This window comes from Salmo salar, chromosome 09, assembly GCF_965601325.2.
Source record: "Salmo salar chromosome 09, fSalSal1, whole genome shotgun sequence".
NCBI lineage: Eukaryota > Metazoa > Chordata > Actinopteri > Salmoniformes > Salmonidae > Salmo > Salmo salar.
This window is the reverse complement of record NC_138299.1, coordinates 140813026-140864959: the sequence shown is the minus strand read 5'-3', so window position 1 is coordinate 140864959 and position 51934 is coordinate 140813026. Positions and strand designations below refer to the sequence as shown.

General features: G+C 43.8%; 1 protein-coding gene and 1 long non-coding RNA gene across 2 annotated transcripts; one reads left to right on the top strand and one right to left on the bottom strand.

The window, feature by feature from the left end:
* Window positions 1–6508: 6508 nt before the first annotated feature.
* On the bottom strand, window positions 6509–48532 carry LOC106612964 (G protein-activated inward rectifier potassium channel 4). The gene is made up of 4 exons (XM_014214694.3): window positions 48171–48532; window positions 32955–33037; window positions 27396–28269; window positions 6509–8481 (listed from the first exon to the last, which is right to left on the bottom strand). Exons 2-4 carry the CDS (start codon window positions 33015–33017, stop codon window positions 8123–8125), a joined length of 1296 nt encoding a protein of 431 aa, XP_014070169.1. The 5' UTR covers window positions 33018–33037; window positions 48171–48532; the 3' UTR covers window positions 6509–8122.
* Window positions 10727–26896, top strand: LOC145858087 (uncharacterized). Its single transcript, XR_014378908.1, has 2 exons — window positions 10727–11380; window positions 26336–26896. It is a non-coding gene; the product is annotated as an uncharacterized LOC145858087 (long non-coding RNA).
* Window positions 48533–51934: the final 3402 nt, after the last annotated feature.

Sequence of the window (51934 nt, the reverse complement as noted above, 5' to 3'; positions counted from 1 at the left end):
TAGTGGAAAAATGAGAGAAGGTGATACTCGCGACTAGCAACTAACTGGCTGGTGTGGGAGCACAGCATGAGGCCTCAATAAATTGTTTGGATGGATGGCTGTATATTTGCATCTCACAGGAGAGAACCCCAATTTAGCCGTCGAAATCTCCGGGGAAGAGACGTTCCCACAGAAGTCCTGGGGTCACTGATGCCAGGGGGAGAGGTTTAATCGACAAAATGAATGTTACTGTGTGAATGAAATTGTCATGTTTGTTTTAAGAGTTCATAAAGAGCTACAATTTGTTTTATGTTTTATTGTACTGTAAGCGCTATGGATTTATTGTTACAGGGAAACTGTGTTATTCTGTTCGTCGGACGGTGGATAGTTCAAAAGAGGTTTCGACACAAGAGTGGACTCCTATCATTTTAATTGAGTTGATTCGATTAGAATCTGAGTGTGTTGTTTCTGCCTTTTGTTTAAATTAGCAAAGTGCAAGAAATGTTAATTCTGGTTTAGTGTGAGTTTCTACCTGAATTTGGTTAAATGGGTAGTGTATTCACTCATACTTGGAGAACTTGCTTCCAAGCTCCTGTGTGTATCAGACTCACATTGTTTTTTGTTTTAGAGATTATTCTGAACTGAAAACACGTCTAACCACATCAAGTCTTATTTAGTTGATAGTCATTTACTCTGGGTATTCTGTAATGTATCATGTATTTAATGTACACTGTGATTGTTTGAGTGTTAATTCTTTCATGACTAATAAATTCCATTAGTTGAATTGAGTAAATGCATTCCTCCATGTTCAGAATAATAATTTGATTGACTATATGCTCAGAATTTAGTAAGTCTATTGGTAAATATTATTTATACTACACATAGTACAGTAGGCTTGGGTTCCACCTTGATATTCCTGGACTACTTGACTCAATAAATTAATGCTAGAACATTGGTCGCCAGGATTAGCTATTTGTATCTAGCCTCTTAATAATTGCAAACGGTGGCACGTGTTCATTCTAGTCATACTGAGAGGTGATGAGAGGCTTGCTACCTTGACTAGATCCTCCTGACACGCACAAGGCCTGTTGCATTTATTCACAAAATAATGCAGTCAGATTGATGAATGTCGTTTATTATTATATTCAATATAATTCTATAAATGTACACAAATCAAACTGGAAAGAAAGCAGCAGCTCCTGTTTTATTTACCATCGTTTTAATCCTTCGACAAAATGAGGACATGTTTAACATGTTTTGCTTCATCCTCATTTGAATGTTCCTTCACTAAAGATGTCCAAATCATTAGGGAGATGTAGTCTTTTCTCCAATAACCATCTGGTTGCCCTTTTCCTTAACTACATGTTATGAGACTGAAAAGCTCCAAGACAGAAGGTACTAGCAGACGGTCCTTTATTCTTTCCTGTCTAACAAACAAAAATTGCCGGCTGTCAGCGAAAGCATCACTCAAACTCTGCAGAAATAAACTACGTACATTATGATTCAAAATGTAACTATTTGTGTTCCAAGCAAAAAGGGACGCATTTCATCAGGGGCACAATTTTTACTGGAAACGGGGAGGACACATTCTGAAATTGCATTCCCCCCCCCCAGTTTTATCATTGGAATGTGATACGAAACAGGGCAATGGTGTGCTTCACTACTCATAAGCACCTCACATATTTTCTAGTGTAGGTAATAATGCCTAGCTACTGTACCTCCCCACCACATCAATAATGTTCCAGGCTCAAGGTTAATCTAAATAAACTCATGATCTGTCTTTCAGAGTTTGAGCTTATGCTCAGAGAAGTACTGAAAAAGCCACAGTGTCCAAGAAAGGTTTGCTGTTTATATACAATATCCTCCCTCTGCAAAAATGTATCTAATTCTCAAGTCTGAGTCAGAAAATGAAATACCACCAGCCCCAAGAAGATTTCAACCCTGCCATGAGGATTCAATCCCCACCGAAACAGATAAAGAAATCCTTCTCACATGAAAAATATCATCTCACATTGCCTTTTACTCCAGTGGCCGATATCCCTACCTGTGGGTTGACTGTAGAGCTTGTAGTTCCATATATGATCATGTTCCTGGGGATGTACGGTCATGTAGCACAGCAGGTGACCCGCGCCTCACGACAGCTCTGTATGAGATGGCTCCCACAGCTAGGAGAAGGGGGCTGTGACATCCCATCAAAGCCCATCACCCTGACACATCAAAGAGCCAGACCCAGCCTCTCTCTCGCCTCCGTGGCCCCTGGGTGAAGTCACAGGCCTGTATGATGGAGCGATAATCACATCCACCGGTGGTGCACCACAACACTTGGAAGAGAACATTGAAACCAGGGGCTCAAAGAGGGAAATCAAACACATTCACATGACATCTACACAGCCTTTACACCAGCCAGGTATGGGGGAGGTTGGATCAAACACATTCACATGACATCTACACAGCCTTTACACTAGCCAGGTCTGTAAGGGAGATTGGATCAAACACATTCACATGACATCTCTACGCAGACGACACCATTCTGTATACTTCTGGCCCCTCTTTGGACACTGTGTTAACTAACCTCCAGACGAGCTTCAATGCCATACAACTCTCCTTCCGTGGCCTCCAACTGCTCTTAAACGCAAGTAAAACTAAATGCATGCTGTTCAATCGATCACTGCCCGCACCTGCTCGCCCATCCAGCATCACTATTCTGGATGGCTCTGACTTAGAATACGTGGACAACTACAAATACCTGGGTATCTGGTTAGACTGTAAACTCTCCTTCCAGACTCACATTAAGCATCTCCAATGCAAAATTAAATCTAGAATCGGCTTCCTATATCGCAACAAAGCATCCTTCACTCATGCTGCCAAACATACCCTCGTAAAACTGACCATCCTACCGATCCCCGACTTCGGTGATGTCATCTATAAAATAGCCTCCAACACTCTACTCAACAAACTGGATGCAGTCTATCACAGTGCCATCCGTTTTGTCACCAAAGCCCCATACACTACCCACCATTGCGACCTGTACACTCTCGTTGACTGGCCCTCGCTTCATACTCGTCGCCAAACCCACTGGCTACAGGTTATCTACAAGTCTCTGCTAGGTAAAGCCCCGCCTTATCTCAGCTCACTGGTCACCATAGCAGCACCCACTCGTAGCACTCGCTCCAGCAGGTATATCTCACTGGTCACCCCCAAAGCCAATTCCTCCTTTGGTCGTCTTTCCTTCCAGTTCTCTGGAACAAACTGCAAAAATCTCTGAAGCTGGAGACTCATATCTCCCTCACTTGCTTTAAGCACCAGCTGTCAGAGCAGCTCACAGATCACTGCACCTGTACATAGCCCATCTGTAAACAGCCCATCTATCTACCTACCTCATCCCCATACTGTATTCATTTATTAATCTTGCTCCTTTGCACCCCAGTATCTCTACTTGCACATTCATCTTCTGCACATCTACCATTCCAGTGTTTAATTACTATATTGTAATTCCTTCGCCACCATGGCCTATTTATTGCCTTAACTTACCTCATTTGCACTCACTGTATTTAGACTTTTTGTTTTCTTTTGTTCTACTGTATTATTGACTGTATGTTTTGTTTATTCCATGTGTAACTCTGTGTTGTTGTATGTGTCGAATTGCTATGCTTTATCTTGGCCAGGTCGCAGTTGCAAATGAGAACTTGTTCTCAACTAGCCTACCTGGTTAAATAAAGATGAAATAAAAATAAAAAATAAAAATCTACACAGCCTTTACACCAGCCAGGTCTGGGAGGGAGGTTGGAGGAAGGGGATGATCTGATTGCTATGGGTAGACACAGTTACCTAAAGCAATCAAGCTTAGTGATGCTCTTCTTCCTGGTTATGGTCTAAATATAACAAGCCTCATTGTAGGAGGTTATGGGGATGACTGTAGATATTTAGATCAGAGAAAAATAACACAAGACAATATGTCTACCAAATGGAAATGAATACGTTGACAGGTACAGGCTATCTCTAAAAGTGGAGTGTGTGCGTGTGTTCCGTAGTGCGTGGGTGTTGTACAGTGGGGTAAGAGATAGCGTCGGCCCACTCCATTGTTTTGGAACAGATGCCAAGTGAATTCCTCCCACTTTCTTTTCCCTAAGTTACATTCTCTTGCTTAAACAGTATGTTCTGTTCTGGTTCCATGTTTGTTAATGGATGCTGCACTTATGTTCTTAATGAGCCTGTCTTGCCTCTTAGTCCAGGTATACTGTCCAAGAGTCCAAGAGACCTTTGCCTTATTTCTACAGTGAGTGTGTCCACAAGCACACACACACACACACACACACACACACACACACACACACACACACACACACTTGTACAGCTAACCTTTTGGGGACACTCAATTCAGTCCCATTCAAAATCCTATTTTCCCTTAACCCTAACTCTAACCTTAACCCAAAAACCTAACCTTAATCATAACCCTAAACCTAAACCTAGCTCCTAACCCTAAAACTAACCCTAGCTCCTAACCCTAATCCTAAACCTAATTCTAACCCTAACACTAATTCTAACCTTAACCCTAAACCTCCTAGAAATAGCATTTGACCTTGTTGGGACCAACAAAATGTCTCCAGTTGGTCAAATGTGTGTTAGTTTACTATTCTTGTGGGGACTTCAGGCCTTCCCTGTAGCTCAGTTGGTAGAGCATGGTGTTTGCAACACCAGGGTTGTGGGTTCAATTCCCACGGGGGGCCAGCACAGGAAAAAAATGAATGTATGAAATTGTATGAAATGTATGCATTCACTACTGTAAGTCGCTCTGGATAAGAGCGTCTGCTAAATGACTAAAATGTAAAATGTAATAGTTAAACACGTCCGCACACTGAATTTTCAGGACTTTTCGGGGAGTAAAAATGTATTCCCCATACAAAATCCTATTTTCCCCAACCCCAACGCTAACCATAACTCTAACCTTAACCCCAAACCCCTAAACCTAAACGTAACTTCTAACCCTAACCTTAACCCCAAACCCTAAATCTAACCCTTAAAAAAGTCCTGACTTTTCAAAAATGTTCTTGTTTTCCAACCTTGTCAAGACATTCTGGTGACTTGTCAGGACCTTTTGGTCCTGATAATGTAGGAAAAAATATTCACACACAAACACACACAGACACACGCAAATACACACACACAGTTTCATATAAACAGTAATTAGTCATTTCATGAAACCTTTGTTTTGTCATCATTTCAGGTTATTCAAAGTCATATTGGAGGCCAGCAGATATTTCAAATTCAAGGTTCTGAATGATTAAAAAGCCCAATCCATGAACAGCTTTGGCATTGAACTGTCATGCATTTCTATGGGACCCAAGATTAAACCATGCAGCCTTGTTTAAGTTCGAACACTGGAACACTGGAATATGAGATGCAATCTACACCTCGATTAGGATACTAGATATCCTCATTATTATTTTTGTGTAATTATTTCTATAAATCCTACACTTTCTTGTTCTGAACATCTAACACCAGTGGGGCGGATGTTGCTTCATGACAATGATTGCAACAGCAGCTGCTCACCGATTTGACGGCTCCAACGTGCCAAAAAAATCCTCTATGCGGGTGTTTGCTATTCCTGGTAGCTTGATCTGATTGGCCTAGCGTTTGTTTTAACCCAAGCAGAAATTTGATTAAGCAGAAATTTGATTATGTCTGTGACTTTTGGATGGGTCTGTTCACTGTTAATAGCTGTGATATCTTCATAATCGGCAGGCCGTTTCAGGGGAAAACAATCTCCCAATACACTGAAGAAGCTGACTCAGAGATGGTGTTACACTGCTGGGTGGTGAGTATAGCTATTTCTGTTACCAGGGATTCTTACTCAATCGGAAATAATTTAGAAAGGAGACAGTGAATAAGCTGGGAATAATATAGCCAGGATTTGGCTCCTTTCCATGGTACCCTATGATATTATGTTTTTGGTCAATAATGATGACAGAAGAACTGTATCACCCACATAGTTCTTGGCAGTCATACAATAAATTATGGTTCAATGCATGCTGTATTTACAATACAGACGGTACTAAATTCATACATTGCCTTGGATTTCTATTTCTTGTTTGTAATGTATCATTATTCTCTACCAGCTGCCTGTGCTAAGTAGTGTGTTTGTGCCCAGAGCTTCTGTGCAAGATGAGATTGTTCCACACCAATTACAAATGGTTGCTTAAGTCTGTTTCTCATGATTCGATGCACCTCTAATCCAGTTGTCAGGTAGCATGTGTAAAAATCACAACTATTTTACAGAGCCTTGGGTGAAATCAGGCCTTGCTCACGCAGCAGCTTGTGCTGTGTACTCTCACTTCCACTAGCTCTCTCTGTTAGGAAAATAACTCCTAACCACACATACTTACAGAGGACTAAATCAATTAACAAACTAACAAACTCACACACACGCAGACAGTTAGACACAGACACCCACATAAACGTGCACACACGAGGGCACACACACACACACACACACACACACACGGTTCTCTAACAGAAACATACTGTACTGTGCTTTTGACCATATTAGGTTTATTCCCATGAGAACACACATAAAACAGATGACATTCCACCTATGGGAGAAGTTATTTTCTCTAATAATAAAGGATCTTTATGCAAATGGCATAAATATGATGCTACAATGTCACAGTGAAATAAAATACATTGATGGGACAAGTGTTTGGAGAAATGCAAATAAATGTTATAGAAGGGGGGAGAAGGGAGATTTGTCATCTTAGCTATCATCAACATATTGGTTTACAATATCTGTAGAAATTGTTCATTGTAGTTTGCATGCCTAGAAAATACCCTGTATTATTAGTACTGTATTAAACTTGCTATGTCGAGGGGACAGTTCATTATCATGCAAGCTCTGTCATACACATCCTCAAAAGAAAACTGTAGAAAATGTGACACACGGGACAAGTGACAGAGTCATACACTCTCTCAAGCAGAGACAACAGTAGCTAGCTGAGTCCAGACCAGGACTATGGGTAGAATAAAACTGAATCTGGACATCTGCAAAATATGTTTACGCGACCAATACAATTGCATTTTATTTAGATTTGATTTAAACAGAACTAACCAAAGGTGAAATAAGACGAATAGCACAAATAGCTTGTATTATGTCACAGTGCAGGGAAGAAATACTTATGAGCGTACATATCATTATAAACCTGCTTGTATCATCAGTAGCCTATACTCAACACCATGCACTAAAGTATGCACCAGTCAGAGGCAGGAGGGGGGACAGGGATGGATGGAAGGGGGGCATATCAGGGTCACAGGACTTGTGCTTATGTATCATGAGTATCAAAATGAGGTACTGCCCGTTCCTCTGGGTCCAATACTGAGGGACTCTCTGGGTCCTGTGTTTTGCTCTAGTATATTCGTCACACGTAATGCGATTAAGCATGACAGTAGAACCGCGAGGGAGATTGGACAAAATACGAGGGTGATTGGACAAAGAGACAGAGCTTGGTCTATAGCGGCGAGCTGAACTGAGCTGAGCTCTACTTCCTGCCTACAGGAACGAAGGAGGGCTAAAGCGCGGCTGCGTACATATCGCCTTCAGTTAAGAGTTTCCATAGTGGAGTACTGTAATAACAAAGCGTGATTGGATTGAAGATAATGATCTGGTCCGCACATATTCTGTCCCTGTGTTCGGAGCAGCAGGGAGCAATGTGGGGAGATATTAGCCAAGAGATGGAATCAATACTCAGTCAAATCAGCGGAATCAACAATCTCTAAATTTAGGATATTGGATCATTTGTAAGCTGTGATATTCGTTCGTCATGGCTACCTGTTCCACTTCAGGTTACACAGTATATCACTTGAGCTATTACTACTCTAATGGAAATATGTGGTCGCCTCAAATATAAAAAGACAATATGACCAATCTGGAGTATATTATGTGTATTATGTGTTTGTATAATTGTGTGTGTGTGTTTGTTTGTGTGTATTTGTGTCTGCAAAACAAATATTACAGATTGACACTCTAGAGAATTATTGCATGGGGGGGAGGGTATCTTTTATCTCCAAGCAATGCAATGGAACAAGCTGGCCATTGACTAAATGAGGCATAGTCTTTAGTAACTTTGTCTCTGGTTTGGCTTATCTGAAGTAGTCAGTCCAGTCCGGGCTGGTCTTCCAGAGCTGCAGCCGAGCCGTTGATCTCTCCCCTCTCCCCTTCCTCCCCCTTGTCCACCTCTTTGGTGAGTGGGTTGTGGGTGGACAGGGGTTCCAGGGTGTAGGGTTTGGGGGGCTCGGGCGTCAGCGAAGAGAGCGTGGGGAGCAGCTGGCCCTCTCGTAGTGTAGCGGCTAGCTCTTTAGCGCTGCATGACGGCGTGTTGGTCTCGTAGATGTCGTGGAAGCTGTTGTAGTCCACCTCGTAGAAGCCCTTCTCCAGAGACAGGACCGGGGTGAAACGCCAGCCCCACAACACCTCTTTGTCCAGATAAGAGCTCCGGGCCTGGCAGGTCATCCCTGTTAACACACAGAGACACGATCACACGTGCACACACACAAACGCACATGCACACACAGAAATACACACACACACACAAACACAGAAAAGGAGAGCCAGATGGAGGGAGGAAGAGGAATAGTAAATTATTCACAAACAACACTCAACTCCAGAGTCAATAACGGTCTGAGGTCTCAGGATCAACAAACAGAGAGGATCAGTGAGAATAAGATATGAGGAGCATCAGGACTGTGAGGTCCAAGAAGATATATTCCACCTGGGATTCTCTGTGTGTCTATGCTAATGTCCATACCTCTGGAGAATCTGTCTCATAACCTGATAGGAATCCAAAGTGTGCTCTACAAAGCATTCTAAGTTAGATCTCACTAACCATACAGCCTGCTGTAGTGTCCAACTTAATTGATGGGGAATACAGTATCTATCCAAATTGAGTATGTAGCATATACTGCCCTACCAAGCAAAAGGGCAGTAACTGCACATTTGGTCAAAAAACATTTTTATACATTTAATACATGCTTTATCATGTGGACAAATATCCTGCCTCCATTGTGCTGTGTTATGGATAAAATGGGGGGGGGGGGGGGGGGTCATCACTTACGTCTGTTACTGCCTTTTACCTTGGTTTCACCGATCTTTGGGCTGCAGTATCTATGGTTTACCTTGGCATTATTGATTGTTCTTTGCCTATACAAGTATCAAACTATATAAAACTGACAGACATATACAAATAAATCTATGAACACAAGTTTGTGTAAAATAAATTGTAATAGAAACGTATTCCAGTGGGTGTACCAAGGTCAAAGGTCATGTCAGAGGTCAGGGTCAATATGAATAAACAAATAAGACAACAAATAACCACATATCCAACTTTAAAGCCATTTTTATCAGTTCCACTCAATTAGCTGCTCTTTTTCTTGGTAGGGCCGAACACTAGAGGGTCCTCATGGTAATTGACAGCACACAGCGTCCTTGATACACAATCAATTGATATGCGAAGCCAACTGCTTCTTTAAGGAACTGGCATAGGATAATTTTTTCTTGGTGAATCACTGAATAAACATCTCTTGGTCTGTTGGGGAAAACAAAGACCCACCTATCTGCTGTGATCTAGAGCTAAATAACAGCATCTTCAGGAGCCTGCTACACTCCTGCTGTGATTACATCAGGGCATAGTAAATCCATTACTCTGAGTGGGAAGAAGAAGACAAACACTATCTATTCTATGGGAAGAGATAGAAAGATGCGATATGGTCCTGTTGACTCAGCCTGGTCTTATAGACAAGAAGTAACATAGTAAAGGTAAATCTGGGACACTCAAATGAGTATGATATGCTACGTTTGGTATTGTTACATAAGACAGATAATTACTTAAGGCAAAACAAAGGTTGCTAACGTTAGCCACCTAGCCACCTAGCTAGAATTCGTAACATATCATACATACATTTAAGAAATTTGTACCATCAAATCAAATGTTATTTGTCACATGCGCCGAATACAACAGGAAATACTTACTTACCCTTAACCAACAATGCAGTTCAAGAAATAGAATTAATAAAATATTTACTAAATAAATTAAAGTAAAAAGTAAAACAATAAAAAAACAATAACGAGGCTACAGTTGAAGTCGGAAGTTTACATACACCCTAGCCAAATATTTTTTTTTTTTTAAATTCACAATTGCTGACATTTAATCCTAGTATAAATTCCCTGTCTTAGGTCAGTTAGGATCACCACTTTATTTTAAGAATGTGAAATGTCAGAATAATAGTAGAGAGAATGATTTATTTCAGCTTTTATTTCTTTTATCACATTCCAAGTAGGTCAGAAGTTTACATACACTCAATTAGTATTTGGTAGCATTGCCTTTAAATTGTTGACTTGGGTCAAACGTTTCGGGTAGCCTTCCACAAGCTTCCCACATTAAGTTGGGTGAATTTATGCCCATTCCTCCTGACAGAGCTGGTGTAATTAAGTCAGGTTTGTAGGCCTCCTTGCTCACACACACTTTTTCAGTTCTGCCCACACATTTCTATGGGATTGAGGTCAGAGCTTTGTGATGGCCACTCCAATACCTTGACTTTGTTGTCCTGAAGCCATTTTGCCACAACTTTGGAAGTATGTTTGGTGTCATTGTCCATTTGGAATACCCATTTGCGACCAAGCTTTAACTTCCTGACTGATGTCTTGAGATGTTGCTTCAATATATCCACATAATTTTCTTGCCTCATGATGCCATATATTTTGTGAAGTGCACCAGTCCCTCCTGCAGCAAAGCACCCCCACAACATGATGCTGCCACCCATGTGCTTAACATGGTTGGGATGGTGTTCTTCGGCTTGCAAGGCTCCCCCTTTTTCCTCCAAACATAACAATGGTCATTATGGCCAAACAGTTCTATTTTTGTTTCATCAGACAAGAGGACATTTCTCCAAAAAGTACGATCTTTGCCCCCATGTGCAGTTGCAAACTGTAGTTTGGCTTTTTTATGGCGGTTTTGGAGCAGTGGCTTCTTCCTGCCTGAGCGGCCTTTCAGGTTATGTCGATATAGGACTTGTTTTACTGTGGATATAGATACTTTTGTATCTGTTTCCTCCAGCATCTTCACAAGGTACTTTGCTGTTGTTCTGGGATTGATTTGCGCTTTTCACACCAAAGTACGTTCATCTCTAGGAGACACAACACGTCTCCTTCTTGAGCGGTATGACAGCTGCGTGGTCCCATGGTGTTTATAGTTGCGTACTATTGTTTGTAGAGATGAACGTGGTACCTTCAGGCATTTGGAAATTTCTCCCAAGAATGAACCAGACTTGTGGAGGTCTACAATTTTTTTTTCTGAGGTCTTGGCTGATTTCTTTTGCTTTTCCCATGATGTCAAGAAAAGAGGCACTGAGTTTGAAGGTAGGCCTTGAAATATATCCACAGGTACACCTCCAATTGACTCAAATGTTTTATATTTTACCTTTATTTACTAGGCAAGTCAGTTATGAACAAATTCTTATTTGCAATGACGGTCTAGGAACAGTGGGTTAACTGCCTTGTTCAGGGGCAGAACGACAGATTTTTACCTTGTCAGCTCGGGGATTTAATCTTGCAACCTTTTGGGTACTAGTCCAACGCTCTAACCACTAGGCTACCTGTCGCCTGTCGCCTGTCAATTAGCCTATCAGAAGCTTCTAAAGCCATGACATAATTTTCTGGAATTTTCCAAGCTGTTTAAAGGCACAGTCAACTTAGTGTATGTAAACTTCTGACCCACTGGAATTGTGATTCAGTGAATTATAAGTGAAATAATCTGTCTGTAAACAATTGTTGGATAAATTACTTGTGTCATGCACAAAGTAGATGTCCTAACCGACTTGCCAAAACTATAGTTTGTTAACAAGAAATGTATGGAGTGGTTGAAAAACGAGTGTTAATGACTCCAACCTAAGTGTATGTAAACTTCCGACTTCAACTGCATATACAGGGGTTACCGGTACCGAGTCAATGTGCGGGGTATAGGTTAGTTGAGGTAATTTGTACATGTAGGTAGGCGTAAAGTGACTATGCACATACTATATACTTGGTCTATACCATATTATACGTTTTGCAAAATTGTTACATATTGTACGTTTATTAAATTTGTAACATGCTGTATAATATAAATTGTAACTCGTTACATATCATATGAAATGTGTGGTGGACATCCACAAATTACCTACAGAATAATACAAAATGCTCTGAGACCTGGTTGGTTGACTCTGCAACCAGTGTTTGTTCATGTTTCAAATTAAGCAATAAACCCACTTTATAATGTACAATGGATGTTTTCCATACAATTTCAAAATCTAGGTTAACATGTGAATTATATGTGGGCTGAGTGTGCGTTATACAAATGTGTCTGGACTGCACGAGTAAACTATATGTGATTATATCATGCAAATGTTACATTGTGTTAGATAATACAACAACAATATACTATATTTAACATATTCATGAATCTGTTCGTAATTCTGTTTTAAGTTTGACGCACTCTTCTTTGAAATCACACAGAAGGAGAGATATTGGGGAAGAATGTTCAGTAAACAGACAAAACTGTATTTTATCTCTCTCCCCTCCCTCCCTTTCATATGCCTAGGACTAAGTTTCTTCTCTCTTTTAAAGCGATGCATACCCAAGGATATCTTTATATAGATTTCAACATTTACACAACAACAAAGATGTTGGATAAAGGAATAAAACAGGCATATTTGGTCTATAAATAAGGGGAAATTGTTTCATCCCCCAACTCTTCTGAGAACATTAAAAACAACAGCAGTGCATGTAGGCAACAATAAACACAACAGGAAGCTCTTTGATGACTAGGGTCTTTGGGCGTAGCAGCTCCACTAGCTACATCATTATCATCAGGGCATTCTTATTTGTGATTAAACACAAAAATACTGTATATTCCACATTTTAAAAAATGACTTTGAAGTAAACCAGTGCATGTTGTTCACCACCATTTTTCAACAGCTCTTCTCAGAGTTGGGATTGGAACAATCCATGGACTTTTATAACACTACGCCACGGGGGTCTCTACACACCCCTCCTACCCCTCCTCTCCATCCCCCTCCACAGTCACTTCTCAGGGCCATCAAGCTTGAAGAGGCATGTGTGGGAGAGAGATGTCACCTCTCTGCAGCATTCATTTAGCATCCAGCAGCAGCACAACAGAGCCCATTCACCCACATACTGGACCTGGATCCCTCTTAAGCCTGGGAGTCAATAGAACACTGGAATGGGTTTCTGGCCCCTTAAAAACACCGGCCATCACCTCAAGGCCAGGGTTCCTCTGGCTATTTTTATCTAGAGAGCTGTGTGTGTGCTGCAGTGAGTTCAGCTGACACAATGGAACGCTCGTACGCGGGCAAACGTGCACACACAGCACTGGGTAACACAGTTTCTCTGGACCAAATAATATAGTCAGTCCACCCTCAAAACACTAGCTTACTAGGGATTGTTTCATTATAAAGTGTACTTATCTATAGCTACTTTATATACCATATTTAATCAAATCAAATCAAATGTATTTGTCACATACACATACATACAGCAGGTGTTAATGCAAGTGTAGTGAAATGCTTGTGCTTCTAGTTCCGACCATGCAGTAATATCTAACAAGTAATCTACCAATTCCACAACAACTACCTTGTACACACAAGTGTAAAGGAATGAATACGAATATGTACATAAAAATATATAAATGAGTGATGGCCGAACGGCGTAGGCAAGATGTAATAGATGGTATGGAGTACAGTATATACATATGAGATGAGTATTGTAGGGTATGAAAACATATAAAGCGGCATTGTTTAAGGTGGCTAGTGATACATTACATCAGGATGGCATAGAGTACAGTATATACATATACATATGTTTAAAGTGGCTAGTGATATATCTAATACATCAAGATGGCAAGATGCAGTAGATGGTATAGCGTACAGTATATACATATGAGATTAATAATGTAGGTTATGTAAACATTGTCTAATATAAATAATATAAAGTGGCAAGTGATAAATTGATTACATCAATTTTCCCATTATTAAAGTGGCTTGAGTTGAGTCAGTATGTTGGCAGCAGCCACTCAATGTTAGTGATGGCTGTTTAACAGTCTGATGGCCTTGAGATAGATGCTGTTTTTCAGTCTCTCGGTTCCAGCTTTGATGCACCTGTACTGACCTCGCCTTCTGGATGTTAGCGGGGTGAACAGGCAGTGGCTCGGGTGGTTGCTGTCCTTGATGATCTTTTTGGCCTTCCTGTGACATCGGGTGGTGTAGGTGTCCTGGAGGGCAGGTAGTTTGCACCCGGTGATGCGTTGTGCAGACCTCACTACCCTCTGGAGAGCCTTCCGGTTATGGGTGGAGCAGCTGCCGTACCAGGCGGTGATACAGCCTGACAGGATGCTCTCGATTGTGCATCTGTAAAAGTTTGTGAGTGTTTTTGGTGACAAGCCGAATTTCTTCAGCCTCCTGAGGTTGAAGAGGCGCTGCTGCGCCTTCTTCACCACGCTGTCTGTGTGGGTGGACCATTTCAGTTTGTCCGTGATGTGTACGCTGAGGAACTTAAAACTCTCTACCCTCTCCACTACTGTCCCGTCAATGTAGATAGGAGCTGCTCCCTCTGCTGTTTCCTGAAGCCCACCATCATCTCCTTAGTTTTGTTGACATTGAGTGTGAGGTTATTTTCCTGACACCACACTCCGAGGGCCCTCACCTCCTCCCTGTAGGCCGTCTCGTCGTTGTTGGTAATCAAGCCTACCACTGTAGTGTCGTCTTCAAACTTGATGATTGAGTTGGATGCGTGCATGGCCACGCAGTCGTGGGTGAACAGGGAGTACAGGAGAGGGCTGAGAACGCACCCTTGTGGGGACCCAGTGTTGAGGATCAGCGGGGTGGAGATGTTGTTACCTACCCTCACCACCTGGGGGCGGCCCGTCAGGAAGTCCAGGACCCAGTTGCACAGGGCGGGGTCGAGACCCAGGGTTTGGAGGGTACTATGGTGTTAAATGCTGAGCTGTAATCGATGAACAGCATTCATACATAGGTATTCCTCTTGTCCAGATGGGTTAGGGCAGTGTGCAGTGTGATGGCGATTGCGTCGTCTGTGGACCTATTGGGTCAGTAAGCAAATTGGAGAGGTTCTAGGTTGTCAGGTAGGGTGGAGGTGATATGGTCCTTGACTAGTCTCTCAAAGCACTTCATGATGACGGAAGTGAGTGCTACAGGGCGGTAGTCATTTAGCTCAGTTACTTTATCTTTCTTGGGAACAGGAACAATGGTGGCCCTCTTGAAGCATGTGGGGACAACAGACTGGGATAAGGATTGATTGAATATGTCTGTAAACACACCAGCCAGCTGGTCTGCGCATGCTCTGAGGACGCGGCCGGGGATGCCGTCTGGGCCTGCAGCCTTGCGAGGGTTAACACGTTTAAATGTTTTACTCACGTTGGCTGCAGCGAAGGAGAGCCCGCAGGTTTTGGTAGCGGGCTGTGTTAGTGGCACTGTATTGTCCTCAAAGCGAGCAAAAAAGTTGTTTAGTCTGTCTGGGAGTAAGGCATCGTGATCCGCAACGGGGCTGATTTTTCTTTTGTAGTCCGTGATTGACTGTAGACCCTGCCACATACCTCTCGTGTCTGAGCCGTTGAATTGCGACTCCACTTTGTCTCTGTACTGACGCTTAGCTTGTTTGATTGCCTTGCTGAGGGAATAGCTACACTGTTTGTATTCGGTCATGTTTCCGGTCACTTGGCCCTGATTAAAAGCAGTGGCATATTTAGCTGCTATTTAGCTGCTATTTATAAACCTTTTATAAAAATTACACATCAAATAGCCTAACAATGTGGGAAAAAGTAGTCGGCTTGATGATATTTTCAACCACTATTTATCGTTGAATTTATCGGTTTTGTCTGGCTAATAGCCTACACAAACGGGCTGCAATAATCAAGGTAAATTAAATTACATTAAATTAAATCCAACTTGCTTTTTTGTGTGCAAATGTTTTCACCACCGGGCGCAAGACTTTTCTATACTGAGTATTGCCAACCCAGATAGTCTTTCCTGAGACATTATAGGCCATTGCGCTACACACAATTTAAACTTAGTGTTGAATAATGCATCCCAGGATATACCAGAGATAAGGGACTATTGATATTTGCAACCACACAATTCAAACACTGGTTCACCAGTATGAATGAAATCAAGCCCTCAAGAACTGTTGTCCGCTAAGTATGATAACCTCCTTGCATCTGCTAATTTATTGGCTGTCCCGTGTCCAGACAACCTGTCCCCAGAGCTTCCTATACAGTTAATCTCTTTCCATAACGTGTTGAGGCCAGCAAATAAAGAGAATGAGATGCTCAATTAAAGATGTTGCAAAACTGCTGTATTTGAATCACAACCAGTTTCCCTGATGGTGCTGCTGCAATCCAGCTGTTTTTACCATCCCTGTAACTTCTTCAGAGAGATTGTTTTCTAAACAAAAACTCATAAAGAACTACCTAAGAAGCATTAGGCTCTCGGTCTGAGAATGAAAAAAATCACTTTCAAGGCCTGAGGCACTTTTCCAGTCGCATTCCTGAAGCACAAGAAACAAACACTTAGCTTTCTAGTACATATGGAAATGAAAACGTTTTATGAATGACTTCTTGGAGGGATACTATCAAAATGATTTAAAAAACAAAATAATAATAGACATCGATGATAGGCTCGTGGGCCCCCCTGCCGTGCAGGGGCGTCCGGTACGACAGTGACACATGCACCCACCCACACACACACACACACACACACACACACACACACACACACACACACACACACACACACACACACACACACACACACACAGAATGACGGCTGGTAACACGATTCAGGCTGCACGGGGACACAAAACAGCCTGTTTTCTCTTGTACATTGCAATACCTGCTGATGTGTGTTTTCTGTTCAGTTTGTCAAGGAGGATTAAAAAATAAGCTTATTCGCTTAGCTAGGCTTGAGTTGTAAATGGTAGAGGGTCTCATAAGATGTTGATTTGTGATATTGTATTTGAAGCAGGTTCTAATAAACAGTGTACTGACATACTAATAATGTGCTGAGAGAATGATAATCAGAGTATCTTACAAGACCATTTGATGTATTCCCTTTATATATGTTGCTGTTGCATTGACAAAGATATGGATATAATGTTCTTTGACAAGATAAATCATCGTCTTGTTTTCTAGTTATCTGAAATGCTCAAGGTGAGAGAAATTACATTTGTCAGTGGTATAAGTGGCTGACTCAGTGTTTTTTTATCATCAGGGTGGTAGGTTGTCAGTGGTATAAGTGGCTGACTCAGTGTTTTTTTATCATCAGGGTGGCAGGTTGTCAGTGATATAAGTGGCTGACTCAGTGTTTTTTTTATCATCAGGGTGGTAGGTTGTCAGTGGTATAAGTGGCTGACTCAGTGTTTTTTTATCATCAGGGTGGTAGGTTGTCAGTGGTATAAGTGGCTGACTCAGTGTTTTTTTATCATCAGGGTGGCAGGTTGTCAGTGATATAAGTGGCTGACTCAGTGTTTTTTTATCATCAGGGTGGTAGGTTGTCAGTGGTTTAAGTGGCTGACTCAGTGTTTTTTTATCATCAGGGTGGTAGGTTGTCAGTGGTATAAGTGGCTGACTCAGTGTTTTTTTATCATCAGGGTGGTAGGTTGTCAGTGATATAAGCAAATGTCAGATTCTATTTTTGTCAATGAGATTATGTTTATGCAATCAGATGCTTGCTGCAGGGCTATACATGTCCACTGTGCAAAAATTGTACATGAAAAGTGCAGTTTACTGTACTTCAAGAGACGGCTTGGCTATAGGAATGGATCCCACGAACCATCCAGATGATTACACTATTAATCTGAAAATCATTACGATTTTGTCAACAGCACATTAACTACAGTACAAGCCTAGTAATTTAGCACTACAGCAGAGAATGTACCCCATCTAGAAGCTATCTAGCCATAATAGAGCAGAATAACAAACTCATACATTTATAATGACAAGTGTGGACATAAATTGAAAAGTTGCTGCAGCATGGGGGTTACTGTAATGGTGTCTTTGACCTTATAATACATCCACTGGTTGTTAACTCTGAGTAGCGAATCAAAAGTGAGCTATCATTACCCAGTCCAGGTACTGTGGGCTTCGATCCAACAGTAAGAGTTGTAGGCTTATGCTTTCTCTGGCTTGTAGCCGGCACCAAGATGACTGATCACTTGGGCCATTCGTCAGATGCAGTACTTTGTAATTTACACAAAGTCCACAAAATCAATGTCATTAGCAAGAGCCGACCATATTGATTTCCTCTCCTGCAGATGAACAACATTTAATGCAAAATGATTGAAGGCCACAATTCCCAGGTCAGGAGAGGTCCTTCTGTTAATTCCTGTGAGAAAAGCTTGTGATTGCTTGTGTAAGACCCCTTTAGTATCATGACATAGTGGAGGAGGGATTACTCAACGATCAGTGGACCCAGCGTGCCATGCTCCTACTGGTCAAGAGGAAAGCGATGCGATTTACTGCCTGAGTCTAGGCATCAGGCACGGTGTGAGTGTGAGGATTGACTACTGGTGGTATGGAAAGAAAAATGAAATAAATAAAAATCCTAAAAGAACTAGAGCAGAAATGTTCAGATGCATGAAAAGCCGTGCCAAATCAAATTAGAGGTTGGAGATTTCTGTATTTTAAAAATAGGGGAAGATGAAATGTAAACTGAAAATCCTCTGTCCACCGATGAAAATATTCCTAATTATGCTACTATGTATTTCTTGTAGTCACTGCATTTACACTGTATTTACAAGATGGGGAGAGATACATTGCATTCAGAAAGTATTCAGACCCCTTGACTTTTTCCACATGTTGCTACGTTACAGCATTATCCTAAATTTGATTAAATCTATACACAATACCCAATACTGTTTTTTAGACATTTTTGCAAATGTATAAAAAAAAAAAAAAACGGAAAATCACATTTACATAAGTATTCAGACCCTTTACTCAGTACTTTGTTGAAGCACCTTTGGCAACGATTACAGCCTCGAGTCTTCTTGGATATGATGCTACAAGCTTGGCACACCTGTATTTGGGGAGTTTCTCCCTTTTGCTCTCTGCAAATCCTCTCAAGCTCTGTCAGGTTGGATACACAGCTATTTTCAGGTCTCTCTAGAGATGTTTGATCGGATTTTTGATCAGGTTCAAGTCCGGGCTCTAGCTGGGCCACTCAAGGACATTCATAGACTTGTCCCGAAGCCACTCCTGCGTTGTCTTGGCTGTGTGCTTAATATCATTGTCCTGTTGGAAGGTGAATCTTCATCCCAGTCTGAGGTACTGAGCACTCTGGAGCAGGTTTTCATCAAGGATTTCTCTGTACTTTGTTGCCATCTCCACTGAAGGACTCTAGAGCTCTGTCAGAGTTACCATCAGGTTCTTATTCACCTCCCTGACCAAGGCCCTTGTCCCCCATTTGCTCAGTTTGGCCGTGCGGCCAGCTCTAGGAAGAGTCTTGGTGGTTCCAAACTTCTTCCAATTAAGAATGATGGAGGCCACTGTGTTCTTGGGGACCTTTCAATGCTGCAAAATAGTTTTTTTACCCATCCCCAGATCTGTGCCTCGACACAATCCTGTCTGGGAGCTCTACGGACAATTCCTTCGACCTCATGACTTGGTTTTTGCTCTAACATGCACTGTCAACTGCTGGACATTATATACACAGGTGTATGCCTTTCCAAATCATGTCCAATCAATTGAATTTACCACAGGTGGACTCCAAATAAGTTGTAGAAACAACTCAAAGGTTCTCATTGCAAACATGATGCACATGAGCTCAATTTCGAGTCTCATAGCAAAGGGTCTGAATACTTAAGTAAATAAGGTTTTCACTTTGTCATTATGGGCTATTGTGTGTAGATTGCTGAGATTTAAAAAAAAACAATTTTAGAGTAAGGCTGTAACGTAACAAAATCTTGAAAAAGTCAAAGGGTCTGAGTACTTTCCAAAGGCCCTGTATGTCTGTTATAAAAAGATGTTCTGCGTTTTTGACAAAGATCAACTGTACTAGTTGTTCACGCTCTGGTCTTGCCCATCTTGATTACTGTCCGGTAATATGATCAGGTGCAACAAAGAAAGACCTTCCAAAGCTGCAGCTGGCTCAAAACAGAGCAGCACACCTTGTCCTTAATTGCACACACAAAACGAACAACAACATGCATGATATTCTTTCCTGGTTGAGGAGAGGTTGACCACTTTTCTTTTTGAGAAATATTTGTATGTTAAAAATGCCTACTCACTTTTAAAATCTATTTGCATACATTTTAATAATTTAGCAGACACTTTTATCCAGAACAGCTTACAGGAGCAATTAGGGTTAAAATCAGGATAAGGTAAGACCCAGATGCAGACCGTGTCGAAGTAACAATATTTATTACAGCAACAGAGCTAATGTACCGGACGGCAGGCAGGCTCAGGGTCAGGTTAGGCAGAGGTTGGAAATCCAGATAGGGGTAAAGGTACAGGACGGCAGTCTGGCTCAGGGTCAGGGGCAGGCAGAGTGGTCAGGCAGGGGGGTTCAGGGTCAGGACAGGCAAGGGTCAAAAACCAGGAGGGTGAGAAAAAGAGAGGCTGGGAAAAACAGGAGCTGACAGGACAAACGTTGGTAAGCTTGTCAAACAAGACGAACTGGCAACAGACAAATAGAGAACACAGGTATAAGTACACAGGGGATAATGGGGAAGATGGGTGACACCTGGAGGGGGGTGGAGACAAGCACAAAGACAAGTGAAACAGATCAGGGCGTGACAGTACCCCCCGCTCTGGGGTGCCACCTGGTGTCCTACCTGGGCGCATACCTGGTTGACCGGGGTGCCGGCGGTGGAAGTCGGCGATGAGGGCTGGGTCCAGGATGTCTCTAGCGGGGACCCAGCACCTTTCCTCCGGGCCATAACCCTCCCAGTCAACCAGGTACTGGAAACCTCTGCCCCGTGGTTGAACACTCAGGAGGCATGTCACCGTGTATGCCGGGTGGCCATTGATGACACAGGGAGGAGGGGTAGGCCTAGAAATGGAAGACAAAGGGCCATGAGACATGGCCTTAATACAGGACACATGAAAGGTGGGGTGTATACCAAGGGTACGGGGCAATCGAAGACGAACAGCCGAGGGGCTAATGATCTTGGAGATGGGGAAAGGGCCGATGAACCAGGGGGACAGTTTGCAAGACTCCACCCGGAGGGGCAGATCCTGGGTGGAGAGCCATACCTTCTGCCTGAGATGATACCGGGGAGCCGGGGTCCGATGGCGATCCGCTTGTCGTCGATACCTGGAGGTGTTCTTGAGGAGGGCCGACCGCACTTTCCTCCAGGTACAACAACAGTGGTGGACAAACATCTGGGCAGAAAGTATTCCAAACTCTTCTTGCTCAGGGAAGAGCGGGGACTGATACCCTAGGGTACACTCGAAGGGAGATAGGCCCTGGGCAGAGCAGGGAAGAGTGTTGCAGGCTTATTCAACTCACACAAGCTGCTGGCTCCATGTTGTGGGGTTTGCAGAGACCAGTTCCGCTGGTGACAGCCCAGCTCTGCCTAGTGGCATAGGCTCAGGAAGCGGTGACTCGGCTGTCTTCAGCAGCCCTCGGGGCAGGACAGGAAACCTTTGGTCCTCTCGGCAATGAGACCGTCGGGAGCTTCCGGGTTGACTCGGAGGCAAGGTTGGTTCCCTGGGCATGCGAGCGAAATTGAATTTCCTCTCCCTCTGTCGTTCCCGTAGTCGCCCATTGATTCGGATGGTCAAAGCAATGAGGGAATCGAGATCCATAGGTAACTCCCAAGCAGCAAACTCGTACATGACCTCCTCCAAAACAAAGTGTGGAAATCCACCGCAAAGTAAGCCACACTGCAGGAGGCCTGCCGAAGCTGGATTAGCCTCCGTGCAGCTTCTCTCCCGGAGAACGGGGAGTGAAAAACCTTCTTCACCTCTGTCAAGAATTCCTCCAGACTAACACATATGGCCAGCTGCTGTTCCCATACAGCAGTAGCCCAGGTGAGAGCCATCCCGGATATCAGCGTGATGAGATGGATCTCTCCAAGATAGCCTGAGGGGAAGGAGGAGAGCTGAAGCTCGAAAAGGAGGGCACACTGAGCAAGAAACGGCTGACAGGTGCCCGACTCTCCATTGAAGCATTCCGGGGGGGGGGGTAAATGGGGCTCCCGAGAAGGTGGAGTGGCCGATGAGATGGTGCTGGGTTACTGAGGGGCTGTGGGGTTACCAATGCCCAGTCATGGCATTCAGTCAACGTTTGGACCCCCTCCATAAGGCCACGAAGCAGTTCCTCGTGCCTCCCGATGGTGGCTCCTTGGGAGGAGATGGCGTCGTGCAGCTGGCCCGGGTCTGCTGGGTCAGTCATGGCCAGTTCGTACTATCAGGATAAGGTAAGACCCAGATGCAGACCGTGTCGAAGTAACAGTGTTTATTACAGCAACAGAGGCAAGGTACCGGATGGCAGGCAGGGTCAGGTCAGGCAGAGGTCGGAAATCCAGATAGGGGCAAAGGTACAGGACAGCAGGCTGGCTCAGGGTCAGGGGCAGGCAGAGTGGTCAGGCGGGCGGGTTCAGGGTCAGGACAGGCAAGGGTCAATAACCAGGAGGGTGAGAAAAAGAAAGGCTGGGAGCAACAGGACAAACGCTGGTAAGCTTGACAAACAAGACGAACTGGCAACAGACAAATAGAGAACACAGGGCGACAACTGGAGGGGGGTGGAGACAAGCACAAAGACAGGTGAAACAGATCAGGGCGTGATAGTTAATAGTCTTGCTCAAGGGCACATCGACACATTTTCCACCTAGTCGGCTCAGGGATTCGAACCAATGATTTTCAGTTACTGGCCCAAACTTCTTAACCATTAGGCTACCTGCATACACTTCAAACAGACATGCCACAATGGGTTTCTTCACGGTACCCAAACCAAAACCAGATTTAATGAGTTGCTCAGTTATTTATAGAGCCATGCCATCATGAAATGCTCTGCCGCAAGAGGTTACTCAGGCAAAAGGCAAGTTAATCTTTACATTTTTTTTAAAGACATCTTGTAGCACAGCTCCCATCCACTTTCTACTGTATATAAGAATATTAATATGCACACTACCGTTCAAAAGTTTGGGGTCACTTAGAAATGCCCTTGTTTTTGAAAGAAAAGCACATTTTTTGTCCATTAAAATAACATAAAATTTATCAGAAATACAGTGTTGACATTGTTAATGTTGTAAATGACTATTGTAGCAGGAAACGGCAGATTTTTTATGGAATATTTACACAGGTGTACAGAGACCCACTTTCAGCAGCCATCACTCCTGTGTTCCAATGGAACGTTGTGTTAACTAATCAAAGTTTACCATTTTAAAAGGCTAATTGATCATTAGAAAACCGTTTTGCAGTTATGTTAGCACAGCTGAAAATTGTTGTTTTGATTAAAGATGCAATAAAACTGTCCTTCTTTAGACTAGTTGAATATCTGGAGTGTCAGCATTTGTGGGTTCAATTACAGGCTCAAAATGGCTAGAAACAAAGCACTTTCTTCTGAACCTCGTCAGTCTATTCTTGTTCTGAGAAATGAAGGCTATTCCATGCGAGAAATTGCCAAGAAACTGAAGATCTCGTACAACGCTGTGTACTACTCCCTTAACAGAACAGCGCACGCACATCTGGCTCTAACCAGAATAGAAAGATGATTGGGAGACCCCAGTGCACAACTGAGCAAGAGGAAAAGTACATTAGTGTCTAGTTTGAGAAACAGACACCTCACAAGTCCTCAACTGGCAGCTTCATTAAATAGTACCCGCAAAACACCAGTCTCAGAGTTCCTCTGTATTCTTTTGCCCATCTTAATCTTTTCTTTTTATTGTCCAGTCTGAGATATGGCTTTTTCTTTGCAACTGTGCCTAAAAGGCCAGCATCCCGGAGTCACCTATTCACTGTTGAAGAAACTAGCCTCTAATGTACTTGTCCTCTTGTGGTTACAGGTGGTTACCTAGGTTACAGATATTGTCTCACAGCTAAAACTTTGCCTTCTTCAAACACAATTTTCTCGTTGTCTGCTTGTTTTTGTCAATTACAAAACTATATTTAAGAAAAGTACATGTCTAAATATTACTTTCAACATTGCCTGCTCCCGAGAGTTCTCTCTACTTAGAAAAACACGATATTGTAGAGCTTCCCTCATGTCCCTTTTCATTAAGGTGCTAGCAGCCACATGAGTGAGTGCTAGCTAGCTAGCTACCGACCGGAACATTAAGCTAGCCAAGATCAACAACACAAGCAAACAGACTATACAACTACACCTTCTCTCCATTAAATCGAGTTAATGAGGAAATCGACGCCTTTGCAGCCTGAATGGAGAATGTTTTATATACAAACCAGTCCATGGGATACGAATGTATAGCAGGCTGCATTCATTTCCTTTGGACGGTAAGATGAAACGACACAATATCACCATCTGCAGGACTTTGGGCTCAGCCTTCATCAAGTAGTACAAAAATATAATTGTATCATTGTAGCCCTGACGAAGGCCATACTGCCGAAACATGTCAGAGTTTTTTAATATTTGTTCAAATCAAATCATAGTTTATTTGTCACGTGCGCCGAATACAACAGGTGTAGACTTTACAGTGAAATGCGTACTTACAAGCCCTAACCAACAGTGCAATTTTTAAGTAAAAAAATAGGTATTTGGTAAACAACAGATAAGTAAAGAAATTTAAAAAAAGTTAAATGATGGTGAAAATAACAGTAGCGAGGCTATACACAGGTGGTACACAGAGTCAATGTGCGGGGGCACCGATTAGTTGGACTAATTAAGGTAATATGTACATGTAGGTATAGTTAAAATGACTATGCAGAGATGATAAACAGAGAGTAGCAGCAACGTAAAAGAGGGTTGCTGGCGGGTGGTGGGACACATTGCAAATAGTCCTGGTAGCCAATGTGCGGGGAAACCGGTTAGTCGGGCTAATTGAGGTAATATGTACATGAATGTATAGTTAAAGTGACTATGCATAGATGATAAACAGAGAGTAGCAGCAACGCAAAATAGGGGTGGTGGGGGGACACATTGCAAATAGTACCTGTTCAGGAGTCTTATTCCATTGTACATGCCATGCAAATAAAGGCATTGTAATTACATGAAGAGTGCCTTGTTTCTTCTTTCTTTTTAAAAACATTAACATTCACGAAGAACAAGAAAAAATATGACCCTACTGAATAAAGTAAGCAAGTGACCTGTATAATGCATCGTATTTAGATTAGTGCATTATAACCTGTCCTGGAACAAAGGCCAGTATACGATGTGTAAGGCTTGCACGTACAGTGTTTACCTGAGTGAAATAATACACCCCAGGAACATATTAAGACAAGCAAATAAGGAAACCAGGGCTCGACAAGTGTCTACATTCCCTGTGCTACTGTGATAAGCAGATTTCCTCAATCAATATTCCATAGAAGGATTTCCAAGGCTATCAGGAAGCTAGCTGGGGGATCTCGTGAATGCAATTAATTAAAAAGTCCCTGGGACGCAACTTCGGCATCTGCCCCTCATTAGGCATAGGACAGGTCTTTTACAGCTTGAATTTAAATGTTGCGAGAGAAAAAAGTGAAATCTTCTTATCCTTATACATCTGTATAAAAAGGTGGTTTTGTGTTTTTGGTAACTTTCCAGAGAAGAGAAGGCGTTGATAATGCTTTGGCCAGGCCAGTACTGTCTGAAACCCCCCTGGAGCGATTGCTTTCATCATTGCACCGCCTCTCCCCAAATACAGACCGCCTCTCCCCAAACACAGACCAGCATGGGCAGCTAATGTTCTTTCCATTTTGGAACAAACATCTCAAAGAGGCCTCTCTGATGCACCAACATAGGGGAGATGTGGGCCTACGTATGGACGTGGAAACATATGCATAACTGTAACAACCTTCCTAATAAAGACCCTACCCATTGTTATTTTTTTGTTTGGTAATTTGTCTTTGTGGAAAATTACAAGGATGGTCATGGCAACAAGATATAACCTATTGTCATGGATCCCTCCGGAAATGTCATTACGCACACCTGGTCCCTATTCCCATTTGATTGTATAAGTGTGCCCTTTGTTCACCATTGTCCTGTCGATTATTGTTCCAATGTCCGTTGGTCGTGTGAGTACCTGTGCTGTGTTGTTTTGGCTTTCGTGCCGTGTGTATTGTGCAGATGATTACGGGTCTCGTCCCATGTGATAATCATTGTGCGATTGTGTATTTATTCGAGGTACTCCTCGCTCTTTTGTTTGCCTCAGGACTACCTGGTATGATGACTCCTTGCTGTCCCCAGTCCACCTGGCCGTGCTGCTGCTCCAGTTTCAACTGTTCTGCCTGCGGCTATGGAACCCTGACCTGTTCACCGGACGTGCTTGTTGCACCCTCGACAACTACTATGATTATTATTATTTGACCATGCTGGTCATTTATGAACATTTTAACATTTTAACATTTTGACCATGTTCTGTTATAATATCCACCCTGCACAGCCAGAAGAGGACTGGCCACCCCTCATAGCCTGGTTCCTCTCTAGGTTTCTTCCTAGGTTTTTGGCCTTTCTAGGGAGTTTTTCCTAGGGAGTTTTTCCTAGCCACCGTGCTTCTTTCACATGCTTTGCTTGCTGTTTGGGGTTTTAGGCTGGGTTTCTGTACAGCACTTTGAGAATATCAGCTGATGTACGAAGGGCTATATAAAAATAAATTTGATTTGATTTGATTTGGGTCTCAACCCTGCATTTTGTATAGTGTTTGTTTGGTCTTTGTCCCCGTGCCTGTACATGGCACGCTGTAATTTGGGTAAATAAAAACCCCTATTACGCATTCCTGCGCCTCTCTGCCGACCCCTTATACCAACGTGACACCTTTGCTCTCAAAAAGTGTTGTTTCTATTTTTTTTATGGTCTTATGAAACTTATAACAGCTATATTTACCTGAGTTGGTAAATATATTTATTATATGCAGATCCGTACCACATGATGCCTCTAGAAATTGTGTTTGTATGGATGTGAAATTGTCTGGTTTGTTGAATGAAAGATATTACATTATCAATGAATATGAAGAACCTCAATGGATTAACTGAACAGACAAGAGTTGAAATGGAATTGACCAAGGTCCTATCCAGAATAACCCCTAGATAGCCCCTACTCCCTACGCACTTGTGTAGGTGTAAAAAGATTGGACAATTCCACCAAGCCTATCAGAAGACAAGGTGGAGCTACTACCATATTGCTTATGCTTATCTAATTATTTCAGGTCTACATGAAGGGTCTATGGGCTAGGGGTCCTGCTGACCTATTAGCCTTGTTTCAAGAGGACGTACCTGTAGCTTCAACCATGCCTTCCAGGATGACCACGATCTCAAACTCCTCCTTGTCCATTTGGGCCTGGGACAGCTCCCAAAAGGGGCTCTTCTCGTTGATCTCGTGGGAGATTATGAGTGGGGACACCAGGAAGAGCCGGTCGTCTCCCGTGTCGAAACCGATGTTGATGTCCGTCTGGTTGAGAGGGATGAACTCCCCCTCCTTGGTCTGCTGTGAGCGGATCAGCTTGGCCCGGATGGAGGCCTCCACGATGTGGGAGTTGCGCAGGTCCCCGACTCTGAACATCAGACACAGCTTGTTGTCCCGCACAGAGATCACCGCCTTGTGGGAGAACATGAGCGTCTCGGCACGGTTCTTTGGCTGAGAGATCTTCACGAACATGCAGCCCACCATCATGGCGTTGACGATGGAGCCCAGGATGGCCTGGATCAGCAGCAGGATGATGCCCTCAGGGCACTTCTCTGTGATGACGCGGTAGCCGTAGCCGATGGTGGTCTCCGTCTCGATGGAGAAGAGGAAGGCAGAGACGAAGCTGTTGAGGTTCTCTACGCAGGGGGTCCAGCCCTCCTCGTCGCTGTGCCACAGATCCCCTCGGATCAGGGCGATGATGTACCACAGCAGGCCGAAGAACAGCCAGTTGACCACATAGACCAAAGTGAAGATGAAGAGGCTGAAGCGCCAGCGAAGGTCCACCAGGGTGGTAAACAGGTCGCTAAGGTAACGGTAGGTTTCCTGCACATTGCCGTGGTGAACGTTGCATTTGCCGTCCTTCTGGACGTAGCGTTGTCGGGGCTTCTTGATGGAGTCGGCGATGAGGTGCGTGCGCTCAGTGGAGATCTGGGCCTCCCGCATGTGTTTGGGAAGCTTTTTCACCTGGAGAGATAGAGAGGAATAGAGACAGTTCTGCTGAGACCTTGGTCACATTATCATTGTCTTCAGAAGTTCATGTGTGTAGCCAGGAGTGACCTATTCAGGAAACACTCCGTGCTCTTGTTACAGTCTATTGCTACAGGCCATTGTTTTCCTGGTCAGGTCAAAAGGTCAACAAAAACGTACGCCTCTATTCATGTGCAATGTTCTCATATTACCCTTGTTGCTACAATGTGTGACATTTCCTCATATTACCCTTTTTGCTAAAATGTGTGAAATGTCCTCATATTACCCTTGCTGCTACAATGTGTGCATTACAGTGCTGTCACACTGTCATGTAATATGAGACAATACACATTCTCGACCTTTTAAGTAATTACTTTGCTTTCATCCTCAACCACCTTTAACTGCCATCCTCGTTGACCATAAATAAACTGTAAATCAATGCTACAGATACAGTTGAAGTCGGAAGTTTACATACACCTTAGCCAAATACATTAAAACTCAGTTTTTCACAATTTCTGACATTTAATCCTAGTAAAAAATTCCCTGTTTTAGGTTAGTTAGGATCACCACTTTATTTTAAGAATGTGAAATGTCGCAATAATAGTAGAGAGAATGATTTATTTCAGCTTTTATTTCTTTCATCACATTCCCAGTGGGTCAAAAGTTTACATACACTCAATTAGTATTTGGTAGTATTGCCTTTAAATTGTTTAACTTGGGCAAACTTTTCAGGTAGCCTTCCACAAGCTTCCCACAATACGTTGGGTGAATTTTGGCCCATTCCTCCTGACAGAGCTGGTGTAACTGAGTCAGGTTTGTAGGCCTCCTTGCTCGCACACAATGTTTTATTCGGCCCACAAATTTTCTATAGGATTGTGGTCAGGGCTTTGTAAGGGCCACTCCAATACCTTGACTTTGTTGTCCTTAAGCCATTTTGCCACAACTTTGGAAGTATGCTTGGGGTCATTGTCTATTTGGAAGACCCATTTTACAACCAAGCTTTAACTTACTGACTGATGTCTTGAGATGTTGCTTCAATATATCCACATAATTTTCCTCCCTCCTGATGCCATCTATTTTGTGAAGTGCACCAGTCCCTCCTGCAGCAAAGCACCCCCACAACATGATGCTGCCACCCCCGTCCTTCACGATTGAGATGGTGTTCTTTGGCTTGCAAGCCTCCCCCTTTTTCCTCCAAACATAACAATGGTCATTATGGCCAAACAGTTCTATTTTTGTATCATCAGACCAGAGGACATTTCTCCAAAAAGTACGATCTTTGTCCCCATGTGCAGTTGCAAACCATAGTCTGGCTTTTTTATGGCGGTTTTGGAGCAGTGGCTTCTTCCTGCCTGAGCGGCCTTTCAGGTTATATCGACATAGGATTTTACTGTGGATATAGATACTTTTGTACCTGTTTCCTCCAGCATCTTCACAAGGTCCTTTGCTGTTGTTCTGGGATTGATTTGAACTTTTCACACCAAAGTACGTTCATCTCTAGGAGACAGAACGCGTCTCCTTCCTGAGCGGTATGACGGCTGCGTGGTCCCATGGTGTTTATACTTGCGTACTATTGTTTGTACAGGTGAACGTGGTACCTTCAGGCATTTGGAAATTGCTCCCAAGAATGAACCAGACTTGTGGAGGTCTACAATTTTTTTCTGAGGTCTTGGCTGATTTTATTTTGATTTTACCATGATGTCAAGTAAAGAGGCACAGAGTTTGAAGGTAGGCCTTGAAATACATCCACAGGTACAACTCCAATTGACTCAAATGATGTCAATTAGCTTATCAGAAGCTTCTAAAGCCATGACATCATTTTCTGGAATTTTCCAAGCTGTTTAAAGGCACAGTCAACTTGGTGTATGTTATCTTCTGACCCACTGGAATTGTGATACAGTGAAATAATCTGTCTGTAAACAATAAAAAATAATGACTTGTGTCATGCACAAAGTAGATGTCCTAACTTGCCAAAACGATAGTTTCTTAACAATAAATTTGTGGAGTAATTGAAAAACATGTTTTAATGACTCCAACCTAAGTGTATTTAAACAACTGTATCTCTGCTACAACAGTGGTGGGCGAGGACTGCATGCGATGCTCTGGTTAAATGAAATGAAGGGCCCTGATTCTGTAGCTGCACTACTCCCATAATATTGTGTGAGAGAGTGTCTCTCCAAGCACATGGTGCGCCATGAATGTGGGAGGAAGAAGAAAGGGAAAAAAGGGAAAAAAGGGAGATAGCGAACATAAGGGTACAGGTCCTTCCTTCCTCACTGCTGGCCCAGCTCCAGCCAGGCGATCTGGCTCCACAGCTGTGCCTCCCCTGTCCCTAGTGCTGTACCTCACCCCCTATGGGACACTGGCAGGTCTGGATTGGAACATAGGAATACCCCACTGTCCCATCCCTCTCAGCTCCTACTCTATCCCCCAGCACACACAGGCCAAGGGTACATTGGCACTCTGTATCCTGATTGTTGGAGACGACGAGCTTAGTTGTTAATTGAAATGTGGTGTTGCCGTAGTGGTGTTGCCCCTCCTGTGCCCTCTGAAAATCAGGGTGTTAATCAGACACCTGTGATCACTGCTCACCCTCTCCCCAGAGTGGCGTGACATCCGAAACTGCCACACTACTCTTTTTTTTTTTACAGCCTGTATTGAGTATTTTTCAGCTCCAGCTCCAAAACTGAAATAATGGCTCCCGATTGAAGGAATTCAAATTAAAGACACAACCTTCTAAATACATGCTTTAGTCCTGCAAATGATTTAAATAAAGATCTGAATACTCTAGGCAGGTTTCCTTTTTGACCCAGGTTTATTCGACAAAAGCAATGCTCAAAATATATCTTTGCAACGTGTAATGGAAACAGTAGATATTGGGGAAATTTTGTACAAAAAATTATAAATTAATTTATCCATTCAACGGGTGGATTTTTCTTTTGTCAAAGTTTATTTATCGAGACAAATTATGATGGAAACAGTGTTTAAAAAAATAATAATTATGATTGAAGAATACGCAGGGCACGTGATATCAACACATGACTATGAAGCTCCACTCCACATTTAATTCTAAATGCCTACTGCCTGCTAAATCTTTTTCAGCTATAAAAATAATGTTTGTTTGCAGGATCCTTGTCCTGACTTTCAAGAATGGCGGATTTGCTTCAACTTGCTTTCTGATTTGCTGGACGCAAGTTTCCCCATCCAATTATGTCAGATCTACAGGAGTGTAAGTTTCACCATGGCATGGACTGTGACAATACATTGACACGAAAATTATTACAATATGGCAAATATTTGTAAATTCTTGCATTCTATCCATGCAGGCTTTTGCCGCCTACCTGAGACATGAAACAGATAGGTGGGAGGGCATACAGCCTGTCACCAATTTATTCATCCGCAATTTGCCTAAATGGATAATGTAAACACATCAACCACTTCATTTGTATTCAACACAGTTGTTTTTTTCTTAGGTGTGACATCATTTCGGCCAGCTGTTTTTATCGACATAAGATAGCAGGCAATTGTTGAATCTGTTTTCTATGAAAATTTTCTAAATGTCGACAAAAAAAATCACTGGGCAAGTTAATGGAAGCATAGCTACTGTTTGAAATTCTAGCTAGGGTCTCTTCATTGTAGTTCTCTGTACACACACATTAGGAGAGTATTCCATGTATCAGATGTTGCTTTATTTATGTACATATTGATCTTTCTCTAGATTATACGGTAATGAGAGGTTTGACAGTGATGTGAAAGACAACACCCATTGACAATTACAGCAATTAGTCACTCAATGACATTGGGATCTTTGACCTGTGTTTTGGAGAACGCATGGGTCACTTCAATATGTATTTCCTTGGGAGAAGGTAGCTTTTAGACCCCTTCCTACAACAAGATCAGTTTGTTTCCTCAAGGCCTTTAATTGTACAGATGTGGGATCTTAATTTGAAACAGTTTGCTACAGCAGGAAAATAATCCTGCAGCAACAGGAAATGTGAATTATTATGTGGATTAGAATGGACATTTTTAAACCTTCAACACACTACAGGTTTTAAATGTCCTGCATTGCAAGTTCTCCTGACAATGGACCTTTTTGTTTCTATGTGAGAGTGTTGAAGAAATTCCTAATTGAGTGATTGATGAAGCCATCACAGACAGTGCTACAGTAGTTCAGCGAGCCCACTTTTGGCCATCCCAGAGTCAATGATGTCCGCAGTGCTGACACTCCATAAACAAATTCATTAGCAATTGCTGTGTGCTAGTGTTTTTCCACAATTGGTTTGCCTCACCACACTCGGTTAGGAAGAATAAATTCAATCGTCTCTGGAATGAAGACAAATAACCTGGACTATTTCACCATCCATTATCAGGACGTGTGAGTCGTTTTCTCACAATCCTCTCCATGGTAGTGGGCTGAACCATCCATCCATCCTCTTCTGCAGAGACAGACAGGCACACACACATGATCACCCTTCTTATAGGAAACTCATGATCCACAATGGTTCCCTCTCGTCCCCTTATATTTTTCCCTTACACCAGACACTTCCATCTTTCACCACCCCCTCTTTCTTTCCCTCTTCCTTACTCTGCCCCCTCTCTCTCTCTCTACCTCCCAGCAGTGTTACACAGGACAATTGGGGGAGGGAGAGGACTGTATGTGCGTATGGAAAACATGTTCTTACCGCTGTGGGTGTGACTCCTATCTCCATGTCGTGGTCCATGTGGACTTGAGAATCTCCTGCCATCCTCAGGTGGAGCTCAACACCTGTGGGGAGAGAGGGAGGTGGAGGTTCAACAAACTGTGAATCTCCACTATAGTCAGCATTTTCACTTTCATTAATGTTCAGAATTATGCATCAATCAACTCTCAACAATGGATGATTTTTCACAAAACATCCCATTAGATCACTCAGGAAAATTCTGCGTAGTCAATACTACATTGATTGATAACCCCTCAATAAATAGGTTTCTACACATATCATGTCAATCATGTCAATCACTTTAATGAAATCAATACTACTATGCCAGTCATCTGTTTGAATAGGAGCCACTACTAACAGCGAGCCTGAATCTTAACAATGCATGCTCAGGTCTCCATTTTCATGTTAAATCTAGGCTAAAACACTATGTTCCAACAACCATACTAGCATGCCAATAAGAATGCATAGCCAGTACATTAATTCATTCATTACTCCATGCTACAGTAGGTGGTATGTGAGGACAGTGAAGTCAGTAGTGAGGAATTAGAACAGAGCCTCAGTTCATCATAATGAGACAGACCTTTCTCACCAACACAGAATGCTAATGTGTGGATTATCTCTGAACTCACATGGGAAATGGGACTCTGTTCAAAATGTGCATCACTCTGTTAGCTAATTTGTAATCTCTGAATGAAGCAGTCTCAGCTGTCTGTAGCTACCGTGTTCAACCTTTGTTATCCCCCCGAGGAGGAGTGGAGGAGAACACATCAGTGCCAGTACGCTGCCTGGGCTGAACACCAACCCAACTGTTAAAAGCCCTGATGCTGCATGGACACGCTGACCATTACTTGAATCACAACGATCACCAGCCTGGACCTTTCACATTCTGTCCACAGCACATTTTAAAGTCTTCATTTCTTTGTTTAAACTTCCCATGTGACTACAATAATAGCTCTTTGGCTTTTTAAAATAAAGTAACACTATGAAAGGTGATTTGATGTAGTTTCGAAGACTTCTTTCGAACACTAAATGTGGTTTCTTTGTTGCTATTTTAGGTATGTTGGTGTAATACAGTGATCTAGTGACAGACTGCAGTATCTGTGATCTGATTTTAAAGTGCTGGAAATTTTATTTTTAAACATCAATTACAATGACTCAAACTGACAGAGGGAAAAAAAGAAAAAATTATATTTTGGCAATAGGATGAAATAACACATACAGGAAGTCAGCACTACAGATATGAGAGGCGGAGAGGGCACATCGATAGGGACTAATTTTAGCAGCAATTTCATAACAACACCTTTTCAGTTATATAAAAGCATAATAACTGATAGGGTCACTGGTGTATGAAAATAAACCAATAGAGTGACAGAGAGTATGAACTGTGTGTTCCATAATCACTAATCAGAAGAGGTGTGGACTCGAGTCGCATGACTTGGACTCAAGTCTGTCTCGAGTCATATATTCGATGACTTGAGAATCGATTTGATAGAAGAAAAAAATACTTGAGATTTGACATGGACTTGGAGCCTCAAGACTCGGGACCCGACTTTGACTTGAGACTGTGGACTTGAAATTATCTGGCCACGTTTTGTCACTCATTTTGTGGCACAGAGTCTCCATGGATTACTCTCCACACAGTCAGAGACCGTAGCCGCAGCATGCAGTTGCAAAAAAAAAAAACCTGCAACAGATTGGCTAGTGAAATGCATGCTCGGCCCTCTGATTGGACCAGAAAACTATCAATCAACACAGGTCGGGTGAGCTAGCGCAATGGTTTTCAAAGTGGGGAGAAGGTTTTGGGGGGCTGCGAGTGTGAAACTGAATGGGAAAATACATATTTTAATAGGTTACACATAGCCTACCATTTGTATTTATATACACTACATGACCAGAAGTATGTGGACACCTGCTCCTTGAACATCTCATTCCAAAATCATGATCATTAATATGTAGTTGGTCCCCCCTTTGCTGCTATAAAAGCCTCCACTCTTCTGGGAAGGCTTTCCACTAGATGTTGGAACATTGCTGCGGTGACTTGCTTTCATTCAGCCACAAGAGCATTACTGAGGTCGGGCACTGATGTTGGGCGATTAGGCCTGGTTCGCAGTCGGCGTTCCAATTCCTCCCAAAGGTGTTCGGTGGAGTTCAGGTCAGGGATCTGTGCAGGACAGTCAAGTTCTTCCACACTGATCTCGACAAACCATTTCTGTATGAACCTTGCTTTGTGCACGGGGGCATTGTCATGCTGAAACAGGAAAGGGCCTTCCCCAAACTATTGGTAAAAGGTTGGAAGCACAGAATCGTCTAGAATGTCATTGTATGCTGTAGAGTTAAGATTTCCCTTCGCTAGAACTAAGGGGCCTAGCCCAAACCATGCAAAACAGCCCCAGACCATTATTCCTCCTCCACCAAACTTTACAGTTGGCACTATGCATTGAGGCAGGTAGTGTTCTCCTAGCATCCGCTAAACCCAGATTCGTCCGTCGGACTGCCAGATGGTGAAGCGTGATGCATCATTCCAGAGAACGCGTTTCCACTGCTCTAGAGTCCAATGGTGGAGAGAATTACACCACTCCAGCTGACACTTGGCATTGTGCATGGTGATCTTGAGCTTGTGTGCGGCTACTCGACCATGAAACCCATTTCATATATATATACAAAGGTATGTAGACCCTTTTTTGCCATTTTAGCATTGACATGAAATCAGTCAAAACACCCCAAAACAAGAGATGGCATCAAGAACAAGCTGAAACTAGCTGAAACGAGTCACTTACGATTCCCCACATGGCAGTTTCTTGTCATTGTTGGTAGTTATCTGCCAATCCCAGAATCAAAACTCACGGACTTCTGCCCCATTGAAGTGTGCACATTGTTTTCGTGACATTGTCAGCTAATCCATCTGTAAAATATAATTTAGAAATCTTCTACTGAATCATCTATGCCGGAACAATAGGCTACCTGGAGATTTGATTGATCATTTTCATATTTCAGATAGGCCTAGTTTGGGTGGCTACTTGTCTAAGGATAGCTGTAACATATCACTGCCTTCAATATTATGGAATGAATATTGAACATATTCTGTTGAATGAAATACAGTATTTGTGAGGAAGAAAAGGGCTACCTAATTGGCAACGAGTATTCTGGAGACGGGCAGACCTTGAAAGTGATAGTGTTTGGTGTAGACAGACCATGCTTTCCATCCGATCCTGCACCCTCCACTGCATACAGGTAGGTAGGCCGTATGATTCTGCTTGCTCTGGCCTCCAGAGAAGTAACATGATATGCCTTCTTGATATTGGCTGCTAACATGAATGACTTTCAGCTCAAAATGCAGGGGTAAAACATAGTTTATTTCTGTGTCTTACATTTTGAAAATGCAGTGCCGTTTATGGATGTAGTGGCAGGCTACGTTTGCGCAGCTATTGTGCGTGCATGTACGTGCGTGCACGGGGGGGTCACAAGCTTTTAACCACTGCTTTTTGGGGGTCAAGGGTCAAAAATGTTGAGAGCCATTGAGCTAGCGAACAGATTGCTGATTTGCTATACAGCTATAGGATCGTGTGCAGCGCAAACATCACATTGTATGGAGAGGATTGCCATAAATAAATATGCAGCTCCAAAAATTGCTTGGTGATATTCACTGTTTACTTTGCAAGCTCACCAGCAATGGGGCATCAAGCAACAAATACTAGCATAGGCCTACTGGTCTTTTGCTGTGTCAAACATTTCTTGAAATTGATAATTTATTTATGAAGCTTGCATTTGGAATTTGTTGTTAAAATGAATTTTTACATAATCAAAATATGTTTTAGACAAAATAATGAAAAGAGCTATCTGGTAGTCTCAATAAATAGACAAAGATGTGTAGTTGAACAAGTCATTGCATGTATAGCTTTTTTTTTACTTAACAAAACGATTTGCTCTTAGAATGTATGACTTGGACTTGACTCGAGACTCAACCCATTATTATTTTATTTTACCAGGCAAGTCAGTTAAGAACAAATTCTTATTTTCAATGACGGCCGAGGAACAGTGGGTTAACTGCTTTGTTCAGCGGCAGAACGATAGATTTTTACCAGCTCGGGGATCTTGCAACCTTTTTTGATATTGCTACCTTTCGGTTACAACGCTCTAACCACTAGGCTACCTGCCGCCCCATTCTAGTTGGGACTCAACTTGAGACTCGGACCTTGTGACTTGAGACTTGCTTGTGACTAAAATAATAGTGACTTGATCCCACCTCTGCCAATCAGAGAACAATCACCAGATTGCTTCTACAACACCATCTGACTTGTCTCTGTCATCCTGCTCTGACATTGCTCTGTTTTGATCAGTGAGATGGAAGGCAAGGCATCATGGAGAGAAATTGCAAAGCAGGGTGGAGGAAGGAGGGCTCACGTCACACAGGAGATCCACGCAGGAATACAATGTTGACATTGACGGGTTTAAAGCAAAGGGCAGAGCGACGTGACAGGCATCTGAGATGTAGAAAGACAGACAGACAGAGGAATACAAGACACACAAAGCCCCAGAAGAACCCTGGGTGAATGCATTATAGTGTCACCAGGTCCTGCTTTCCAAGTCAGTTTAGGCTTTCATGCATTAAACATCTCCCCAGTGACTGGTGAACCCAGGACCTGTGTGCATACTCTGCCTGCGTTTGATTGCTGCTTTGCTCTCGCTGCAGATTCACCAGCGGTTGTGCGAACACAGATTCCAGCTCAGTGTTTTATCTTTAAGAGGGTAACAAGCATTTATCTTGTTACTTGAAGAGCGACAGGATGCTTTGGGTAAATTGTGTTTAGGCTCTGATAGCGTGAGCGCTCATCTGTCGTGTTTAGAGGCAGGGTGACAGTGGCAGAGAAGTAAACCTGCTTTCCCCCTCTCTCTCTCTCTCTCTCTCTCTCTCTCTCTCTCTATCTCTCTCTATCTTTCTCTGTCTCTCACTACAGCAGCTGTGTCAGGCTTCTGTAGTGTTTCCACCTGTATACTTTCACATTATGTTTTTTGAGGACAGTCCAAGTCTTTGTTTGAGTTACACAAGCAGCTATTGTAAGGTTTAATTATCTTAATTAAAGGCACTTCTAAAATGTAGTCGATGTCAGCCCTCAGTGCAGTTTGGAAAGGTGAGGGCTAGCCGTGAGGAGCCAGGTGGCCAGGCCAGGATGGGGCTTGTATCAATACTAATTACTGCTCCAATAACACGGCCGTCGCCCAGCAGAGTTAAACCGGCCTCTGGAGGACCGTAGTACAGAGGCCTTAGATTACCCCCTAATCATTACTCTGCCTGAGAAGACAAAGACCTTCATCAACAACATAACTGGCTTTGGATCTTTATTTTCTTGATTAGCTTACATTTTCTCATCATTTGAAGGTAGTCAAAGCTCTAAAAGAGCAAGTTTAGGGAGTCTGTGAGCCAAACACATTTTCTGCCTAAAAATATCTGAGAGATGTGCATGTTTTGCAAATTGTTTCAAGATAGATCTGTGAACAAGCTACAGTATACCACAGTACTGTCCATTCCTCAGAGAATGATGAGAGCAGTGAGAAACTGCTAATTCCGCAGTAAACCTTTGGTTTACAATACAAATTCTGCTATTAGGGGGCAATCATCTATATATTCCGAGGTCATACAGAATCTTTCCGTTTTCCACTGAAAGGCAATTCTGAGGAGTCATCAAAACAGAGCACAGATCTGGCAGAGGAGAGAGGGAGAGCTGAGTCTTAAACAGTATCTGCACTGGGAGGATCTGCACAATCAGTGCAAAAGATAGATATCTCCTCTAGTGGAATAATTTGCTCCAATGCCTCTTTCATCTCTGTAGCCCAGCATTGGGAGCGTACCGGAACTTTCTCTCAGCAGCGTCATGGTTACCAGGTTCTCATGCGTGCGTTCGTCTCAGGCTAAGACAAGTGGCCCACAATGCAGCGCTTCGTCCCTATCTCTATGACACTTTGAGGTCGGTCAGGGCAAATGACTAAAAACGTCTCCAAAGCCTGCGGATGCCAGCCAGCTTGGCTCCAGGCCCAGACTGCTTTTTCCCCTCCCCATGGCTGATAGCCGGCCTTGAGCGTATACAGTACATCTCTCACGGATCACCTTCTCCAGAGCAATAGACACTGCCTCAGCTAGACGTCCTGCCCACACTGGAGACTATTAGTCTAATGAAATGACAAAAGACAAATAAAACACCACACAGCCTCAGCCAGGAATAGCTGTCGCAAGTTCAGTCTCTGCTGCTTGCTCCAATCTCGTCCTCTCGCGCCCCTGCACCAAGGGTACGTGTATTTATAAAAGTGATGCCCCAGACTCCCCAACACTGTTGAGTGATGCTGGACGGACTGAGCACCAGGCCAAGCCAAAAACACCCACTCTACTGGACCAGAGCAGTCCTACAGGAATGAATGTGGCGGGGATGGGGGTTAAAGAGAGGAAAGGAGCACCAACACCCTGCAACACCCTGTCCCGCTTTTATCAGGTGGCTCGTCAGCCTCTTGTCATGATTTACAGCCCAGACCCCACATTCCCTCTCTTACAGCTCCATCTCTGTAGGAGTGAGAGAGTTAAGGATGGATGGACGAGAGGATGTAGAGAGCAGGAGATGAAGAGAGGAGGGGGTGCGAAGCGTATGCAGGAAGAGCCAAAGGTCACACAGACCTAATTAGAATTCCTGTGGCACCTCGCTCTGTCCCTGCACCAGTCCTATCAGGAGTCCGTTCCACTCGCCACTCGCCACCACCATACCACATCAGAACATCCATGGTGTCACTCAATAGGCCTTGAGCCTGTCATATTAAACATATGTCTCTTTTCTCTGTGTTAATGGGCTATGACTGAGGGCAGCTTGTTCCCTGGCTGATGAATAATCACGCTTGCCTCCATATCCCTGTTCTCTCTCCTCTGCACAGGCCATACAAACGCTCCACACCGCGTGGCCGCTGCCACTCTAACCTGGTGGTCCCAGCGCGCACGACCCACGTGGAGTTCCAGGTCTCCGGCAGCCTCTGGAACTGCCGGTCTGCGGCCAACAAGGCTGAGTTCATCTCAGCCTATGCTACCCTCCAGTCCCTAGACTTCCTGGCGCTGACGGAAACATGGATTACCACAGATAACACTGCTACTCCTAGTGCTCTCTCCTCGTCTGACTACGTGTTCTCGCATACCCCTAGAGCATCGAGCCAGCGGGGTGGTGGCACTGGAATCCTCATCTCTCCCAAGTGGACATTCTCTCTTTCTCCCCTGACCCATCTGTCTATCTCCTCATTTGAATTCCATGCTGTCACAGTTACCAGCCCTTTCAAGCTTAACATCCTTATCATTTATCGCCCTCCAGGTTCCCTTGGAGAGTTCATCAATGAGCTTGACGCCTTGATAAGTTCCTTTCCTGAGGATGGCTCACCTCTCACAGTTCTGGGTGACTTTAACCTCCCCACGTCTACCTTCGACTCATTCCTCTCTGCCTCCTTCTTTCCACTCCTCTCCTCTTTCGACCTCACCCTCTCACCTCCCCCCCTACTCCCAAGGCAGGCAATACGCTTGACCTCATCTTTACTAGATGCTGTTCTTCCACTAATCTCATTGCAACTCCCCTCCAAGTCTCCGACCACTACCTTGTATCCTTTTCCCTCTCGCTCTCATTCAACACTTCTCCCTCTGCCCCTACTCGGATGGTATTGCGCCGTCCCAACCTTCGCTCTCCCGCTACTCTCTCCTCTTCCATCCTATCATCTCTTCCCTCTGCTCAAACCTTCTCCAACCTATCTCCTGATTCAGCCTCCTCAACCCTCCTCTCCTCCCTCTCTGCATCCTTTGATTTCCTCTGTCCCCTATCCTCCAGGCCGGCTCGGTCCTCCCCTCCTGCTCCGTGGCTCGACGACTCACTGCGAGCTCACAGAACAGGGCTCCGGGCAGCCGAGCGGAAATGGAGGAAAACTCGCCTCCCTGCAGACCTGGCATCCTTTCACTCCCTCCTCTCTACATTTTCCTCTTCTGTCTCTGCTGCTAAAGCCACTTTCTACCACGCTAAACTCCAAGCATCTGCCTCTAACCCTAGGAAGCTCTTTGCTACCTTCTCCTCCCTCCTGAATCCTCCTCCCCCTCCCCCCCCTCCTCCCTCTCTGCGGATGACTTCGTCAACCATTTTGAAAAGAAGGTTGACGACATCCGATCCTCGTTTGCTAAGTCAAACGACACTGCTGGTCCTGCTCACACTGCCCTACCCTGTACTTTGACCTCTTTCTCCCCTCTCTCTCCAGATGAAATCTCGCGTCTTGTGACGGCCGGCCGCCCAACAACCTGCCCACTTGACCCTATCCCCTCCTCTCTTCTCCAGACCATTTCCGGAGACCTTCTCCCCTACCTCACCTCGCTCATCAACTCATCCTTGACCGCTGGCTACGTCCCTTCCGTCTTCACGAGAGCGAGAGTTGCACCCCCTTCTGAAAAAACCTACACTCGATCCCTCCGATGTCAACAACTACAGACCAGTATCCCTTCTTTCCTTTCTCTCCAAAACTCTTGAACGTGCCGTCCTTGGCCAGCTCTCTTGCTATCTCTCTCAGAATGACCTTCTTGATCCTAATCAGTCAGGTTTCAAGACTGGGCATTCAACTGAGACTGCTCTTCTCTGTGTCACGGAGGCTCTCCGCACTGCTAAAGCTAACTCTCTCTCCTCTGCTCTCATCCTTCTAGACCTATCTGCTGCCTTTGATACCGTGAACCATCAGATCCTCCTCTCCACCCTCTCCGAGCTGGGCATCTCCGGCGCCGCCCACGCTTGGATTGCGTCCTACCTGACAGGTCGCTCCTACCAGGTGGCGTGGCGAGAATCTGTCTCCGCACCACGTGCTCTCACCACTGGTGTCCCCCAGGGCTCTGTTCTTGGCCCACTCCTATTCTCGCTATACACCAAGTCACTTGGCTCTGTCATATCCTCACATGGTCTCTCATATCATTGCTATGCAGATGACACACAATTAATCTTCTCCTTTCCCCCTTCTGACAACCAGGTGGCGAATCGCATCTCTGCATGTCTGGCAGACATATCATTGTGGATGACGGATCACCACCTCAAGCTGAACCTCGGCAAGACGGAGCTGCTCTTCCTCCCGGGGAAGGACTGCCCGTTCCATGATCTCGCCATCACGGTTGACAACTCCCTTGTGTCCTCCTCCCAGAGTGCTAAGAGCCTTGGCATGACCCTGGACAACACCCTGTCGTTCTCCACCAACATCAAGGCGGTGACCCGATCCTGTAGGTTCATGCTCTACAACATTCGCAGAGTACGACCCTGCCTCACACAGGAAGCGGCGCAGGTCCTAATCCAGGCACTTGTCATCTCCCGTCTGGATTATTGCAACTCGCTGTTGGCTGGGCTCCCTGCCTGTGCCATTAAACCCCTACAACTCATCCAGAACGCCGCAGCCCGTCTGGTGTTCAACCTTCCCAAGTTCTCTCACGTCACCCCGCTCCTCCGCTCTCTCCACTGGCTTCCAGTCGAAGCTCGCATTCGCTACAAGACCATGGTGCTTGCCTACGGAGCTGTGAGGGGAACGGCACCTCCGTACCTTCAGGCTCTGATCAGGCCCTATACCCAAACAAGGGCACTCCGTTCATCCACCTCTGGCCTGCTCGCCTCCCTACCTCTGAGGAAGCACAGTTCCCGCTCAGCCCAGTCAAAACTGTTCGCTGCTCTGGCACCCCAATGGTGGAACAAGCTCCCTCACGACGCCAGGACAGCGGAGTCAATCACCACCTTCCGGAGACACCTGAAACCCCACCTCTTCAAGGAATACCTGGGATAGGATAAAGTAATCCTTCTAACCCCCCCTTAAAAGATTTAGATGCACTATTGTAAAGTGGTTGTTCCACTGGATATTATAAGGTGAATGCACCAATTTGTAAGTCGCTCTGGATAAGAGCGTCTGCTAAATGACTTAAATGTAAATGTAAATGTAGATAGATGTGTACGCAAAGAAAAGCTCCTCTGGAGCTGGTTAAGTCAACAACATGTTCAGTTATCTCACCTTAATGACAGCTTGGGTAGTAATTATGATTCTCCAGCATAGACACGACTACTGCTTTATACCACTGTCATATTATAGAACAAATAATACATTATTATTGTCATATGAAAGGAAAGTGAAGATTATTCTCATTATCCTCTAAAAGTCTAATTATGTCAGCTAGATTGTTGAACACGTGTGTCAATCGACTCTTAAGGATTTGAATGTCATCAAAGATGTTCTGAAGTAGATAATAATAAAATGGTTTTATCCAAACGGACTTACGGTGAACACGTACTGACAAAAGATTGATGCACCAGTCTCACCCTGAAAGATAAGGTTCAATTGACTTGACCTGCATGTTTACAAGCTGTCCAGTGGAACTGAGGAACAGTATCGTGGAATCTCCTTCATCAGGGTTAAGGAGCAACTGCCCCTAAAAACCAACTTCACATTTAGAAAACAGACTATGTGGCATCGATATGAGTCCGAAACATTTATTTTACTGTCAAAATTGATTACAAAGCGTAAATAGGATCATTTTGGTCATACAGTCAGTCGGATACAAAACAGACTTTTGAACGTAAAACAGGTTGGGTTTGTTACAATCATGCGCACATGCCCACAGCTTGCAGCACACAAGTAATCATCAATTCTGAGTGCAGCTGCACGCAACCCAATCGTAATGCCCGTGGTAAATGGTTTGACTTTGGATATTCCAATGGGGATAGTTAGGGATAAAGGACATCACTGCTTTTACAAGGAGCTCTGTCTCTAAAACCTCAATGTCATCCCAGATTGTTCTCCTGTCGATGACACTGGACAGTTTAGAGCATGGACAATTATTACTCTCCTCCCACCTCCACTTCTGTAATGGCCAATTAACCTGGACAAGGAATGCTCTTCCATTCTGTCTTGGTGAGTGGCTTTACAGGGAAGGAGAAAATTATTGTACTACACTGCCAGACACGGTAGTAAAGACTGAAGGTGATCTGCTAGCTCTGTCTCTGCTGTACGAGGAGGTCTGGCTGTGACAGAGAGGTGAGGGGCATAGAGGACAAAATGGTGATCCCTGCAGCTGCCCGACTAGCATCTGTTTACAGGCTGCTGGAGGTGCGTTTGATCTGCTTACAAGCAGCGTGGACTTCCATGTATCAACTTTATGTTATGACAGAACCAGGCAATAGCAATAGACAGAGCATATATACTTTTAATGTAGGTGAGTTTTCCTTGTAAACATGTACGATGTCACTTTTAAATACAGTATTAACACAGAGCTCTTTCCATTTCCAATGGCCGAAGATTGCTGGAAGAATACCTTTAACATTCGAGTCATTGAGGAGACACTCTTACCCAGAGCAACTTACTGAGCGTGTACATTCTTGTACTGGCACCCCGTGGGAATCAAACCCACAACCCTGGCATTGGGAGATACCTAGTCAGTTGCACAACTGAATGCATACAACTGAAATGTGTCTTCAGCATTTAACCCAACCCCTCTGAATCAGAGAGATGCAGAGGGCTGCCTTAATCGGCATCCACACTGCCCGGGGAACTGTCTTGGTCAGGGGCAGAACAACAGATTTTTACCTTGTCAGCTTGGGGAATCAATCCAGCAACCTTTCGGTTACTGGCCCAACGCACCTACCCACCAGGCTACCTACCGCCCCATGCTCTACCAAGCATCATGCTCTACCAACTGAACCACATAGGACCCTCAATCATTTTCTTCCCGTGCAGGCTTTGGAATTGTATTTGAACAGAACAGAGCTCAGTGTCGACTATGTATTTCAATGATAAAACATGCTACAGGCTAGAGAAATTCTACAGTGGATTACTTTTTAATTCCGCTAACTAATTCAACAGCACAGCAGGTATCAGAAGATAGCACTCCTTTCATCCACAGTTGACCATTACACAATATTTAATATATAGTATAGCTTTCTATTCTAATCATAAAGACACACAGTTTAATACAAAGAATTGTTCACGCTTGGCTAAGCTCCTGACACAGATGCATTGCTACAGTGCAATCGGAAAGTATTCAGACCCCTTGACTTTTTCCACATTTTGTTACATTGCAGCCTTATTCTAAAATAGATAAAAAAATAAATAAATCCTCATCAATTTACACACAATACCCCATTTTGACAAACCGAAAACAGGTTTAAAAAAAATCTTTGCTAATTTATAAAAAATGTAAAATATAAATACCTTATTTACATAAGTATTCAGACCCTTTGCTATGAGACTAGAAATTGAGCTCAGGTGCATACTGTTTCCATTGATCATCCTTGAGATGTTTCTACAACTTGATTGGAGTCCACCTGTAATAAACTCAATTGATTGGACATGATTTTGAAAGGCACACACCTGTCTATATTAGGTCCCGCAGTTGACAATGCATGTCAGAGCAAAAACCAAGCCATGAGGTCAAAGGAATTGTCTGTAGAGCTCCGAGACAGGATTGTGTCAAGGCACAGATCTGGGGAAGGGTACCAAAAACTGTCTGCCTCATTGAAGGTCCCCAAGACCACAGTGGCCTCCATCATTCTTAAAAGGAAGAAGTTTGGAATCAACAAGACTCGTCCTAGAGCTGGCCGCCCGGCCAAACCGAGCAATAGGGGGTGAAGAGCCTCGGTCAGGGAGGTGACCAAGAACCCGATGGTCACTCTGACAGAGCTCCAGAGTTCCTCTGTTGAGATGGGAGAACCTTCCAGATGGACAACCATCTCTGCAGCACTCCACCAATCAGGCCTTTATGGTAGAGTGGCCAGACAAAAGCTACTCCTCAGTAAAAGGCACATGACAGCCTGCTTGGAGTTTGCCAAATGGCACACAAAGACTCTCAGACCATGAGAAACAAGATTCTCTGGTCTGATGAAACCAAGATTGAATTCTTTGGCCTGAATGCCAAGTATCACGTCTGAAGGAAACCTGGCACCATCCCTACGGTGAAGCATGGTGATGAAAGCATCATGCTGTGGGGATGTTTTTCAGCGACAGGGACTGGGAGACTAATCAGGATCGAGGGGTAGATGAACAGAGCAAAGTACAGAGAGATCCTTGATGATAACCTGCTCCAGAGTTCTTAGGACCTCAGACTGGGATGAAGGTTCACCTTCCAACAGGACAACGACCCTAAGCACACAGCCAAGACAAAACAGGAGTGGCTTCGGGACAAGTCTCTGAATGTCCTTGAGTGGCCCAGCCAGAGCCCGGACTTAAACCCAATTAAACATCTCTGGAGAGACATGAAAATAGCTGTGCAGCAACGCTCCGCATCCAACCTGACAGAGCTTGAGAGGATCTGCAGAGAAGAATAGGATAAACTCCCCAAATACAGGTGTGCCAAGCTTGTAGCGTCATACCCAAGAAGACTCAAGGCTGTAATTGCTGCCAAAGGTGCTTCAACAAAGTACTGAGTAAAGGGTCTGAATACTTATGTAAATGTGATATTTCTGTTATTTAAAAAAAATAAAAAAATAAAAAAGGTTTTTGCTTTGTCATTATGGGGCATTGTGTGTAGATTGATGAGATTTTTTAAATTTATTTTTGTTTTATCCATTTTAGAATAAGGCTGTAATGTAACAAAATGTGGAAAAAGTCAAGCGGTCTGAATACTTTCCTAATGCACTGTATAATATAAGCGGGGATGGGCTGCTTTTTAACTTATCCATGTCTACCACCTATACAGATGGATGGACTGGTCAGAATCAAGTGATGCCTATATGGATAGACTGGTCAGAATTAAGTGATGCCTATATGGATAGACTGGTCAGAATGAAGTGATGCCTATATGGATAGACTGGTCAGAATCAAGTGATGCCTATATGGATAGACTGGTCAGAATGAAGTGATGCCTATATGGATAGACTGGTCAGAATCAAGTGATGCCTATATGGATAGACTGGTCAGAATCAAGTGATGCCTATATGGATAGACTGAGAGAAAAAAACTGCACATTGCATCAAAAGGTCAAAAGGTGAGCATAGAATAAAATATGTGCTATGTGCTACTGGTCTGCACCATCCTTCTCCTATAGCATTTCCCTGTTAGCCCTGCCTTTACACTGCTCAAGGGGAAATGTATGATCACGTATACGTTCTGCATGAATACTGAACGCTACTACACCACCTCTGCATTCCCTGCTGAGGACATTCCCGGGAACATTGCGTAGGAAAAAAAATCTTGTTGTCCATGGCCAGAGACCTGATTGCCATGAAAGTTTACAGCGACAACTCTCAAGATGTTTTGTGCAGGGTACACTCTTCCAGGACAGCCTATAACAGGAGAGCTTACGGAATCAGCAGACAATAGTACATCACAATGGCACAGAAATCAGACTCTCTAAGGCCCGGCTCAGAGACACATCAATGGTATCAATACAAATTATTTGATCTAAATTCTTTGATAGTCTCTGATATTCCAGTGAAAAGCTACAGCAAACAGATAATGGCCTCTCTCTCTCTAGCCCTCTCTCTCTATCCCTCTCTCTCCACCGTTCCTTCTTTCATTGAATGTGTGGACTGTGTTGTGCTGCCACCCTCTGTAGCAAACCCCCACACTGTTGGCTGCTGCACTCGTAAAACTCCTGCATTGTACTATAGGACAATTACAGCATCCTCTCACACCAGACAGCTAGGCAGGCACACAAAGGCAGTAGCATCAGCAGCCTCTCACAGTGGTCTGACAGGGCTGAAAACCCATTGCTTTTTGATTACCTAGCCCTCGCATTGAGGGCAAACAAAAGCATGGGTGATCTATCACTGCAATGACATTAGTGATATAGAACCTAGGCAGGCTGTGATGGGACAGAGGTCGCAGGCAGGCATGCATGCAGGCAGGCAGACAGGCTAGCAGCCTGGAGGAATCTGAGGCAGCTGAGCTCCACCACAACACTCTCTCTCTTGGGGAGCATAAGAGCCATACTATATGATTTTAATTAACATACACTCTTTGATCTGACATGCGGCTAAATGGACGATGGCAAGGTGAAGAATTACGGAAGGTAATGACAGCACAGCACAGCACTGCATTCAAAGGCAGATCGAACGGCTCAGCTGCAGCCTGAGGGTACCCTATAACCACAGCGTTAGGCTTGCATCAGCGCTATACTTTCTCCACCCCTCTCTCTCGCTCTGCTCCGTCCGTGTCTTCCCACTTTTCTCAGTGTAGCATGAGTCTTACCTTTAGGTGGCCACAAGAGTAGCTGGCAGGCTCCCGTCGAGGCATTTCACGGCTGCTGCTCTCCCCTGGACTCCACTCTCCTTCCCTTGCTTTGTTCAGCAGCCCTCCTGCCTCCCAGCTCTTCTCTTCTCCTCTTCACCGCTCTAGTCCTGTGTGTGTGTGTGTGTGTTTGTATTTGAGTGTGTGTTTGAGTGTGTGTGAGGTAGAGTGGGAGAGCATGTGAATATGTGTGTGAGTGTTTCCTCCCCCAACCACCCCCCTCCCCCTCTTGCTCTTCTCTCACTTCCACACAGAGCTCTTGTCTCTCAGGATTTGTCCTTTACGTGTGTGTGTGTGTGTGTGTGTGTGTGTGTGTGTGTGTGTGTGTGTGTGTGTGTGTGTGTGTGTGTGTGTGTGTGTGTGTGTGTGTGTGTGTGTGTGTGTGTGTGTGTGTGTGTGTGTGTGTGTGTGTGTGTGTGTGTGTGTATTTGTGCAGAGAGCGTCTATGTGTGTGCCTGCCTACCACATGGCTCGTTTCACTCTGCAGGCAAAGGCATAGAGGAATGAGCTGGGAAGAGAAAATACTGCGAGAGAGAGAGAGGATAGGGAGAGAGTAAGGGAGAGAGAGAGGATAGGGAGATAGAGGATAGAGAGAGTGAAGGAGACAGAGAGGGAGAGAGAGAGGATAGGAAGAGAATGAGGGAGAGAGAGAGGATAGGGAGAAAGAGGATAGGGAGAGAGAGAATAGGGAGATAGTGAGGGAGAGAGAGAGAGAGAGGATAGGAAGAGAATGAGGGAGAGAGAGATACGCCGAAGGGAAGTGCTGTATAATAAATTCCTCTAAAATCGCAGTTCAGGAAAAGGCCTTAAGGGCTTGAGAGAGAGAGACACAGAGAGAGACACAGAGAGAGAGAAACAGAGAGACAGAGACACAGAGAGAGAGACACAGAGAGAGAGGCACCGAGAATGAGACACAGAGCGAGAGAGAGAGAGCGAGAGAGAGAGAGAGAGAGAGAGAGAGCGAGAGAGAGAGAGAGAGAAAATTAACAGGAAGAGGTGTAGGTGCAGTGAGAGAAGAGGAGAGGGAAGGGAAGATCAGGGGAGGGAAGTTTGGACCTTGTGTTTCCCCAACTCCAGAACTGTGGTATTATGTAAATGTGTTCTGGGTGACAATTGAGTTGCACTATTTTTGTTAGCTACATTGTATCCCAATAATAAATAGGAAAATACAGTACAAACATCTCCTTCACACATCTCCTTCACAAGCAGCGACCATCTGTCTGACCCTTCACACAAGCCTTGTCCTCATTTACCATGGACTGATGGGAGGTTGGGCCACAGGGTTGACGGATGTGTCCCTGGAAAATGTTAATTACCCAGACTTAGGAGGCACAAAATTCTGAATGAGTGAGTTATTTATTTCTCCATTATTTATTTCTCCATTTTCACCCTTCCTTCCTTCCTTCCTTCCTTCCTTCCTTCCTTCCTTCCTTCCTTCCTTCCTTCCTTCCTTCCTTCCTTCCTTCCTTCCTTCCTTCCTTCCTTCCTTCCTTCCTTCCTTCCTTCCTTCCTTCCTTCCTTCCTTCCTTCCTTCCTTCCTTCCTTCCTTCCTTCCTTCCTTCCTCATTTACATTCCCCTGCCTTGTCCCAGAGTTCATTAGTTGTTATTGACACCTCAATGAACTGAAGTGTTACCAGCTCCCAAGAACAAGAAGAACCAGGCGGAAGGACCAGGCAGGGGGACCAGGCAGGAGGACCAGGCAGGAGGACCAGGCAGGAGGACCAGGCAGGAGGACCAGGCAGGAGGACCAGGCAGGAGGACCTGGGAAATCAGAGTGAGCCAAGGACTTACACCAATAATAAACTCCTCATCATGGAAGAAACAGGACTATGGAGTAAGGGAGGGAGGGAGGGACAGAGGGACGGAGGGAGGGATTGCTTAAAAAATCGAAATAGTATTCCATAATCACTCTGCCTTGTTGGCTAACTAAATAGTGCAGCAGGTTTTAACTGCTTTTAAGGTGCGTTAATGTCTACAATATTTATCCTTTTCACTAAATTATCATTTTCATATTAAGCAGAGAGGGCCAACATGAATAGCATGGTAATGATATATTCATAATGAAGCATATCAATTGGCGCCAGAAAATGATTAAATGATTAATTTATCGTCTGTGCTGGGACGGATTTGTTTAACTTCAATAAATCAGCTTGTCAGCAAAGCAAACATTTTGGCATTCAGATCGTGTAGATCATTAGACCATCCATTTACCAGCCAACCATCAATATACACTGAGCAAAAATATCAATGCAACATGTTAAGTGTTGGTCCTATGGTTCATGCGCTGAAATAAAATATCCCAGAAATGTTCCATATTGCACAAAAAGCTTGTTTTTCTCAAATAATGTGCACAAATTTGGTTACATCCCTGTTAGTGAGCATTTCTCCTTTGCCATGATAATTCATTCACCTGACAGGTTTGTTATATTAAGAAGCTGATTAAACAGCATGATCATTATACAGATGCACCTTGTGCTGGGGACAAAAAAATGACACTCTAAAATGTGCAGTTTTGTCAGCACGTGTATGGGATCGTGTAGGAGAGCAGTTTGCAATTTGAATGCACAGAGATACAGTGACGAGATCCTGAGGTTCATTTTCATGCCATTCATCTGCCGCCATCACCTCATATTTCAGCATGATAATGCACATCCCATGTCGCAAGGATTTGCACACAATTCTTGGAAGCTGAAAATGTCCCAGTTCTTCCATGGCCTGTATACACACCAGACATCTCACTCACTGAGGATGTTTGGGATGCTCTGGATCGACGTGTACGACAGCATGTTCATTTCCAGTGAATATCCAGCAACTTTGCACAGCCATTGAAGAGGAGTGGGACAACATTCCACAGGTCACAATCAACAGCCTGATCAACTCTATGTGTCGCACTGCATGAGGCAAATGGTGGTCACACCAGATACTGACTGGTTTTCTGATCCACGCCCATACCTTTTTTTTAATGGTTTCTGTTACCAGCAGGTACATACAGTATCTGTATTCCCAGTCATGTGAAATCCATAGATTAGGGCCTATGAATATTTTTCAATTGACCGATTTTCTTATATGAACTGTGACTCAGTAAAATCATTGAAATTGTTGCATTTTGAGTTTATATTTTTGTTCAGTACACGTACACATGTTTGATGCACTAACTCATTTATGGGAAAGAGAACTTCTATTAGTGTTTAAATTATGAATTATTCTATGGTGTGTGGACCTACTTCTTTTATGTGGATACATTATTCATCTAGATCTACTCAAGCTCATGTAATTCGGTTTTATCCTATTGTTTAGGACATTTTCAGTTCGTCTATGGGGCTCTTAACATAAATCAAACGGGGAGATAAAAGTTAATATTCCAGGACCACTGAACAATTGATCTGTGACACCGCAGTTAAAAAGATTGTCCATGTTTTTGAAGTACTGGTTAGATTCTCCAACATTCTACCTCCTATCAAGCACACTATTTAAACTGAGAGAACTGCAACAATTTCTCTGGAAGAGGTTTGGATTTCAACTTAAAAACTGGGAAGCAAGGATGCACTCGACTGGAATACTAGAGTACTTGCACACGATGGTGTGTTGTGCGTGAGAAGGACAGCCCTGACACACTGACACTGTGTGGAGAGAAGCAGTAGCAGTAAACCATTGAAGATTTGCCCTGACTGCTGCAGTTCTCTGTGTGAATGTACAGTGTGTAAGTATCGCTGCACTGTTGTTG

What these genes read in the sequence shown, in the direction of transcription:
- LOC106612964 (XM_014214694.3), bottom strand. Translation starts at nt 33,017, where the DNA reads ATGGCAGGAGATTCTCAAGTCCACATGGACCACGACATGGAGATAGGA. An exon ending in TAGGAGTCACACCCACAGCG is followed by an intron (nt 28,270 to 32,954) that starts GTAAGAACATGT and finishes CTATCTCTCCAG; the next exon opens with GTGAAAAAGCTTCCCAAACA. An exon ending in AGGCATGGTTGAAGCTACAG is followed by an intron (nt 8,482 to 27,395) that starts GTACGTCCTCTT and finishes GTGTGTTAACAG; the next exon opens with GGATGACCTGCCAGGCCCGG.